The following is a 72089-nucleotide window of genomic DNA, read 5'->3' on the forward strand; positions in this document are numbered from 1 at the left end:
AGTGACTTCTCTTCACCGGCCAACAAAATTGTTGTTTCAATGCCTGGCAGTCATTGATCTTTTCGTTGGACTTGTTTCCCTGCCACTGCGAGCCATATTTTACTTGCCTTACATAACAGCGGTAAATATGAAGACGTTTCAATGCGTTCCTGACATAACTGGTGGTTTGGGTTTTGGTTTTGGCATGTCATCAGCTTTAATATCGACGGCCATAAGTATGGACAGGCTTCTCGCTCTTTTATTGGGGCTTCGATACAGACATGTTGTAACTTTAAGGCGAATTGGGGCAGCTATAGTTTGTTGTTTATTGCTTAGTGTTGTCATTGGATTCTTGTACGTTTTCTTCAGCGACAAGTTATACAGCTTGGCTTTTGCCGTTGGCGTTTACACACTTTCAGCTATCATATCAGTTTTCTGTTACATCAGGATCTACATTAAATTACGGCAACATCAAGCTCAAGTACACAGCCTCGTGGACCAAGGACAACCAAACGAAGCCGGAGAAAGTCCACTGAACATAACACGATACAAGAAGACGGTTGCTAGCATAGCGTGGATACAGTTGTCACTAGCTGTCTGCTATCTTCCTTTTGGCATTGCGTTTTTCAAAAAATTCGTGTTGGGATTGTCAAACAAAACCTCTCAAGTCACTTGGTTTTTTGCCATAACTCTGATGCATTCAAGCTCGTCCCTAAACCCGCTTCTCTACAGTTGGAAAATCCCAGACGTACAACAACCTGTGAAGGACACAATCAAACAGTTTTGTAACTCATAAACTTGAGCTTCGGCAAATCTCGATGCCGATGTCACATATATGGCGGCATGGAAAGCGTGTTTCAATTACCGTCATCCGACCGACCCACATTTGTGGGAATTTTACAGAAAAATTAATTAAATTAAAAGTGATACTATTGCAACGTTTCCTAGCGAGCAGCTGAAAACTGAACAGAGAGTGAGGTCGCCCTATTCGCTTCAGTTAGTGTACAGTTAAAAGAGAGATTTAAAGCTGAGTTTTCTTTATCGTAAGTACCGAACGTATTGCTCCTTACTGCTTTCGGGCTTTCAGCGTTTTTATTACTATTGACATCTGCAGTGAAGTGGAAATTTCCACCTACATTTGAATGTCAAATGCAAAATGTCGGTAATTTGGCAACACCAGTAACTGAAAAATAAAATACGTGGCATTTTAAAATATCTCTAAAAAGTTTACATTTCCTTTTTCGTCTTTCAAATAAGGACTTTAAAAATTTTAAGTGCATGTCTTTTATCGATATCGAGATTTTGCAAAACCGAGGAAAATGATTGTAATATCTAACGAAATTTTGCTTACTTTGTAATCCTGCGTCAGATTATGTTAAAATTTTAACAATTAGGTCTAGTTTCCGAGAATAATCACAGTTTATAAGTAAAACAAAACAACCAATTAAGTTCTTCCATATTTTGCCAGAGTTGTGCTGTATTATAATGACCCCGCTAGGTACCTTGCTGTGTTTTAGAACGTGTTATGTTATATATCTGCACCTGTCATGGACGGACAAGCCACGACTGAATTCTCACAAACATGAAGTAAATACAATATTCACCTTCTGAAAATAGCACTACAATCGATTTAAAACAGAAGCAAACCGGTAGTTAGAACTGGTCAGGTTAAATCGCGTGGGTGGGTCGTGCAAGGAATGCGCAGTCAAGTGCGAACTTTAAAGAGCGTCTTAGTGCGCGCTTTAACCGGTCTTAAAGCAAGAAAATTAATATGAAAATTGCCTCTGCTATAATTTATCAAGAAATTAATTATCTCTGTTAGAGTGCCACAAGACAGGAGGAAGCAATGTCGTCGAGTGGGTAGGGCGCCGGACTTGAAATCCGGAGGTCCCGGCTTCAAGTTCCGCTCTGACCGCTCTACAGTAGTTTCTCGCTAGCCCCGAGTTCAACTCCCAGGCCGCGCTTGTAAAAAGTCAGCTGGTCTGCCTCCTGCCATTTGGGATTTTTAACCATGTTATTTTCAATTTAAATTATTGGTTTGTGAAGTTTAATGCTCGACCTCATTAGCACTTGCCGAGGGTAAATAAAGGTTATATTTACGACTGTTGAGGGACTTAACGGTCTTAACTGCGCTGGGTAAGCTTCTTTGAATTTTTTTCTTATATAAAAACGGGCTCAAACCATTCAGTTAAGTTTAGACAGCCAAGAGCTAAGGTTGACCGTTAATTTTCACTCATTGTTAGTCAGAATACGGCAGAACACGCACGCTCCCTGGTGAAAAAGCGGAAAGCCAACGATTTATCATTTTTAGAAGTAAACTGAGAAAACTTTGAAATGATTACATTTTTATCATAGTTGGATTGTGTATTTAATTAAGGGAACGTTCTCGATAGCGAACTGAAAACCTCGGACATTTCCTTTTATGTTTTGTTTATATGGTAAAATCTTGTTGTTGATTTTGTTAAGGGGTCTTGTTGGGTGGAGAAAATTAAGTACTTAACGAGAAATGTGAAAAGCTATAATGATCTTTAAATCTTTACATGTTCTTACACCTGAGTAGTTTAAGCGAGCTGTTTGCCCAGCTGTGAAATAACTGAATATTCTCAGCTCTAAAAGACTACATTAACAAAACTACAGTTCCATTGCCTCGCACCCACTTTCTGAAAACAGCTTAAGCTATAGTGGTGCAGTTCTTTGGAAAAGCTCACCTTCAGATTTTTGGTTGGCATCATCACTAAATAATTTCTGTCCCTCGTGTTGGGGTAAATACCAGTCAACAAAATTACCCACAAAAAAGGAAGAAAACGAAAACAAGTCCAGTGACCATCAAACAGACAAAAGAGGAGAACGAAAAAGATGCAAAACAAACTCAGTAATTGCTTCTCCATCAGTTGGGGTGCAATCGTTTGTTAGCCCTACATCCCTATTCTTGGCTGTGGGGTGATTCTGTTCTCCCCCTTTTGATAGACTAATAGACTATCTGTGGGCCAACACAATAGTGACAGGGAAGTGCACCCTCGCCTGCACTTTGCCCCACGGTAGTGCTATGGCCTTTGTTCGAAAAAAGTTCGATCTCTCCAAGATTGTATCATCGTACCTTCTGACCTGATATCCTCCCAGAAGAGCACCCTTCCTGTGGTCCACCCTATGTTACACTCTAACATAGGTTCCCTTAAAGACACTGTTACTTTTTGGGATAGTCTCTACCTTCGCTGCAATCCACGTTTTGCTACAGCAATCAGCATTTCTAGTCTCCTTCTTCTGCGTTCTGGGTGTTTCAGTCATGTCCAATACTCACCACTTGTTCGGGTCGTGAAAGTGCCTTTACGACTCGTACCAGTCGTACGAGCCAAGTGGTGAGTGTGACACTTCTAATGAAAATAACATGACGTTTGATTTGGTAAAACTGCATCTCATTAAAGGAGGTCCTGGCCTGCCAAATTCGTACGAGTCGTACGACTCGTTCAAGTGGTGAAACTGCATCTCATTAAAGGAGGTCCTGGCCTGGCAGATTCTTACGAGTCGTACGACTCGTTCAAGTGGTGAAACTGCATCTCATTAAGTAAGGATTCTTTAATCCATGAACCGAACCAAGCGCAGTACACATGAATATATCTCGTTCTTTAATCCATGAACCGAAACAAGCACGCTACACATGAAAATACCTCGTTCTTTAATCCATGAACCGAAACAAGCACGCTACACATGAAAATACCTCGTTCTTTAATCCATGAGCCGAAACAAGCGCACTACACATGAATATATCTGGTTCTTTGACCCATGCACGCCACACATGAATATATCTCGTTCCTCAATACACTGAACCGAAACAACCGCGCTACACGTGTACATAACTCGTTCTTTAATCCATGAACGGAAACAAGCACGCTACGCATGAATATATCTCGTTCTCGTTCTATCAGCGTGAGCGACCAAATAATGCATTTCTCGTTGAAACAGAAAATGAACTAGAAGTAAACAAAATTTAAACTAGGGGCTGATGCTGTAAAATACAACAAATATAAGTTTTCTTCGTTCTTTAGTGTGAGAAACTAAATGATGCCTTTCATACAAAACAAAACCTTACGATCGACTGGAACTAGGAAACGTGTTTTCCTGACGACTTATGCAGAATACTATAGATTAAAATTAGTATTTTATGGAAAAAGAAGACTGTACGGTAGTATTGGTCAATAACTTTAGTGGCATTTGGTGGCTCCTAAAAGAGCCGTTGTGAGAGATCATTTTGTAATGACTCTCTTTTACTTCGGTAACCCATTGAGGTATAGAAGTTTGTTATAGTCTACGTGAAAGTAGAACCACAGATGGCTGTTTGCTTTTTGCGGCATTGTTGAGGACAAAATCTACTTTTCTTGCCCTCTTTTCTGCTTTAACTGTTGAGTCCGCCCAGTGCTGCGCCAGCATTATCCATCTTCTGATAAGGGTTGGCTCACAACCGTTGCCGATGAGAAAGAGAACCAACTTGAAGGTTTCGGTGTCACCCATGGGTTTTCTCCAGAATATGAGCCGCATTTCCTTTGGCCACGATTTTAAAGGAAAGAATGCGTCCCTTTTGAAAAGTGCTCTATGAAAGCTGCAATCCTGCATCATGGTTTAAATACCCTCAATTACAATTTTGTAACCTTCCCTCGACAGAAAGGTTGATTGTTTGGAACAACAGTTATTCAACGTAATCGCACTAGCTATTGTTGGTAAATTTGCCGCAAACAATCGGCTCGAGTATATTCAACCGGTTCCCATCAACATTATCACATCTACCAGTCGTTCGATTTGCTGTTAGGTTGGCATAAGACGGAGTTGTTTTAATCCCCTTTATCAGCGCGCTGGCCGATTTTAAATTCCTTATTCCTATTTTAAATGCCTTATTAAAAAAAGAAACCTCTGAATTTCGATCATTTCCTTTTCTTCATTGTTCTTTCCTTTTATTTTTAAATAAACAAAGGACTCGTGTTGCTCGGTTGTCAATAGTAAGTTGTTATAGCTGACATCAAACACCTCCAATGTCTTAAAATGATTTCTAATTTCATCTGACCCAGGGGGGGCCAGCAGCGAGGCCTGGATCCGAGTTTGCATGATCGCCCCAGATAAGAAATTTGGCCGAGCGAGACTAAGTACTGATGTTTTGATAAACAAACATGGCGGCGATTTTATGTGAAAGCGCGTCTGTGCGGATTCGCAAACAATTTGTCTATTCGACGTCCAAACAAAACAGGAAGGTTTTGGTCATTCTTTTACCTGAAGTTTGGTCATCAAGAGGGATCACGGATGCAAATTCTGCAGCGAAAAACGAAAATACTGCAACCGACGACTAGCTGACCCCGGAGAGGATCAGTACAGTCAACTCTCTCAAAGCGACCACTTCGTAAACAACCGTTTTGTTTCTCAGTTAAATACTGTTTCAAGAGCTCTCTCGTAAGCGACCACCACTCAAATTTCTAAGGGACCGCGACCACTTTTTAGGCCAGAAACTTGACATATTATTATTCTTTTGTTTTCTGTTTCCGGTAAGCGACCACCCAACATATTCACGTATGATCTGAGTAAATAATTTCTCAGACTGACAGTTTACAGACAGAGAAGATTACTATAATTAGATCTGTAGGTAAATGGGAATTGTTTCAGTGATCTGTTCCAAAATGTTACACAAAATTTCGTCAGAAGAATGAATAGATGTGAAAAAATCAAATAAATTAGTTTTTATTTGCCTAATTTTAGCTGCTTGGGTAATATTTTTAGGTAATTAATTTATCAGTCCAGCATTAGGCTTATTTTGTTGATCTTTCCCGTAAGCGACCACTTTTTTTATTCGTCGTGCACCAAGGATTGTCGCTTATGAGAGAGTTGGCTGTTTCTAGATCTGACACAGTTCACAGGGCTAGACCTGCTCCTGTAGAAATTGACTCTCACGAGAGGTAGTAAGCCTTCCTCCATTCCACTTTATCGTTATCTTCCCTATTTTTTCATTTATGTACACTTTTGTACACTGTAGAATTTCCTCCTTTTACAGCAACTACCCACTGAGAGTCAACAAACTGTGGAGGTTCTGGTGATCTAATTTTTTGTTTTGCTTTAATTAGTTAAAATGTTACTATCATACCTCAACAACAGATTTTTCTTTACCAATCTCTTCTAAACGGTGAAAAGTTGAGAGGTGATGAAAGCAGCACTTTGCTCTTCAACTTTTGCCAAGTGAGCCACAAAATTAATATTGACTTTTGAATTCAGTATGTATGCTTGGTAATAAATCTCATTATTTTATAGGAAGAGGTGAAGTAACCTTTAATTATTTTAGATTTCGTCTATCATACCTCTGGGGTGAGAACTGAAACATAAAAGAGGCAGGGTGCTAAACAGCAATACTTCAGCAAGTCAAGTGTGTGAAAATGTGCAGTAATTGCATAATTTACAATATGCTATGTTACAAAATATGTACCAATTAAACAATATTGCAATATGTTGCAGTTCTGATGTATATTGTCATATACTGATGACATTATTATACTGCAGAGTAATGTGGTCAGCTGGGATAATCCTCGAGTGTATTGAAACACTTCAGTAATCAAGGGGCGATAAATTATTTAGATTGTCTTCTTCGAAATGGCTGTTGCATACATAGAGAAACCATGGTTGACTGAGTTTGCCATCCTAGGATCTATTTAGTACTGTATCTCCCTTGCAGTTGGGTTTTGGGTGCATTCCCAGTAGCCCCATTTTGACATCCACCAATGGGGGATAACCACCATACCCATAGAGGTGGTCATGGACATCTGTAAGGGTGAAAGGTGAGACAATAATATTTACATGTACCTTCCAAGATTTTTTGCACATGCATGTGGTTTCTGCAGGATCTCAGTGTATCAGTACATTGTTCACCCGGTGCTACTGAACTCGACTTCCCAATTTTTTGCACAAGAGAATGAGGACTTGAATGTCTTTTCACGCAAGTGACAAATACCCTTGCAACCGCTCATATAAACCTGGTAGCTCTATTCACAATAATGTTAAGCAATCTACTTCTGAGATCTTTATAAGCTATCCTTTCCAGTTGCAACGTTTTCTTATCTAAAAATTTCTTAAGGACTAAAGCCGTTTTCCTTGTGTATGCATTTAAACCATTTGTGCATTAAAATTAACCTTACAGGAAAAACTGTCGTCCGCGACATTTAAACAGAGGGAGAATTCCATAAAATAAACATGCTGTTTCATTCGTAACTACGCTTTCAACAGTTAATACGCATAAAATGTGGGACAAATACTTTTAATAAGCTTACACTAAAGTTCCAAGCCGATCTTGAGAAACAAGCTTACATTCTGGGCTTTCGCGATGACCTGAGTCGTGAAACACTGTGTGGTTTCTAGTTTCTTCAGAACTGAACAAGAATCGAAATTGAAATCTACTATTTTGTCGACGTGCAATATCTTCCTGAGACGACGAAAACCATAATCGTTTGCTACATTACAAATCATATTCTTCACAACATACACTCGCTGGTAAATCTCAGCTCAGCTGAGAACATGTCGCTCGCAATTTCAATGTTGACGGCTCTACTAACCTAAAACAAAGTATGAACTGGCATCTCATTCCAGCGGTCTTGATTAATCGTAGTGTTCAACTTCGTACTACCGGAAAAAAACATGCTAACAGTAAATAAACAATAACTAACTACGACCGCGTTTTCCACCGTCGAGTCGCTACGGACAAATTCGCATGAATCTTTTGCATTTCGCGCATGCTCGTTACGGTTTACGAATGATTGACAGATTTCTTTACTGGGGCGATCATCTATTTCGGAAAAGCGGCAAGATCAAAGGTAGCTGCCAGCCCCCCCTGATCTGACCTTTCTATTGGTCAAGTTCGATTCTTTCCCTGTGTCGGAAACAGGGAGGGCTTCAGTTTACTTGTGGCCAAACGCGGAACCACAAAACATAAATTGAAGTATGGAACAGAAATTAATATCAACGAAAACAAAAAGCAACAATAGAGGCAATGAAGTAAAGAAGAAATGAATGTGTGTTTGTCTCACGGCTTGTTTTAAAACAAACGGTAATAGCTAGGGTGGTACACTTCGCTCTTGTAACTAGGCAACCGTTGCGAATCGAAGCGTCGAGCCCACGCCATACCACAACCTCGTTCCTAGGGTCTCTCCTCTTCACTTCCGTGGCTCGTGAAGAGAAGAGACCCTGGGAGCGAGGTTGGCCGTACCATTACTGGCACAACACAAGACGTTCTCAACATGTCAACGACAGTTAGAAATTACGGCCATTTATTTCGCGTCGGGTTTGTGTTTCAAACCATTGGCGACATATTCCTGAGCCTTACCAGTTTTGCTTCCGTTGTAAAACAGTATATTTATGGAACCTCCCCTCAGCAAACAACCCAAGATGTTGAAGCCTTTACTGCCGAAACTCGTTGTCTGTTATTCTTAAATCCGAATATCGTGGCGTTTAGTGAACGCGAGTTTCAAGAATTCCATGATTTTACCCTGAGCTGTGGACAACCAATGGGAACTGTACTGGTTAGTGAAAGAGTAAAATGTAGAAAATGTGACAAACCCTTGGTTTTGGAGAAAACAAGTCATCCAGTGGTCATCTACCACACATATCGTCGGACTTACATGGGGAGCCGCCTAACCAAACACTGTCGAACATCCGGCACGAACACTACGGCCAATGGTCAATCCAAGGTCAAAAGTACAGTAAAACTACTTTGATGCTTCTACATTGAAACTGCCATTTCTGCTTTCTACAGAAGATACTGCGTTTGATATGACATTGTTGAGCGAATGTTCTAACTTGTTATGGATCGGGGCCGTTCCTTTCTCCACTTTTGCCACTGCGTATAATCGTAGATTTGACTACAGAAGGCCCACGAACGAGGCAGATGCTGAAAGTGAGACGCCTAAGACGAAGAGAAGAAAACGGTAGGACTAATTATTTACTTTCATGCATTTATGCAACGAGCGCTTACCAATGATTTTGCTACAAAATCGTTTCGCTACAGTGCAGTTTAGTCGCTTCGATCGCTTCGTTTTAAAATTGACATATTCTCTAATATTTGAACTCTGCACTTTGCTTCTCATTCAAACGTTGTGAAACATAGAAAGAGCTAAGATAATTTTTCATCTGAACTCACTTTAAGAACGAGAAATAAAGAACATTATTTCTCTTAATTGTTCAACCATTATGACTTGATCCAAAAATTACCAAGCATTCAACACAACATAACATTTGCTGATGCTATCAACTATGTTTGTTTTTTAACAAGAAAACACGATATTGTTACAGTTTATGGAGACATAAAATCCACAGCATCAACATCGTTAAGCATTTATTACATACTTGAACGTATTTATTTAATCACCAACATAGCAGAGGGGTTTACCTAAAAGCCTGTATCCAGAACCGGAAACCAGCATGCAAAAAGAAGAAAATTCATTGAAATGGAAATTTTCAACCAGGTTTCAACTTACTTGGGAAACAGTCTTTGTTGCTGTGGTTGAAAAATAACAATCAGTCAAGAGCCCAGTGAATTTTCGAAAAAAATGCCTGACATTTCAATTGCTGCAGTTAAACCTATGGCGTTTATTGTGGCAGTCCCTTTCAAGCGTAAAGCTTTTAAAACACACATCAGACAACACTTATCTAAAATCAAATACACGGAATCCGGAATTCAGCAGTCATTGTGTTTTGCCACTTTTCCTGGGGAAATCTGTTTAAACTGGTATGAAAAGATAGATGTCAAAACGTTTTTCTTTTAGTATAGTTATGATCCATTGCAATTAGCATAATCTTTTATGGAAAAAAAAAGGAGGTCAATCAATAAGAAAGATATTTCCCAATGGAATCGCCTTAATAAAAGTAAGAACATTCTTTTGCCTTACTTTTTCTGTGTAACTTGAAGTACGTTGATTGGCTTGTGATCATAAGAGCTAGGGGAGAGAGATGAGTATGAGTCGTCATATTTTGACAAATATACAGAGATTTGTTGTAGACATCAAGTTAATAGATAAGTGCTGTTTTGGTGTGTTTAACAGCTTTCACTTTAAGAGATTGCCTTAGAATACCACTGTTGACAAATTTCAATTTTTACATTCTGGATTTCACATTTTGCCTTAGAAAAAAACCCAATCATTAATTGGTACTTCAAAGAAAAAAATCCCTTTGATATGCAGTTTATAATATCCATTATATTGCTTTTAAACAATTAACTTTAGAATTCGATCCCAATAATTACAAAACCAACACAACATAATAACTGATGTTACCAACTTAGTTTTTATTTATCAACAAAACCATTGCTACAGTATTGTTACAGTTTATAGAGTTTATATAAGTTCCATGGATGATCATAGTAAGATTAAGGTCTAGTAAATCATGTTCTCTTTCACTGGAAGTGGAATACAAACTACAAAATGGAAACAATGTCATGACAGGGGCCAATCTGAGTAAAGTCAAACCCCACTTTATACCACCCCCTTAATATGGGCACCTTGTTATTAGACACAGTTGTCTCTTTCCCCGGGGAAAATCCCATAGTTCTTTTGAAATGCAACACACTTTCTAATTGCCCCATCAACTAAATGTCATGAAACATTAGCCGCACTTATGCAGCGGCCTTTAGTCAACTTTGTCTTCAATGAACCCCATCTTTTGTGAAGGCACATAAAACACGCTATTCTTATTTTATGCATGTATACTGGAGGATGCATTATCATCTGGCCAAAGTTACGCAAACATTTCTTGCTCGTCTGGTTATTTGTCTGAAGTATAAAGACATACATAAGATGCATTATCCACCTGAACAAATCATCTTCCGTTAAGCCTCGTTCAATACGAACACTAATGGAAGATGGTTAGTCCAGACACAATGCTTCTCGGGCCCATCTTCATACTAAAGACTCAGCTACAGAAAAATGGCTACCTTGTACGTTATACCATTCAGTCTGTTCGTATTATGTTCCGTTCTATACCTTTTTAATACGGCACCCCATTAATATGCACACTATCCATGGTCCCTTCGGTGTCCATATGAAAAGAATTCGACTGTATTAAAATTACACCCGCAAAGACAGAAGATCTACCAAAACTAACAATAATATTTTCCTAAATTCCCTCTAAAGACATTCATTCTGAGACCAGCACCTCAGATTTAATGCAGCTACTCTGGCCAACATACCTAACAACACCAAATTATAAAAATTATTAATCATATTTTTTCAAGTTTCTTTTAGTGGAATTGTAACAACCCTGTATTACAAAAAAAATAACAAAGTTGCAACACATACATTATATGACAACTCTTAAAACATGATTTTCAATAAAAACAAAAATGGACTAATTCATATAAAGCAAAAAAAAAAAAAAACAAGCAAAAAAAAAAAAAAAATTTAAGGAAAACCCACCGCTAAGAAACAAAAATACCAAATTGATATGGAAAGCCAATTTCCTTTCAAATCATCAATTGCTCCATTTTAATGAAATTGTTGTAAAAAAAACATGTTTCATTAAAGCAGTTTGTATTACAGTAATGACAAGAAAAAAAAGTATAGTTACACAAAAGGGAATAGTAATAAATGACAAATTATTATTTGCAGTTAAAGTCCCAGCTGTTCTGATTATTTATGTACAAAGACTTTCATCAATCAGAGATAAGTTGCTGATTAAAAGACATGATCAAATGGGTTCAAAATTGCATGCACAATGGCCAAAGAAGAATAAAAAGATAATAATAGTAACAAAAAAGGATATGGTATAACATCAAACAAGGCTTAACATAAAAATCATCTACACCAAAAGGTCAACATCTTTACAAAAACTGTTTATTTTTGTCACTGCAAGTGTCTAATGTTGTCTCTCCACAAGACTCGAGTTTAAGTCCTTAAGTAGACCTCATCAATTGCCGCTGTAAGGTAATCTTTCTTGAACAATCTAACAATAAAACAGTTGCTACATTGGTACTTATCAATAGGATCAAAAGCTGTCTTTTCACTTATCAAAAACCTTTTTTACTTACTCCAGTATAAATTACTAGGTATAACTCTTTCCAAAAAACGGGGGAGTCTTTCACTTTAAGAGACTGCCTTAGAATAGGGGGATGCACAATTTGTGACCCAGCGAGGCATGCAAGGCAGACGTGGGATGCACTCAGGTTAGCCTAAAAACACTCTGGTTAGCTTAAAAAGCACTCCAATTAGCCTAAATAGCACTCAGGTTAGCTTAAATAGCTCCCAGCTTAGCTTAACGGTTAGCATTTATGCTGGGCGTTCTTCATGCCTCACATGCCTCGCATCTTTTGTTCATGCCTCGCATGTCTGCCTGGCATGCCTCGGTAGCTCACATGTTGTATACACTCCTTAGAATACCATTGTTGACAAAATTCTTTTTTTATATTATGAATTTCACATTTTGGCTTTCAGGTAAACCCATAACAAAGAATGTTTCAAGAAATAGTACTTTTACTCATGCATAATACAGGGTTCAGAAAAACCCAATCATTAATTGGTACTTCAAAGAAAAAAATCCCTTTGATATGCAGTTTATAATATCCATAAAATTGCTTTTAAGCAATTAACTTTAGAATTTGATCCCAATAATTACAAAACCAACACAACATAATAACTGATGTTACCAACTTAGTTTTTATTTATCAACAAAACCATTGTTACTGACAGTATCATAGTAAGATTAAGGTCTAATAAATCATGTCCTCTTTCACTGGGTGTGGAATTTTATACAAAGATATACAAATGGAACAATTTCATGACAGAGACCAATCTGAGTAAAACCAAACCCCACTTTATACCACCCCCTTAATATGGGCACACTGTTATTAGGCACAGTTGTCTCTTTTCCCTGGGAAAACCCCATAGTGCTTTTTAAATACAACACACTTTCTAATTGTCCCACCAACTAAATTGTCATAGGACATTAGCCGCACTTACACAGACACTCTTTCGTCAACTTTGTCTTCAATGAACCCAATCTTTTGTGAAGGCACATAAAACACGCTATTCTTACTTTATGCATGTATACTGGAGGATGCATTATCATCTGGCCAAACTTACACAAACATTTCTTGCTCGTCTGGTTATTTTTCTGTAGTATAAAGACATACATAAGATGCATTATCCACCTAAACAAAATTTCTTCCATTATAAGTCGTTCAATACGATTAACAATAAAAGATAGTTAGTCCAGACACATAATGCTTCTTGAGCCCATCTTTATGCCATAGACCACTCCAATAAAATGGGTAATTTTGACTTAAGCACCCATTAATATGCACACTATCCATGGTCCCTTCGGTGTCCATATGGAAAGGATTCGACTGTATTAACATTACACCCACAATACCATAATGTAACCTTAAATCACCCCACAACAACCTAAATTCCGCCTACATCCACTAAAATTAAAAGTTACGTTCCACGCAAGTTACCTTCAATTCTACAATTATCACGCACCTGACTTTAAGCTTAATTAACTAACTAATGAAATTCTGCTTTCTTCATACCTATAACAATTACGCCGTATCAATATCTTACCTCCGAAACATTTTTCTGTAGCATAATGACTTCAAGAAACCGCCATATTGGCGAATTACGTACCTTTATAAACACTCCCACCAGGTTCCCTCGTCATAAGGTGGCACGGGCTTGTTGATGTTATCGTTCCTAATGATTCCCACAAATGCTAGCCTCCCGCGCAGACGTTCTTAGGGGTTCGTCACGCGTTCCTGCCCCACGAACCCCTAAGAACGTCTGCGTGGGGGGTTACACAAATGCTAAACACAACCGCATTAAATGTTTACCCCTCGTAAACCCGAAAGCCACAACAGATTGCCCGGCAATCTTACCTAAACTGAATTGGGGATATTTTCTAACACTGCCAAAGCGTGCGTTCTCCAATCAATATTTCTTTGTAGACTCGGTGATGCTTGTGTCCGCGCGTACTGTTCGACTACAACCGTCCCTAAATCGACAAATCGTGCGGGATATCCCAAGTCTGACGCCATAAATAGATGAATTATTACACTCGCAAACAATGTTTGAGTCCACCTGTACAACTACACAACCGATTCCGGTACTGGCTACGGCCCTTCGTCCTTGCAAACACGGACTGATATTTTCTAAGTCTCCCTAAGGAGATGCATTTTTTTCACTCGACAATTTGTTTTGTCGACTCGACAATGCTTCTGTCCACCCGTACGACTCGTACGAGTCGACAACTGATTGCAAGGACCCTACAACCTTACAAAAACGGACTGATATTTTCTAAGTCTCTCTAATGAGATGCATTTTTCGACTCGACAATTTACTTTGTCGACTCGACAAGGCTTCTGTCCAACGGTACGACTCGTACGAGCCGACAACTGAATGCTAGGACCCTACAGCCTTACAACACGGACTGATATTTTCTAAGTCTCCCTAATGAGATGTATTTTTCGACTCGACAATTTACTTTGTCGACTCGACAAAGCTTCTGTCCACCGGTACGACTCGTACGAGTCGACAACTTATTGCTAGGGCCCTACAGCCTTACAAACACGGACTGATATTTTCTAAGTCTCCCTAATGAGATGCACCCCTAAAAATTAAAAGCAACATCATGTAATTCCACGAAAATGTAACTACTTCACCACTTGTACTAAACTGACCAGTGGAACAACTTTTCCACGACTCGTACGAGTCGTAAAGGCACTTTCACGACCCGAACAAGTGGTGAGTATTGGACAACCCTCACATTTTGAACCGTTCATATGTTTATCAGAATATAACACCTCTTTTAGCTAGAAAGAGCCTCAAATACGGATACCCCGTTCTAGATCAGGAGTCGCAAAGAATTGAGTGTACTCGTCTGCTGTAACGAGGTGTTTTTGGAAAACACATTGTGAGATTTTTATTGGGTAGCTTGAAGGTTGTTCTCGAAAATACGTCAGTTGTCGAATCATAATTTTTTTTTTTATTTAAGCCTAAAGAAGTCTTTTGTGAATAAATTGCTGAAAGTGTTGCACTATAGGAACCAATCACAGCACGGAGATAGACAGAGATGAATTAATGATGATTGTTTTCTGAATAATCTGTTGCGCCGGCCTTGGTACTCAAAACTGCAAAACAAAAAACCTTGAAACTAGAAAACGAATCACCCCAAACTTAGAAAGTAAACTTCAGTCGCCCTTTATTTCAGAGCTAGAAGCAGTTAAATCATTACTATAAAAGGGGGCATACATTTTTATGCTATTTTTATTTGTTTGTTTATTTATTTATTTAAATTGACTAGATAAATAATTTGCACCCTTTCAACTGTAGTTGTTTTCATTATTTTTTAATAAATATATTTAAAGTTGCTGACAATTAGACAGCAAAATTTACGTGTAATGATTTTTTGGTCACGGAAATTTTGCTCTCGAAAATGCAATTTTGACGATCGGATGATAATCATCGAACAAAAATAATAATGACTTCCGCTGGTATGATAAATTTAGAAAATAAACTTCAGTCGCCCTTTATTTCAGAGCTAGAAGCGGCTAAATCATTACTACTGATAAAAGAGAACATACATTTTTACGCTGTTTTTATTTATTTATTTATTTATTTATTTATTTGAAGAGAATTAAAATTTACATGTATTGATCTTTTGGTCACGCAAATTGTCCTCTCGAAAATGCAATTGTGATCGGACGATAATCATCGAACTAAAATAACAATGACTTCCGTCTGTATGATATATTAAAACACGCTTTACAAAGCACTGAACGCTCAATCATCCTATATTGCTTTAATTTCCACTTTACCGTGACAGATTTGGATCAACACGATCTTTTGCCAAAGAGGTAAGTAATAATCTAAAATCTAACGCTTTGTTCAAGATTTAATCATCCCAAATTTAAGAGAATAATCACGGCTGTGTTGTGTGTAGGGCGTAGCCGGAGAGTACACAGTTTAACTTTCGATCCAGTCCTACCACGCCCTGTGCCGGATGTATAAAACTAACAACTGAAACGGTTGTCCCTTTAAAATAGATAATAGATACAAACTATTTTCCTGTATTGTCGTAGTTTGTTAAACATTGTTGTTTCACCCTACGTACTAAACGAGCAACTCGCACATTTTTGTAACAAAATTACATCATATCCCAACAAACTCAACGAGAGACTTTTATTACCACGAACGCCGGCAGTTCTTTGTTTGTTAGTCCAGTTATGGTCTCGTAATATAAAACCAGTCTTTCCTGACACGATATATAAAATTTAAATAAGTTGTAAAAGATATTCGTAAATCAATATACTGGATTGTAATGATGGATCAGAAGATTAACTCTGCAGCGTATGTTAAAGTGCTAAAGTGAACCTATGAATTTCCCACTGAGGGTTAGCCCTAGTAAGGAAATGGGAGATCGCAAGAGGCAAAGAATAAATAAATCTTCGACCTCGCTAAAAGTTTAAAACTCCTCATTTGATCAACAGTTGCTCCAACATCTAAGCTACGAGGCCAAACGGGAGCAAGATATGAATGATATTGGTGTTAAATGCGGTGATGTGAATGTCAAGAGCACACTGATATAATACAGAGTGTTGTGCCTCTAGCCGCTAGCACTCCTACTCATGACACAGATGACGGATCAGTGAACCCCAAAATTTCCCACTTAAGTGTTAGTCCTAGTGATAAGATTGGATTCCCGACATGGTCGAAGATTTGTTTTCTTTGCCTCACATGGTCTTTCCTTACTAGGGAAAAATTGCACAGTAGGAAATTCATGGCTTAGCACTAAAAGGAGCAGTGTCACCTATTTTTTAATAGTGTCACTTTGAATAGTCCGATAATGTATTTGTTTCGATGGGAAAGTTAAAATAATGTTTCAGTTTTATTAACTAAAACCTTTTTAGTGTTCACACACTAGTATTAACTATCTTTGGCTGCAGCTGGCTGGGATGGAAATGGATTTCAAATTGAAAAAAATGGCCCTTGCCACACGCGGCCCAATCATAAATTATTATGATATCTCTCAGTAAGGATGCGCGGTGTGATTGGTCAGTTTTGCGGGCTATACTTCACTTTAAGGCCCGCTAAATTTGAAAAGTTGCTCCTTTCCCGTGAGCTCGATTAATCTCAGAGATATATTAAATATCTTACTAACCTCGTTTTCTCGGTCCGTACTGTAAGTTACGGATCCTCGTTTTTCCCGTTGATTTATGGGCCAACTCGCGAAACCATAAATCAACGGGGAAAAACTCGGTCCGGAACTTACAGTACAGACCTCGTCGAACTCGGTTAGTAAGAGAGGTATTTATAATGCTTACTTCTGTTGTCAGGAAAGTTGAGCGCGCGCTCGATCATTGTCAGGTGTTGGAAGATGTCTTCACAACTGAATGGTAAGTTACAGAACACGTAAGCGATGGAAAATTCAGCCGTTTGAGTGTATTTCCTCCCCCGTCGAATTCGTCCCCTGTAGCAGTTATGCATAGAGCAGAGCTAAGCAGTACAGCCACCAAAGCACTGACTTCAAACCCCGTTTTACGAACCCAAACATTAACAAAACCCTCATGAATTATGGCATCAAAATGCGCCAAATTTATGTAGTTTTCGAATTTGCGGTTACAGCCCACTCTGAGCATGCGTTTTCCAGTTCTAGGCCCAGACTCTCAGCCCTATATACGATATTACTTAAAAAAGCCCTGTAAAATGTTCTCGATCGCTAACAAAGAGACGCCTGTTTACCAGAGAAAATCTTAACCATTCGATGTAGATTAGATATCCACGTAAGCGTCAAACATTCCTCTTTTACAATCTGGAGGTAACAGAATCATTCCGTCATTAGACCCAGGCAGCGAGAGAAAGAAAAATTTTCTAAAATTTGTACTCTCTCGAGTGACATTGATCCTTGCGGATATCACGCAAATTTGAAATAAAGCTGTTGTCCCGCCTGACTTTGATACGGTTTTATATATACAAACAAAACTAATTTTCATATGAAAAGCTTTGCAGTTAGCCTCGTTTACATAACGAGGTCCAAAGCAACTCAGAAATGGTCTATTTTGTTTATGCCATAGTCATCGCCTCAAGAGCTTTACCGGTATTCTCTTTCAGGCTCAGATTCATTAAACAAAACTGATGCCACAGGGACCCTAACTCAGGTAGACCTTATAGCGATCATCCTGTACAGTATCACAATCTTAATGGCACTTGTGGGGAATATCCTGGTGATATACATTCTCTACAAAAGACCCGAAACAAGGCGCTTGACTAGCTTCATGTACGTAAACCTTGCTGTGGCGGATTTGCTTGTCACTGTGGTTGTGATGCCTCAAAATCTGCAGTCTATTATCATGAAAGGAAGATGGCTGGATGGGTTATTTGGCGAGATCCTTGCCAAGTTGGTGGTATTTACGTTCTACGTGACGCAAATGGCGTCTGTTTACTCCTTGACAGCTATTTCGTTTGATTCCTTCTTCAGTATTGTGTTTTCCTTAAGGGAATTTCCGCGTTTTAGGAACAAAAAGATTCTTGTACCATGCATCTGGCTGATCTCGATGTGTTTTATGTCTCCGTGGTTAATCATTCCGAAAGTTAGAAAGGAAGGACAACTAACTACTCTTGCTTTGAAATTTTCGCAGTTCGGGAAGCCTGTTCAATCATCTCTAAGAGGCGTTTACCTGTATGTAGTGATCACCATATTCGCATTGCCATTTGCGACAATGAGTTTTCTTTATGGGTACGTCTGCCTAAAACTCAAGGCGCACAGTTCACCAGGTGAGTCCATAAAACATGACAAAGCGCGACGTCGCGCGAACAAAACGAAACGTCAAGTCATACGCATGTCCATCGCAATTGTGGTTGCGTTTGCACTATGTTGGATTCCAACGCATGTCTATCACGTGATTTTGACCATCGATTATGAGTGGTCATATCGTGTATTGCCCTCTTACGTCATGTTGGTGTGTTACTGGTGTGGACATGCAAACAGCGCAGTGAATCCTTGGATGCTGATATACTTTAAAAAGCGATTCCGAGCTGTATTTCGCAAAATGCTCTTCTGGCCTTTATCTCGAATGTCGCTTACAAGCAGAGCAGGGACTATGAACAGGCCAGCTCCAAAGCCTGTCGTACAGTTAACACAATTTTATCAATTTACAACATCTTTGTAAACTGAATCGCAGGTTATTGGACAATTCCCAAGCCAAAGAAAGGTTTGGCAATACATAAGCAAGTGGAAATCAACGATAAAATCGAAAAGTATTCGCTTTATTTACGTTTTTCTTCAGCGAGCTATATCTGACAGTATATTCGAATAATTTTTTTGTCAAATCAAAATAGAAGCTGGGTATTTGAGTAGCCATGACACCCAGTGGGATTCATTACTGATTTTTGTAATCAATTTTGTAAGTAATTAAGCTTGTATAGTAAGACTTGTAGTAAGGCTGTATTGTATTGTAAATATACTGTTAGTATTGAAACAGATTGTAAGTAGTGTAGATATTGTGAGTATTATTAAGAATGGTAAATACAGTGAGGTTGTAAATATAGTAAGTATTGTTAGTAGAAAAAAATGTTGTTAATATTCAGATTGCAAATCAGATTGAAATTATTATAAGCACTGTAAGTAGTGTGTAGTATTGTAAACACTGTGTTCTGTTGTATGCAAAGCTAATAATAAAATAAAAAAAATATTAGAATAATTTATAATTTTGACCTTGAAAAAAATTAGTGCCTTGACACCTCCAATCAAAACGCCCGATTTTGTCGTTGATTTGTACTTGCTTATGTAAAAGGAATAAGTGACTAAATATACGATGTTAAAAATTATAAATAAATATAGGGATAAATAAAGAAATTAATCAAATGTTAATTTAAAGTTTCTGATTTTCATTGCCCAGAACTCCTTACGGGTGTTTAAAGAGACATTGTCACCCAAGCTCATGCGCCAACTCCTCAAAAAAAAAGTTCAGGCTGAAGTTTATTATTTTGTTCCAACGACAACAACGGAGTACCAAACAGAATAGCTGATATATCAATTTAATAGTTTAGGACAATTTAAAAATTTAAGACGATTTAAGAGATAAATAAATAATAGACCCTTCTCCAAAATGGCGGCCGAAAATTCAAATAAGTTAAAATTAAAAACGTATACCAGCACTAGAAAGAGCACTTTTACTTTAATAACCCTGCAAAAATGCAGCATAATTATCAGGTGTAATATCAGTAAATTTGTCAAATTTCATCTTACATTTTCTCAGCTGATATAACACCTAATATGCTGAAACTTTGCGAGGTTATTGAAGTAAAGGTGCTCTTTCCAGTGCTGGTATGTGTTTTTCATTCGTTCAATTTTAGATCATTCATATCTGTTGCCGCCATTTTGGAGAAGGATCTATTACTTCGGAGCCTTGACTATATCTCCGCCGCTAGTTTTGTATCCATCCCTATCACACTATTTAATTGAAGACGTCGTTAATGGCTAACTGTGAACATCTAGAAAGGGTTACTAATTTGTATGTAAGGCATAATATGAGGGAGGGGGTACTGGTGGGAAACGCAGAAATTTATAGAGGTGGCCTTATGCGGTTCCTTGCGATTGTTATCTACATTTGTACTGGTAGACCCGCTACACAGGCTAACGAAGGGGTGTCGAATGGTCTTAGCGAGCATTTGCGAGCATGCGAGCAGTGTGTTTATTTTTGCGAGCACGAGCAGTTGTCTAATTTTTCTTGCGAGCAGCGAGCACTTTAGAAAACGAAAAGGTTATCTTTTCTGTCAAAGATGGCGTATAAAACGTTAACGATCTGGACGTAGGAACATGAGTAGTATATGACGTGAGACAGAACTTTAGAAATCCCAAGGGACATTTGCTGACATGCTAACACACCGTTCATCAGGATGAGTCAAACGCTATTCGATGGTGTCTTGAGATTCTCAGATGTATTTTTTAGCACGCTGTAGCTATGGCAACTGTCTTCACCATGCATGCTTGCCAGCAAGGCCATCATTGCATTCTCGGTTTTCATGTGACGTCATTGAATTCTAAAAACAAACCCGTGAAACCTTCAACCTCGTTCCCAGGGTCTCTCTTCTTCCCGCCGGGAAGAAGACCCTGGGAACGAGGTTGTGAAACCTTCTGATGTTTTATCTTCATGAAGCTTAAGGGAAGTGTCACGAGAATTCGATGTCATTTCAAAACTCAAAAATGTTTGTCTGTCAACAGAAGCAAAAATAGAATTGTCTAGTTTTGCTATAAATTATCACCCCAGGGCCATAAAACTGTCGATAAGTGCCTCTGGCCAGAGATAGAAAAGGTCGGAACGGATTGAAACTTGAAAAACGTTAGGCTGACGTTTTGCAAGTTTTCGCATTGAGTTGTTTCCAAAATGCGCCAGAATAGATAACGAGTTGTTCCTTTCAATAAATGAATTGATTCCTTTCTTCTCGTTGTTCTGGAATTATTTTGCTAAGTGAAGATCTTATTTCACCATTTTTGACATACAGAAGCGTCAAAAACCCCATAACACTTCCCCCTTAAGACGGAACTGAAAACATCTCTCCCCGAATTTTTTAGCCTGATAGAGTCCTTCACTGACTTTGAAAGTAAAGAATGTTGAATTTTCGACTTTATACTTTTGATTTTATACCGGCGTGACATTACGATGACTTCCGGGTCAAAGTTGCCTTATGAAAAAAAACTTCATCTTCTCCAGCGATTTGCAACGGTCTTGGCGGTTTAGCATTTGGATAAATGTCGATGCGGATGCGGATATGCAATAACCTACAAGAGAAAAGTAATCGCCTTTACAGCAAAAGTGGATTAACTCCAGACGTTTGCTTTGATTTCCGACCGCCATGTTTGTGCCCCTCGGAGGGGAACAAATATGGCTTTTCCGTACTGAACTCATTCAATTCGTGTGGAATATTTGAAGAAATTACTCAAGTACAGGACACTGCCTAGACCTGAGACATGGGCAAGTTGTTTCTTTATATATCTTCTATAAAACGTCAAACTCTTGACATCATTCAGTAAATTGTTTCAATTTTAATAATTTTAATTTGTTACGGCGTGATAGGGAAAACTGTAGTCTTCTTCACGCAGGAAAACCGGCAATAAACTATTACTATTGAAAAAAAAAACAAAAACAAAAAAGTCAAACATGATTTTGTTCGTCGCCAAAGGGAGATCGCTGTTTGAGAAGAGAACTTCACTGTAGACATTTGACAAAAGTGCTAACGAGTTTTTTTTATTTAAATATGATCTATTGTCTTACAGCCAATATATAAAACAATACTGGCGTTTCGCGACCAACTTCAAACAAATGCTATTTGTCTAAATAGCTGTCTGGTGGTTCCAATCATATAATTATTTATCTGATTATCTTTATACCGTAGTGTCTTGTACTATTGTAACTGACCATCCTTGTAATTCAGCCTTTTAGGCTGCGAGAGGGTTACCAATAAACTATTATTATTATTATTATTATTATTATTATTATTATTATTATTATTATTATTATTATTATTATTATTATTATTATTATTATTATTATAATACAGCATTCTGCTTCTCTGACACCACTGTTTTGGCGCACAATATCTTAGAGTGCTTTCCATTTGCAAGAACTGGCTGGCCAGTGTAAATCAAATGCGTCATTTTGAAGGGATGGTACTGCAAAATCTTGAAGAAATAAATCACTCTGAAAATGGAAGGTGCTTTTTGAAGAAATTCGAAGGACAGGGATCAAATTTATCCTTCAGATCAGTACAGTCCATTGGAGAACTGAACGCTCTGGCCGGCCAGTTGTGGCATATGGAAAGCGCCCTTGTCTTCTTGGCTGTAGGTACAGGCAGTCGAATAGGATAGTTTTTCAATCCTTATAACAATACTGTAAGAACCGGAAGGATAGTTATCCAGTCCTTACAAAGCATGGTTTTGCACAATCGTTTATACGTGAGCACGTAGTTTATCCTTTAATAACGGCAATTGGTCTTAGCTTGATCGCCTTTTGACTTATCCCAGCATCATGACCTGAAAAAAAAAATAGCATTTTAACACTAAAACTGTGTTTGTTGTTCAATTTCCTTGACTCAGACACGGCAAAAATTCTGATCCTTACCGATGCTTCATCCTACACTCAACCAAACTTTGGATAATTAAGTGTGTTTCACACAAGTTGAATTCCGATAACTTGGGCCCAGTCCACGCGAATGCGTTCGTCGATGCGTATCCGTGTGGACGGAAAACGAAAATGAAAAAGAATAAAAAATATCTTGATCTTTAAACAATTTCTCCCAACAAATAGCAGACAAAATTAATGGAAAACAACGAGGAGAATAAGCATGTTGATAACGGGGCTTACAGGGGTAATGGGTTTTTTGATAAATCACAACACCTTTCCAGTAAACGAAGACTTCATGGACACACTTGAAGGAGGAAAGAAAATATCTCTACTCACATGTATTGACTACATCGGTCACGTTTTTGTATGATTCAGGAGCCTGAAAATAAAAATAAGGATGGCAGTCGTCAATCAATCTCCAGCAATATCCATTTTTTCTCTAATTACAGAGAAGAATCAGAATCAGCAGTAACTCTACTTCTTCTAAACAATTCGATCTGTACGAGTTGCTTTGAACCTCATTATGAAAACGAGACTAAGTGCACAGTTTTTATCAAGAAAATTAGTTTTCATTCTTTTGCAAACAAACCTAATTTTTATACCAAAAGCTTTGTACTTAGCCTCGCTTTCATAATGAGGCACAAGGAAACTCGGTAGTAGCCTATTGGTGTGCTAATGGTGGGGGTGGGGAAGGGACATGACTACGAAATATTAACTTACCTCTTCTATGACAAGTTTGGGCGAGGCTACTCTGATGGATATTCCCTTTGTTTTAAGGCTATCTAACACATCTTGATAGTCGAGATTTCGCCTGAAGAGAAGAGTCGAGAACTAATTAAATGCATGTGCGCTTAAATCAATCAATTAGTATTCCAAAACATACTGAACTTCAATGGTGCAAGGCCTATTTTCCTCCACAACAACACTGACGCATGCGCTTTGAAGCCCACTCAGACTTTTACTACCTTTGTGTTAAGCTCCCTAAAGCCTAGATCTTGCGTGGTTAAGGGAAAAAAGACTCCGCTGTTACTGAAGTCGAAATAGGGAAGGCTATCGCAAAGGCCTGTCTGTTTTCAATGACGGTCTTTACGAACTTTTGTGACCATATTGCTCAACTGTCTGAACCTTCCTAGTCTTGTGGCTGGTCTAGGGTTTAGCTTATACAAATTCTATTTGCAGTCAATCCACGTCACGCGTGATCGGTATTTTTGAAATTTGAAGGGGGTTTTGAAATTTATATGTCAGTTTTGAACATCGCCAACGAGATTTCAGAGAAGAAATTTCCCTAGTTTATTGACGGAATAAAGCTATAAATTTTTCTTTATGTTATAGCATTAAGTATTTCAAGAATAACAACTGTTTCTTAAGTATTTTGAATCTTTTTTTTTAGCTAATGCATCTTTTTTGGAAAGATTTCCAGAGAAATGTTCAACATTCCATTCAAATGTCGGACATTACAAAGAGGAATTCGAATGCTCATTTTATTCTCGGAAATACTGGTTACTCGTGACGTGGATTGACTATGGAGCTTTAACAACGACGACGGCGACGGCAACGACAACGCCGCAAAACAATAGGTTTAATGAGCCAAAACAATCACTCTGCACGTGTGTCTTACATTTTGGTACATTTCCTTGCCGTCCTCTGCAAAACAACAACGTGAAATGACCACATTTAAGGTTTTGTGGAGAACGTGAACGCACGGCAGTGAATTTTTCATTTTCTTTCTTAACTTGTACGCCAGTCCTACCAATTTGGTTCCTGGATAGTTTGCCATTTTTGTAAAAGTTGAACGAGTTGAAATAATCGCGAAGTAGCACAAATGAAATAAAGATATATTTTTCGGGTGACGTTTTCTTTGCCGTTGGCGTCGTCGTTGCTTAAGGCCTGGCTAAACTAGGGAAGATTGTTGTTTCCGCAACAATATTTCCAAGTTTAGCCAGGCCTTCAAGCTCCCTAGTAAAACATTGAAAAGTTCAACTCCCAGGCCGCGCTTGTAAAAAGTCAGCTGGTCTGCCTCCTGCCATTTGGGATTTTTAACCATGTTATTTTCAATTTAAATTATTGGTTTGTGAAGTTTAATGCTCGGCCTCACTAGCACTTGCCGAGGGTAAATAAAGGTTATATTTAAGACTGTTGACGGACTTAATGGTCTTAATTACGCTGGGTAAGCTTCTTTGAATTTTTTCTTATATAAAAACGGGCTCAAACCATTCAGTTAAGTTTAGACAGCCAAGAGCTAAGGTTGACTGTTAATTTTCATTCATTGTTTGTCAGAATACAGCAGAACGTGCGCGCTCCCTGAATGGTGAAATAGCGGAAAGCCAACGATTTATCATTTTTACAAGTAAACTGAGAAAACTTTGAAATTATTACATTTTTATCATAGTTGGATTGTGTATTTAATTAAGGGAACGTCCTCGATAGCGAACTGAAAACCTCGGACATTTCCTTTTATGTTTTGTTTATATGGTAAAATCTTGTTGTTGTTTTTGTCAAGGGGTCTTGTTGGGTGGAGAAAATTAAGTACTTAACGAGAAATGTGAAAAGCTATAATGATCTTTAAATCTTTACATGTTCTTACACCTGAGTAGTTTAAGCGAGCTGTTTGTCCAGCTGTGAAATAACTGAATTTTCTCAGCTCTAAAAGACTACATTAACAAAACTACAGTTCCATTGCCTCGCACCCACTTTCTGAAAAACAGCTTAAGCTATAGTGGTGCAGTTCTTTGGAAAAGCTCACCTTCAGATTTTTGGCAAGCATCATCACTAAATAATTTCTGTCCCTCGTGTTGGGGGTGATTACCAGTCAACAAAATTACCCACAAAAAAGGAAGAAAACGAAAATAAGTCCAGTGACCATCAAACAGACAAAAAAAGAGGAAGAAAAAGATGCAAAACAAACTCAGTAATTGCTGCTCCATCAGTTGGGGTGCAATCGTTTGTTAGCCCTACATCACTATTCTTGGCTGTGGGGTGATTCTGTTCTTCCCTTTTTGATAGACTAATAGACTATCCGTACACCCACACAATCGGGGCAGGGAAGTGCACCCTCGGCTGCGCTTTGCCCCACAGTAAGTGCTATGGCCTTTGTTCAAAAAAGGTCTGATCTCTCCAAGATTGTATCATCGTACCTTCTGACCTAATATCCTCCCAGAAGAACACCCTTCCTGTGGTCCACCCTATGTTACACTCTAACATAGGTTCCCTTAAAGACACTGTTACTTTTTGAGATAGTCTCTACCTTCGCTGCAATCCAAGTTTTGCCACAGCAATCAGCATTTCTAGTCTCCTTCTTCTGCGTTCTGGGTGTTTGTATCATGCACGTCTCCCTTACAGCAACTAGCAGCTATTTTTAAGATGTGAGCATCCATTTCTGAGTCAAATTAAGAGACCAGTTTTTTTCACCAAAAAGGCTATTTGCGCTTTAGCTTGGATTTTTTTTTGGACAAAAAGTTAATAATAATTATGGGATGTGAATGAAACTGTCTTACTGATACACCAGAAATACTACAGTTAATTTTGCTTCTTTTTTGATGAATTCTCTATGAATAAGTGAAAATTTCAGCTGAAATTTTAAACCGTCCGTATGTTTATCAGAATAGAACACCTCTTTTAGCTAGAAAGTGCCTCAAATACGGATACCCCGTTCTAGATCAGGAGTCGCAAAGAATTGAGTGTACTCGTCGGCTGTAACGATGTGTTTTTGGAAAGCATATTGTAAGATTTTTATTGGGTAGCTTGAAGGTTGTTCTCGAAAGTACGTCATGCAGTTGTCGAATCATGATTTTTTTTTTATTTAAGCCTAAAGAAGTCTTTTGTGAATAAATTGCTGAAAATGTTGCACTATAGGAAACAATCGCAGCACGGAGACAGACAGAGATGAATTAATGATGATTGCTTTTTGAATAATTTGTTGCGCCGGCCTTGGTACCCAAAACTGCAAAACAAAAAACCTTGGAACTAGAAAACGAAACGCCCCAAACTTAGAAAGTAAACTTCAGTCGCCCATTATTTCAGAGCTAGAAGCGGTGAAATCATTACTATAAAAGAGGGGATACATTTTTACGCTTTTATTTATTTATTTATTTATTTATTTATTTATTTATTTATTTAAATTGACTAGATAAATAATTTGCACCCTTTCAACTGTTGTTGTTTTCATTATTTTTGACTAATTATTTTAAAGTAGCTGACAATTAGACAGCAAAATTCGCGTGTAATGATCTTTTGGTCACGGAAATTTGACTCTCGAAGATACAATTTTGACGATCGAATGATAATCATCGAACAAAAATAATAATGAGTTCCGCTGGTATGATAAATTTAGAAAATAAACGTCTGATCAGTCGCCCTTTATTTCAGAGCTAAAAGTGGCTAAATCATCACTATAAAAGGGGACATACATTTTTACGCTGTTTTTATTTATTTATTTACTAACCTTATTTATTCATTTATTTCAAGTAAATAGCAAAATTTACATGTAATGATTTTTTGGTCACGCAAATTGTCCTCTCGAAAACGGAATTATGATAGGATGATATTATCGAACAAAAATAACAATGACTTCCGCCTGTATAATACATTAAAACACGCTTTACAAAGCACTGAACGCTTAACCATTCTATATTGCTTTAAATTTTTACGGTACCGTGACAGGTTTGGATCAACACGATCTTTTAGCAGAGGTATGTAATAATATAAAATCTAACGTTTTCTTCAGGATATAATCATCTTAAATTTTAGAGAATTATCAAAGCTGTTGTGTAGGGCTTAACCAGGGAGTACATCGTTTAACTTTCGATCCAGTCCTACCACGCCCTGTGCCAGATGTATAAAACTAACAACTGAAATGGTTGTCCCTTTGAAATAGATAATAGATACAAACTATTTTCCTGTATTGTTGTAATTTGTTAAACATTGTTGTTTCACCCTGTGTACTAATCGAGCAACTCGCACATTTTTGTAACAAAATTACATCATATCCCAACAAACTCAACGAGAGACTTTTATTACCACTAACACAGTTCTTTGTCTGTCAGCCGAGTTATGGTCTCGTAAAACCAGTCTTTCCTGACACGATATATAGAATTTGAATAAGTTTTGAAAGATATTCGTAAACCAATATAAAGGACACTTTTCGGGCTCCGGTGACGAGGCCCTTCATGTTGTACTTAAGGTATAATATTCTCATATTAATCTGTTTCATAAGGAAGTCTGTTAATTATAAAAACCTCAGCGCCTACATTGTGTGTATCAGTAAAACTACGAACCATGGATTGATGAGGCGACTAACTTTGCACTAAACTATTTACAGGGTCATAAAGAGAACACTCCGAAGCTCTTCAATCAATCGCCTGGAAATCATACGAAGCATTACTCTGCTGCAAAGGTGAGTAGTGATCGATGCCGGCGCCTGATACTTCTAAACAGAAATCGTTCAGTGTAACTTGTGTTTGTAATCCCTCGGTAAACGGTATTTACAGTAGAATGTATGCTAGCAACACTTTTTTCAAGACATCTTGAACTGTCGTCACTGTGGTAGGCAAGTTGTGTCAAAATCGCCTATATTTGGTGTGTAAGATAATGGCGTTAAGTGACCGCCAATCGTCGCTCGCTCCTGCGACCGCAACCCGCAAAAACCAACCATCACTGGTACGGTGCGGATCAATCTGCTGCAATGATGGTATAAAATTCATTTGTATGCTTATCGATTGCTTCAAACATTACGATCGCTGGCGTCTTAAAAACTTTTGACCCATATAAATCCACCAATTGAAAGAAGGTTTCCTATTTTCTTGGCAATGGAACGGGCTATAACGGCTAAAATTCCTTCGTCGACCCTAATGGCATTTTCCATACTCGGCTGAGTAACTTTTTAGGTTAGATCTAAACAGCGTACTTTAATAGATATTTTCAATACCTTTATTTCTGGGCCTTACTTTGTTTTTTTTAGTCTTATAGATGGTTTGATATCCCAGCCAATTTTACCAACTTTTATGTAAGTAGAAGAAGATATGATTTTACATGATTTATATTTAATTAATCAATTAATTAATTAATCACTCTATTACTAGCGTTTGCTTTGGTTTACATTATTTTGCTCTTTGATTGGTCAAAGCCAAACTGGCGCCATTTTCTCAACCAATGAGAAGCAAAACTTAAATCATTCGTCACTTGCTTGAACGCATTTTTCCGCGCTTGAAATTGGCTCCGGAATAAATGAGTACCTGAGTAAACTTTGAATTCCCATTGCTTTATTGCGCTGTTTTCAGTTTTCCTGACTGGCTTAGCAAAACTTGAAAATCGTTCCGCTTGCTTGTTTAATTTACATTTAGTTTAATAATTTATTTAACGTTTATATAAATTAATCAAGATCAGTTAGTACATTTTTTTAAAATGTTTTTAAATATTTTTAAAAATTCATTCTATGTAGAAATTTCTGTGTTCAAACAATTAGCAACAGTCGCGTTTTACGGTAGCTTTCTTTTCGCGCGGTGGCAATATTACTTAAGATGATATTTCTTTGCTGTACGGTTGTCTGCTGCAGGTCTGTAGTTGTCTGTCCTTTAGAGCTGTCAGACATACCAATTATTTTTTCCAGTTTCTTCATTTACAAGATATTCCTGTGGTTTTCTATGCTTTCTCTCTCATTAAAGTGCATATGAACTAAAATTTTTTTTTTTCATGAATTGGTAGGTGGTTATACCCTTATTCCGAAACGCACAAAAAAGAATAGTGCTAAAGAGGTAAAAAACCGTGTTTTGGCTGTTCAAAGTGACTTAAAATGCCCAAAGTGGTGTCTCCGGAGACTGGTAACGAGTTTAGCTCTGATGACGTAGCCAGTGGTTTCACGGCTCTGTTTACGCTTTGTTTTCCTGCTATCGCGTCACTGTCGCGTGCTCGAAAATATCTTTGCGTTCTGTTCAGACCACGATAAAGTGAATGCTATACAGCTTTTGAAAATATGTCTGAAAGTGATGGTACGCTATCCTCTGCTGAGTCCGTTTCGAGCCAAGAAACATCCAACAGCACCGAGTCATCCGATGAAATGGAAGTAGTCGGACATGTGGAACCCTACGCAGGTGAGCCGCTTGCTCACAGTAGTGATGAGGAGGAAGACACCGAGGAGGATCAAGATGGTCTTTCCCCGAGAGAATTTTCGAATTCCCCGAGGGATTTTCGATCCTTCCAACGAGTATAAATCCTAAGAAAAGAGCGCGTTTATTTGAAATGATACCGAGAACTCATCTCTATCATTACTCAGGAATCGGCAACTGAAGAGATCCACAAGATTAGGATCTAAACCGCGGTCTTGCCTGACCATTGCCTAAAATGCCACAGAATTTACTAACGGCTGAGAGACTCGTAGCAGCCCCTAGCCAGAGCAACACAGAAGAATTGCCTCAGTAATCAGTTTAAGGCGTAATCAAAACACAGGAGGAAAATACTAAGCTCCCGCAACATAAACCTCACAGTTACAGAGCGGAGCTGAGCGGAGCGATAACAAAAAACACAGCCGTACTGAACTAAAGCGGGCTTTAGCCCTCAAATTAACGCATTGTACAGTTTTTAAAGAAGCTACAATGCTAAAGAAAGGATCAAGAGACAAATAACCGTGATAAGTAACACAACATCTTGCCACAAAAGCAAATAGCCGGGCCCGGCAATACAAAAGCTGCAAGATAATGATTATTATACGGTTCAAATCCTATCCTTACAAAGATAAAAAGAGAGGCTATACTGTCGCAAGACACACTGAAATGGGCCATACGAAGCCTGAACCAATTGCCACAAACGGCATAAGAACGACAGTCGCTAAACAGAAACAACAAGAGGTCAAATAGATAGAACAAAAAGACCCAGGAATGACATTTGAGATCAAAATCCAAAACATGCGACATTTAAGCACATGGCTTTGTTCGGTGACTATCACGCAAATAAATGGTATTTAATAAGAAGAAAATACAGCGCTAAAAGAAAATTTACAGGGAGCACCGCTCATACAACAGAGGGCTTTCCATGAAAGACATACTCGTTATAGCAAATCTATAACTGAACATGGCTAAAAACACGCGAGTGGGAGTCGCGAAGGCCCATCTTCTTTCCTTTTTACACTGTTTATAAAACAGCTCTCATCGAAATGAGCCGAACACAAACATGAGGACTTCTTCGGGACGAAATCTTTCCGATGAATGCGCACAAAACGTGTCCACTTTGCACGTAACTTCTCGTCCGACGGAAAGTAATGCATTGTGATGTTCGGTGTCCCTGTCTTGTTTTTGCAGTTTATTCCACCGGGGCCACCGGCCGAGCAATAGTTCTTTCCCCCTTTCTTTGCCTTCTTCTCCGCCATAACACTCGTGCTTTCGAATGTGCTTTCGTGCTTTCTGAATACTCGTTCTTTCGAATGTGCTTTCGTGCTTTCTGAATACTCGTGCTTTCGAATGTGCTTTCGTGCCTTCTGAACCACTGGCTACATCATATCCGGTGAAATCTGATCGCTTTGACCGAGCGCAAGATAGAGACACTTCCAAGCGCCAATTTCGAACTTTGAGGCGAGCAAAATACCCCATAAAAGAGCTTTAGTTAGTTTAAAACCGGATATTTCGATTAATGAGGATATAAACAAACACATAAGTCAAACTTGTTTTTTATTTCATATACACTTTAAAGTAAACAAGTAAAAACAATATTTTCGATATCAAATCCCTTTGAGGTAAAAACTTTGCGCTAAAATTCATTCCAACAACAGTAAGCCCTGTTCCCTGTCTTTTGTCTTAAATTCCCACCTTACGTTATACAGTGCAGTTTTCATAAGGTCAGTAAATATTTCGACCTCCCGAACCTGAAAACCGATTTCGTTTTTCTTTCTGCAATCTAAGGCGGTTCTGAGTTTGAGTATGAGTTTGCGTTTATTACTATTTCTAACAAATATACAAAGACAATTTACACAACCCGCGTATAGCATTAGCTAATCTTGGCGGATATTAGCAAGAGACAAAAATTAAGACTACAATATTGCTACAATATCGGCACTACAAGGGTCCTACAATGTAAGACTGTGACATGCAATTGTAAACGAACAAAAAAACATAGCTATAACGTATAATAATTAGTAATAAACAAAAATATATAGTATTAATGCTAAAAGACTACAATATTGCTACAATATCACTACAATATAAGACTAAGACATACAATTTTAAACGAAACACGTAGCGAAACACATAGCAATAGGGTCAGAATGGGCGTCAACATAATAGTCCTCAATCCCAAGTACGGTTAAAAGCAAATTAAGCAAATTTAAAAGCTCTTTTCGTTAGCTTACGCCAGTCGGGGTGTAGACGGTTCCACAATCTCGCACCAAACGCAGAGAAAGATCTAAGTTTCACACGCAATCTAGATTCCTGAATATAATTTTTTTTTTGTAGAAGAGGCACGCGTATTATGTGCATGAACATCAGATGGATGAATGAAACGGCTAACGAATGTTCCTAGGTGAAGAATTGCAGTTACACAATAGCTTTTTGTTCTATCTTATTAGGTCTTGTCATCTTGTCTTCCTTTGTATGGGAACCGGCTATGCTGGGTTACGTTTTTTTGGCTGTCAGACCTTTTATGATGTTAAAGCGATTCTCATCAAGACTTTTGATTTAAAACTTTTTCCTTTTCCCCCCAATTTTTCCTATTCTAAAATGTTCACGTTTTCGTGAAGAAATGAATTCGGTCACATAATTATATCCATGTATATAGCCAGCCCTTTTTAAATATCAATCAAAAAGAGCTATGATAATATGCTTTCTTTTAATAGAGTTGTTTCTAGAACGTTTTTCAACTGACTGAAGTAAATCCAAAACCAGAGTAATTACTCTGGCCAATCACAATAGATGTAAACAGAGGAACGAACCAATCAGAAGTCAAAGCGAATACATGTTACTTGCTAAACCAGTAAACCGCTGGAAAACGCGTGAATCATGCCACGACTACTGGGTTTGGTTTTGCGCATGGTCCTCACCGGTTGAAGAAGTGCGCACGCTTTGCTAAACAATTACATCGATAAGAAAATCGCTGCAAACCACTCTATTTTAGTGGCGACTGAAGTAAGTTCAGGTTTGCTTGATTTTGCGTTACTTTATTCTGTGACTGGTTAGCAAAGCTCGTAACGCGCGAAAAGCCGGCTCCTTTTTCGTTTTGTTAGGTAAAATATTCACGTGGGAAACGTTACTAGATAAGAGTAAATGAGAGCGCTGTTAAAATTAGATCCGATCGCAAGGTAGAAAACGCGCGCTTTTCTCGACTAAGAAGCAATCTTGACCTTCTTGCACCCGTTTTCCCGCGCTTCGCGCCCGTCACATGTATTTGTTTCGAGTTGTGATTGAGTCAATGTGTTGTTATACTCTGAGCCTCACTATGGAATCGACACTTAACTTCGTGCATAGTTTTTATTATGAAAATTAGTTTTCGTTCATATATATTCATGTCAAATGTATTCTCTTTTATTATGAATAAGACCAAACAGCTAAATTACTATTGACCTATTCAGGCTTATTCTGTCACGAAAAACCTGTTCCTCAGCTGTCTTGGGCACCGAACGTTTCGTTTTGGTGGAATATCTTTTAGCAGGGCGGCATTTTCACTTCAGAAATTCGGTATAAAATTGTGATGAAAAACTAGCGTTTCCATTGGGGAAATATTATCTCAAACTTCGGAAACATCGTGAAAAGCTTAAGCGTACGTTTTTGGAGTGGCAAAGATGCCGTTGAATAAGTTCAGCTTGTATTTTCGAAAGGACAACAACAGCCCGGAAATTCTAGCATCAAGTTTCTTTTCCTAAACGTTTCCTCGATGCAACTTTGAGCTTAAAACTCTTTACAGAGGAAATGTGTAGCTTTCTTAAATTTGCCTTACATAAGAACACAGAAGACAGCTTTTACAGTATCATTTGCTTGAACGCTCTTCGCAGGTGTCAATCCTCGCTCTCAGGAGGAGACACCATGAAAACGAGGTTGGTTAGGTGAGGGTCTGGATGGGGTGCCTCGAAAACACTAAAACTAAAATGTTTCCGTCTATAACATCAAACAGTTAAATTTTAGGCTGTTTAACATCTAACACTAAAATATTCACTGTAACACTAAATTTGATACAAATGTAAGCGGAAAAGGTTAAAAAAAGCGAAAGATACTAATCAAGACAAACGTGGACATTCGATATGGATAATATCTACAATTAATTTACAGACTGTCATTTTGATTACAATTTTGTGTTTGTTCATTGTTCGAATTGCCCTCCTAGCTCAGAAACGAAAACTATACCGTTAGTTTTGCACGCCTTTATCATAAGAGCTAAGTTTGTAGAACCTTAGTCCTTTTTTTCTAACATTGTTGCCTTCTCTATGAAACTTTTATTGATCTTTAATGCGTGAAATCACTGTTCTAACACCTTTTAGCACTTAACAGTTAACTGTTTTAAAACACTATACATTAAAATTTTACAAATTTTAACCGCACTAAACATAAAAATACGCCAAATAACACTTAACACTAAACCCCATCCAGACCCTCTTATATGTCCCAGAGCTGTTTACACTAAAATTGCAAATATAAAATAAAAACAAGAAAACGAAGTGTTGAGATTATTACTTTGATTATAACAGACAAAGCGATAAAGAAATGTGTATTGTGAATGAAAACGTTTTAAACTGAGACCGTGCTAGTGTTGAAACTTACCTGGTGAGCTGTTTTGTGAAAATTATTGGGGATCAAAATTAGAACACAGTCAGAAAAAAATACCGTGGGAAATTTGTCTTCATCAAATCGCGATCTTAATTCTCAAACTATCTTTCCTTGTAGGTACGTCGAATGTAACGGAAGTACGTTTGATAAGACCTCCGATCATCATTTACACAAAAATGGTGGATAGAAAGTCAGGTGATCTTGACATAGACAACCACATTCGAGAGCTTATTAATTCCAAAGAAGCTGGGAACAGATGGAGGGAGGGATGTGCCTCTTTTGAACTGGGTATTGCTTATTTCCAACGAGGTGATTTTAAAAAGGCCATAGAGCGTGGTACGCAATCGCTTAGTATTGCAAAAGAAATGAGTGATAAAATTTTGGAGGCAAGAGCCTATTGGCTTTTGGGTCGTGCTTATAACAGTCTGGGTGATTTTGATGCCGCCGTGAAGCACCTTACTAAATATCTTAGCATTGCACGAGAACTGGGGAGGCGAACTGTAGAGGGAACAGCCTGCTGCCGGCTCGGCTCTGCTTATGAGGGACTTCGCAATTTTGAACAAGCTATAGAGTTCTACAAACTGCATCTTAGTATTGCCAAAGAAGTAGGGGACAGGTGTAGCGAGAGATGTGCTTGTCAACAACTGGGCGATGTTTATCTCAGTCTGGGTAATTTCAAACAAGCCGTAGAGTTCTCCACCAAAAGTCTCAGTATTGCAAAAGAACTGGGGAACAGAACTGCAGAGGGAACAGCCTGCTGCCGACTCGGCTCTGCTTATAAGGGACTTCGCAATTTTGAACCAGCTATAGAGTTCTACAAACTGCATCTTAGTATTGCCAAAGAAGTAGGGGACAGGTGTAGCGAGAGATGTGCTTGTCAACAACTGGGCGATGTTTATCTCAGTCTGGGTAATTTCAAACAAGCCGTAGAGTTCTCCACCAAAAGTCTCAGTATTGCAAAAGAACTGGGGAACGGAACTGCAGAGGGAACAGCCTGCTGCCGACTCGGCTCTGCTTATAAGGGACTTTGCAATTTTGAAGCAGCTATAGAGTTCTACAAACTGCATCTTAGTATTGCCAAAGAAGTAGGGGACAGGTGTAGCGAGAGATGTGCTTGTGAATATCTGGGCGATGTTTATCGAAGTCTGGGAAATTTTAAACAAGCCGTAGAGTACCACACCAAAAGTCTCAGTATTGCACAAGAACTGGGGAACAGAACTGCAGAGGGAACAGCCTGCTGCCGGCTCGGCTCTGCTTATGAGGGACTTCGCAATTTTGAACAAGCTATAGAGTTCTACAAACTGCATCTTAGTATTGCCAAAGAAGTAGGGGACAGGTGTAGCGAGAGATGTGCTTGTCAACAACTGGGCGATGTTTATCTCAGTCTGGGTAATTTCAAACAAGCCGTAGAGTTCTCCACCAAAAGTCTCAGTATTGCAAAAGAACTGGGGAACAGAACTGCAGAGGGAACAGCCTGCTGCCGACTCGGCTCTGCTTATAAGGGACTTCGCAATTTTGAACCAGCTATAGAGTTCTACAAACTGCATCTTAGTATTGCCAAAGAAGTAGGGGACAGGTGTAGCGAGAGATGTGCTTGTCAACAACTGGGCGATGTTTATCTCAGTCTGGGTAATTTCAAACAAGCCGTAGAGTTCTCCACCAAAAGTCTCAGTATTGCAAAAGAACTGGGGAACAGAACTGCAGAGGGAACAGCCTGCTGCCGACTCGGCTCTGCTTATAAGGGACTTTGCAATTTTGAAGCAGCTATAGAGTTCTACAAACTGCATCTTAGTATTGCCAAAGAAGTAGGGGACAGGTGTAGCGAGAGATGTGCTTGTGAATATCTGGGCGATGTTTATCGAAGTCTGGGAAATTTTAAACAAGCCGTAGAGTACCACACCAAAAGTCTCAGTATTGCACAAGAACTGGGGAACAGAACTGCAGAGGGAAGAACCTGCTGCGGGCTCGGCTTGGATTATAAGGGACTTCGCAATTTTGAACAAGCTATAGAGTACTACAAACTGCATCTTAGTATTGCCAAAGAAGAAGGGGGGAGGGTAAGCGAGGCGTGTGCTTGTAAACGACAGGGCGGTGTTTATTTCATCAATCTGGGTAATTTCAAGCAAGCCATAAAGTACTACACTCAACATCTCAGTATTGCCAAAGAACTGGGTGACAGAGATTCAGAAGAAAGTACTTATGAATGTTTAAGCACAATATATGGAAAGCTTGGTGATTTAAAACAAGCTATAGATTGCCGTAAACAACATTTCAGGATTGCTAAAGGAGTGAGAAAGACGGCTAGCGAGGGAAAGACATGTCTCAGTCTGGGTGAATACCACAACACAATGAAAAATTTAGAACAAGCCACGAAAAACTTTAGAAAAGGACTCAATATTGCTAAAGAAGTAGGGGACAGGTTAGTGGAAGTCCGAGCCTACTGCAGCCTTGGCAATGTTTACCTCGAGCTGGGTGATTTGGAGCAAGCCATGGAGTACTTTAAACAACAACTTGCCATTGCTAAAGAACTTAGGGACAAGGGAAGAGAGGGATCTGCATATTTCAATCTTGGCTTAGTTTATTACGGCATGGGTAATTTTGAAAAAGCCATAGAGTACCACAAACTATCTCTTTCTATGAGCAAAGAGTCAGGGGACAGGCTTCTAGAGGGAAATGCATACGCTAGACTAGGTCTTGATTATGAATCATTAGCTTCTTTTTCTGAGGCTATTGATTGTTATCAATCTAGCATAGAGATCCTAGATAGCGCAAGAGCTCTTCTTCAGTCAGAAGATGCGTGGAAAATAGGATTTCGTGATCTCAACTCGCATCCGTACACTGGTCTGTGGAGAACTCTTTTAAAGAAAGGAGAGGTTAAGGAGGCTTTATGTGCTGCTGAGAAAGGACGAGCACAGGCTTTGATAGATGTTTTGAAGACACAGTATGGGGTTGACTCACAACCGTCCATTTTAGTTGAGCCAAAAGAAACGATTTCCCAAATGTTAAACGATTTACCAACACAAGCAGTGTTTGTAGCACTTGATGAAGCATATGGCACGATCAATTTTTGGGTACTGGGGAAGAGCAGAGACCTTCATTTTGAACAAACCAAAATTGAACCTGGACTTGCCTCCCTCTTACTGGAAACAACCTTGACAAAGATTGATGTTCGTGGTCGCGTCATATGCGAGAATCGCTCAATGGATGAGCTAAGTGAGGACTCACGATCCAAAAGAAGAGATTTAGAAGAAACACAAGAGTCCTCAACCCCCACTGCTGTCAATTCTTTGCGCGGACTGTACGATGTTATTATTGGTCCCATTGCGGACTTGCTCCATGGTGACCAGTTAATAATTGTTCCGGATGGTCCATTTTGCTTGTTTCCTTATTCTGCATTGAGTGAGTCAACCAGGATTCGCACTGTTCCCTCGCTGACCGCGTTGAAACTGATTACAGGTGCACCTGAGGACTTCCACTTTACGACTGGAGCGCTGGTCGTGGGAGACCCATGTTTAAAGGAAGTTAGCATTACGCATACCGACCAATTCGGTGAGCCCTTATGGAAGCAGCTAGGATATGCCAGAGAGGAAGCAAAGATGGTTGGAAAACTTCTAAACACCACACCTCTGATTGGGATTGATGCAACAAAAGACGAAGTGCTGAAAAGGCTTAAGTCGGTTGCCTTGGTGCACATTGCGGCACATGGATGTACGCGAACCGGAGAGATTGTTCTGACCCCAAAGTCTGACAGGACATCGCAGATCCTTGAAAAGCAAGACTTCATCCTAACAATGTCTGACGTCCAAGCAGTTTGTCTGCGTGCAAGGCTTGTTGTGCTTAGTTGCTGTCACAGTGGCCGGGGAGAGGTCAAGTCTGAGGGTGTGGTCGGCCTAGCACGTGCTTTCTTGTGTGCTGGTGCTCGGTCTGTTCTGGTGTCACTCTGGGCGATTGATGACGAGGCAACCCTGATGTTCATGAGAAATTTCTACCAACACCTGGCAGATGGGACACGCGCCAGTGTGGCTCTTCACCAGGCTATGAAATCACTTCGGGAGTCACAGGAATTCCGTGCCGTCAAGTATTGGGCTCCATTTGTGCTGATCGGTGACGACGTCTCTCTTGAAATTGCGAACAGAAATGGAGAGAATGGTGAGTCCAGTTTGCGTTTGACTTTAAACAAAAGTAATTTTATTTGTAAATAATTAAGGACAGTCAGGGTCTGAGGGTTTTGAAATCTGTTTGAAAGTTATCTTATGATGAAATTTGTTTTGTGTTGATTCCATTCGTTTCAGATTAAGTTAAGCTGTTCAACGCGTTCAGGCAGATGACCCGAATTGGCGAAATGGCAGAAAGTGTTGTGATATTTTAAAGTTGAAGTCACAAACTAAGTTTACAATTGTGCACTATCTCTCCTTTCGGTTTTTAAAACATGAAAGTCTGGAATAGACTAATGCTTTAGCTATTCGTCAATAGGCGGAATGTCGACATGCACGTCACGTTACTTTACGCACTCCTGCCCACGGAAGACTCATAACGATGCTCTCACAGATTAAATTATCCTGTTTTATTTTATTTTGTTTGGCAGAAGAAGCGTCTTCAAGCCAAGAAGAAGCTGATCAGTGAAGCCGACCTTGACGTATGATAATGTCCATTTGGTGTCCTTTAACTTTGATGACTTCTGCGATACAGTGTAATCATGTTAGATCCAAAAGATGTCAAAAAACGAAAGGTTTATGCTTGCTTTGATTACGAAATGAACAAGGGAACAATTTAAACCCGATTGCACTGAACGTTGGCCTTTTTCTTGTAATTCGTTCAGTGAAGGACATATCATTGGTTGTTTCTGTATATATGTTTTGAAGCTATTACTGTGTATATAGTTTGAAGCCAGTACTTTCACCGGGTAGAATAACGAAGACTAATTATTACTTAATGATTATTTAGAATAGATGATGCACACTGGTTTTTTTGTATGTATTTTTCTGTGATGGAACATAACTTTTATGAATCTAAACAAAAACAACAACAACAAAAATTTCTTTTAGTTGTCATGGAAACAAGACATGGCTGCCTCTTTCCTCATTTTTTAACGGCAGATTCTTTTGGGACTATATTGGAATAGAAATACACGTAGTGGACGGTATTCATGGTCTTCTGGGACCTATTCTGTTTTCGGCATGAACAGAATAGTATTCCATTCATTCTGCCCCTGATACCAGAGTGAACGGAGTACGGTTTGCCCAGAATAGAAATTGCGTTCTTTCGAGAAAGCTTTCAGTTTTATTGAAATTGGAGGGCTTGCAATTTTTGGGAAGGTGTTTAGTAGATAAAATCGAAATACATACAAACGTGTTCTTTTGAGAATTGATGTTTTTTTTTCTGAATCGAAATAAGAATAGTCAGAATTTGTCCCAAAAGAATGCATCTCCAAATCAGTTCAACCGTTTCGTTTCACGATGAAACTCGTATTTCCATTGACATAGTTTTTGGTGACGCGGTATACGAGGTTTTCATACCGAGGTGAAAGTCTCATTGGTATCGTGTAAGGAGCCCTAATAATAACAGAACAATAAGTGTAGCGTATATACCTAGATTAGGTAATCAAAACATTTGCAATAAAATAATAATCATACATAGCAAGTTTGGTGTGATAAAACTAATAGTGAAATTTTGTTTTCTTTATTTTTTCCTTTCAAGCGCTCCCAAATGACGGTGACTTCATTTTTCCAGTTGAAAATAGACTTACCCAAAGACAAAGAAAAAAAATACCTCGAAGTTCTCGGAAAAGACCTGCGCCAAAAAACAAGTCGAGAACGATCGGTAAAAACAGGCGGATTGTATTCGGTGTACAAACTAGTGGAAAATGAAATTGCTGGAATATTTTGGTTTCAGGTGTTAAAAATGTTGACTTCTTTAAGCTATTTTATGCTTTGAGTCCAAAAATACATCTCGAAATTTCCAGTTGACTGTGGAGTCAACTAAACGTTGTTTCAGTTTAAAATTAGAACTGGAGTTAGAAGCTGTACTTTCTTATTCTTTTTTAATCAAAACAAAGACGCAAAAAAATCCGTTCACTTAATTTGTTTTCCCACGAAGCACCAAAGAGCTCTCTAGAAACTCGTTTTAAAGGTGTCCTTGCGTTCCTGGTCGAATTGAAATTTGGAAATGTTGGTTTTTGTGGTGAGAGGAAAACCGGAGTAACCGGAGAAAAACCCTATGAGAAAGGATGAGAATCAACATTAAATTCAACTTTAACCTGGACCGCTTTAGCTTTATGGGAGGCGAGTATTGTTATGACTGCGCATGCGCCATCCCTGCTTCCCTGGATAGCAAGTTCTTGCCACTCACATTGCTAGAAGGGAAGAAAGTTGCGGGTTTCTATGAAAATAACATTCAAGCCAAGAACAAAAACAAAAAAACAAAGAAAAACAAAAAATTCAAGACGTACCCACCCCACCCCCTTATAAGCCCCTACCCCTCCCGACTGGCGGCTTACTAAAACCAAATGGCTGCCGGATCATGCAATCAACAAATACAAATACAAGCTTTCAACAAAATTGTTCAAGGAGGACCCAGAGGAATGTGCTTTTGGAAAACATGTAAATTATCGGTTAACTTGATTACTGTTTGTTTAGAAATGACTTATTTGTATAATGATAATCTCTTTTCATGAAGGCGCAAACTGGTTTTTGAATTAATGTAGGAAAAAATATTGGAGGTTTCAATGTTATTCGTACCAAGATAAATTGATGATAAGTGCCTTGGGAATAATTTTAGACTGCTAGCGGTCTAGTTTCTTTAGCGCGCGATGGATCTCCCCAATCCCCGTCGTTCATTTTACTAATTTGCATAATTTTATTGTCACTTTGTGCGCATGACCTCAGGAAAAAGTACGACTGCCCACGACTGCTCGCTGTCTATAATAATTTATTCTGGCATTGGGCTAGGGAACGTCGAAAACGAAAAACTAAATATCCAAGATTAGAAAATGAAGAACATTGAAACTAGGAAACGAAGTCAGGAAGCGTCCCAAACTTAGAAACTAAACGGCAGTCACCCTTTATTTCAGAGCGGACTCGTGAGTTGAACGAAAATCACGCCTTAACAATTCCGCCCTTCTACAGATGAGAGGCGAAGCCCGAAACGTCCCAATTTGTTCAATTTTTTGTCACTTCCTCGCCATTTACTCAACCTTTACGACAAATTCGCACCATCGAAATCGGCCATTAAAGGGGCATTGTCACTTTTGTGTTACTGCCGAATGCCGAAACAAAAACATGTTTATTCATGAACGCGTTAAAGTAATTATGCCCCAGTTTGTTTCATGATAACTCCAATAACCAGTGCACAAAACTAGTGTAGATTATCTTTGCAGATGACCAGGATGGAAATGGATTGGAAATTAAAAAAACATGGGCCAATGTTTTCAAGTTTTTTTTACCATGCGGTTTATTGGGGAAGATCCGACTAAACTGATTGGTTATGTTTTGTTCTTCCTTCGAGAAGTCTGTTTATATTGTTTTCTTTGTACTATTAGAGCAAATTCATGTTTGATCAAAGTTACTTTGACAAAAGTTTGCGCAGTTTTGTCGAAAACTTAGAAAAATGCCGTGACATTATGCTCCATTACCTTCTCAATTGCGCGCAATTTATGTCCACTCTACCGGCTGAAATAACTAATAGCCTTTTGTAATAATGATTACGTAGTTTGTGTCAGGAAAGAAGCACATATGTAGGTGACTTAAACCGAAATGTTGCATGATACTTAATATTGAACTACAAAATAAATTGAAGGAATAATGCCCGACACGAAGTATATCGCACATAACGCCGAGAAGATAAAGTTAGTGAACAACGCAGATTGCACAATTGTAAACCGGCAAAGCCCGAAGTTAACGTACTGCATGACATTATGTAACTGCACGCATCTATTAAGCTAAATAAGGAGGAAAAACGCGTGTAATTGTGTAATAGAAATTAAATTTAGTAGCATTACAATCGGTGTAGGCTTGGTATTTTACTGTGCTCGTGATTGTAGGGAAAATACTTGTTGCGCAAATAGAACCTAGTAAATCTTAGTACAATTGTAATGTAAGGTGAGATCGAGTAAGAACGAATTGTGAACGGAACTGTGAATCGCGAATAGAAGATAGTGAATTGTAGATTGGATCGGAGATTGTCGGATTGTTGGAATGTTAGAATAAATCTTCAGGAAAGGAAAGGTACAGTTCGCTTCAGTTTGTGAACCGGCGAATGCGGAGTCCGTGAACGATTCTGCGACAGTTTGTGCTAAGCGTCTTTCACTGAAACATGGTTTACAGTAGTCAACACTAAAACAGTCTATTGATTATTGGCTGTCCTTGGAAACGACGCCATCTAACCCCACTTCTAATTGCTTGCCTTCCAATTCAAAATTGCAATTATTCTTTACTGTGATAAGGTCTGTTCAGCAGGCAGACAAACGGAAAGGTAATCACAAGATATTAAATACCTTTTGCTTTGCCCGATAAAGGAAGTTGTTCGAGAATTTTAATTAAGCACGGTAATCAAAATATCAGCGAAAAAACACTACGTTTCGAGGACATCGTGGTTTTATTTTCAATTAAAAAAAGTCAATCTTCAAGTGGAGTTAATTGACTTGAAAATGAGGCCACCCTGTCTTCGAAACGTAGTCTCTTTTGGCTAAATTTTCTATTTCAAATTGTTTCTCTTAATCCTTACTTATTAGAATCAAAACATCGGAAGTTCGAAGGTTTTCCACTGTCAAGTTACACGTGGCCACTTATCAACAGCTGTCCACGGTTGCATTCAGTTTTGATTCTCGGATTGGTCTCTATCATGTCACTGTAGTGTTACATGTAAGTTTTCCACGCACCAATCTCGTGCCCAGAGTCATCAGCGGTTGGTCGCCAGGAGAGAGACTGGGAAGATCCCATCTTTTTTGGACTGGCTGCACCATTAGGGCTTGGCTTTGTTTTACCCCAGAAATCTTGCGGTGTAAAAATTCCAGTTAACCCCAGTGTCTCTCCTAGTGACCAACCTCTCCGATCCGCTACGATCTTTTGGTCAGGGGTAAGGTCGCTGGCCATGGTTACTCTCGGTTACTGAGTCCCCCTCTACTTATGAATTCACCGTGATTTCACTTTTTTTGTTATTTATCTCTTCGTTTACGAATTCCAGGTAATCAGCAACAGCGGAGTCTCTACGCTGCAAATGCAGATCCTATCCGGCTTCCTAAAAAAGCATCAGCATTTTTCACCAAAATTCATGAGGGTGGGGAGGGGACAAGTCGTAGCGCTCTTTCCATGGCAACCTAATGACAACAGCCTGAATCACATGCACAAGCAACAAAATTCCAATATGGCGGACGCTAAATGAGTGACTTTTGAAGTGTGGTGTAAATTGTTTATAAGTCTTTTGATATAATTTTTACCCGATTCAATGAATATAAAACTCGCAGGATCAGAGGAATGTGAAGAGAAGGAATTCAAACTGCCCAGAACTCGCAATCTTCTCCCATCGAAGACATACCGCGAGAGTATTAAGAGATGGGGAGAACCTTCAGAATTGAGCAGAAGACGCGTAATAATTGTCCCTTCTATAAAATGCCCGGCTAGAGATGTTTCGGCGACAACGGTGAGCCAAGGTAAGAAGGCAGATAATATCGGATAATTGGGAAAAATTAGCGAAGACCATCCGAAGTCTTGTTTGTATGAGCGTATACAGTCTGAGCTAGTAAAAACAAGCCTGAATTTAGTTGGTAAAAATTTTAGCGCGCTTTTAAACTGTTTTAAAACAAAGCTTCGTCCAGGTCTTCAATAATGGTTTGTTATTGTCTCAATGTGTGCATGCGGATAAGCTAAACATTATTCACTGTTGACCCGATAGTCAAATAGTCAAGAGACATAATTTGTCTGCACGCCGCACTTGGGCAAGCGTCTTTAGTTTACCTGATAATTTTTCTCGGTATAAATAAAGTCAAACAGATGAACTCATCATCTAGATGTAACTACTGTATGCCCGGTAGGGTTGCTCTCGCTCTCCTCCCAATTATATAACATAGGCCTCTTTTGCACTGGAACAGTGTATAGGAGAGAGGGACTCCGTTTAAGAGGTGGGAAATATCGTCATCTCTCTTTGGTGTATAAATTGTGGATTTTGGTATCCGCCAGGGAGTGAATGCAGATATATGTAGTCATCAAGGTATCATTGACGGTTTCCAATGCAGATTAATTAAGAAATTAAAAAATGCCATCATGCATCTTTGGTATCTAGACCAGGCAATCAGACGTGAGATTTATAAACAACCATTATTTATCAGTTCCATCAGTAAACATCAATAGTGGTGTTTCCCCAGGAGTTTGATTCAAATTTCCGACCAGCATCCCCACTTGGAAACTGTCTGCTTAGTTTTTTCTTCTTGATGTACAAACTGACACCAGTGTTTCAGATAACTTTCAGAGTCGGTGTCGGTGAAGAATTTTTGAGAGGTCGACAGATCAGGTTCTCTCCAAATTCAATTTGTCAGGTCAGGAATCCAGCTTTCTTGGGTTTTTTAAGATCCCTCTCTTGAGAATCATGTATTAATAATTTATGACACAGGCATTCTCTGAAAAACAAATCTGAGTGCTCTATATCAGGAGTGAGACGAATCTAAGACCATCCGATTACTAGTTCAGATGCTCTACCACTGAGCTACAGGAGACTCGTGGGAGCTAAGGCCATTAAACTAGGTTCATGGGTTCTGAAAAATATTCATCTGGATGGTTGATCTGTCTGACTGCTCGCTTTATACCCAGACACATTTCATTTCAGACAGACTCTACAAAAATAATCTGGTTTAGGATTTTTCGATATTTATTAAATTACGCGGTTTTAAATTCATTTAGCTCTGTACAATTCTTTCAGGTACATGTTTGCTCGCAGTGAAAGCTGTTGGTAATAGTTCTTTTTCTTCATCATTCGGACTATAAAATAAATTTTTATGGAACAAAATTTTTATGATTTCTAGACAAGAATGCTCAAGATGGCTCAGAAACTGACAGCTTTGACTCTCAAGTTGCAAGTTACAAGAGAAGATTACAGGAACGCAAAACGATCCGAGGAGTTTTAAACAACTGTGGCCTAAAACAGGACTGGCTTGAAAACAAGACTGCTAAAACAGAATTGGAAAACAGAGTGCTGAAAAGAATGATACTGAAAGGACGGCCTGAGATTACCATTAAAGAGGTATTAACTTGAGATGCATTATCAACATAGAGTCCTAAAGGGATGATATAATAATAATAATAATAATAATAATAATAATAATAATAATAATAATAATAATAATAATAATGATGATGATGATGATGATGATGATGATAACATTTTTAGAGCTTCAGTGTACCTGTATATGATTTTTCTAAGTGAACATTAGGATTTAGGGGTTTGATTAGAAGTTAGTGATTAGTTGTTACGGTTTAGTCTTCGCAGGGTTGGCTACGGTTTGCCGCCCAACCGTCGTTTGCTTAGGTTCTGGGCATCCAGAAGTTTACACTAATAAATTAATAATATTTGTTACTTGATATCGCACAAATTAACCTACTAATACATGATCAAATGTGCATTTTACATTGTACAATAAAACTATAACTTCCAATTAATACTAACTAAACTTGTATAGATATAATGATATCACGAGATCTAAAATTTGTGAAATTATAAAATTTGATGAGTTTTTACAGGGTGTATACGTATCATGGAAAACCACTGGAAAGTTATGGAATTTTGTTCCAGGCCTGGAAAGTCATGGATTTTAATTGTGGGCCATGGGAAGTCACTTAAAATTATGTACATGTAACTACAATATCGTAACTCTCCTTGCGACCACCCTTGTAAGCAACCAGCTCTAGTTACGACCACCATTGTGAAACCCCGTTTGAATTGTCACTTAAACTCTGTAATCAAAAGCTCTCGTAAAGGATTGCTGCCATAAGTGACTGCGACCTACTTTTGGGAATTACCAACTGGTCTATTCCTTTGTTTTTAAGCTTTCCCAAGCTGCCACTCAAAGATTCTGATGCTTATTATGGCATAAGTGTACACTTCGTAATTACATTTACAGTAATATAGCACTGCCTAATAATGTATATAGATAAATATCTCAAATCTAAATTCAAGATAATTTATGGCTGGATCGAGAGTGTTACCCTGAGACCGAGGTAGAAAGCTTAATGCTGAAAGCTTGGGTAAGTGACAAGCCTCTATTGTTTCAGCTTTTGGTCTCTTACGAGATTGCATTCTCCTAAGTGACCAGCCCTAGTTATGACCACTTTTTCCAATTTCCGAGGTGGTCGTTTACATGAGCCTCGACTGTAATAAAAAAGGAATTAAAAGGGAAGAAGATAAACATTAAAAAGACCTCTTTTAAAGGCTTTAATAACTTGCATGCTATAGACCCTTATCACCTGGCGGCCATGTCGTGGTGGAAAAAAACCCTTTGTTTTTGCATGGCAAGCCTTGGCCAGACGCAAATTCAGTGTAAGGCTTACCTTGCATGCTTTTTATTCTCTTGAGGCTCAACATGGCCGCCGAGTGATAAGGGTCTATTGATAACATACTGCTGTAAAATTGAAAACCACTCTTGACTAGTTTATTGAATTTATTAAAAAACATTAATTTGCCTTTTGTTTTACATGTACATCTTTAAAACAAGACACCCACCCCACCCCCTGTGATTGAAGAGGATACGCTTGTAACAGGGGAGGACAGGGGAGTGCCTACTATTCGCCAGCCCTCCCCAGCTGCCTTGGCTGTCATCCAGGACTACTTGGAACGCAAGAGGCTTCGCCTGCTGGACCTCTTTGCACAAGCAGATAAGGACAAGAACTGGGTAGTTTCACGGCAGGAGTTTAGGAACATCATCCGATCATGGCACATCCCGCTGACGGAGGTTGACTTGGAGGATTTGATAATGGCTCTTGATAGAGATAGCAGTGATGCCCTGGATTACAGAGAGCTGGCTGTGGGAAGGCAGACATACTTAGAACAAAGGTTAGGAGACTGTTTCTGTGCTCAGTGGCTTATTAGGCGGTGCCTACTTTTGTTACTGCGCATATGTTCTGTGCATCTTGAGATACTCGGGTTTCCTATGGGTGGTGCCTGCTAATACAGGAACATTTTCGCGCGGTTTAAAACTATGCGGAGAAAGCAGAACTTAGCAAACGCTTTTGGTATCTCAAAAGAAAATTGGGGGTAACCATGCATTTTTCAGAGATAATTAAACTTCAATTTAGGAAAAAATCCCATACACTGCTTCATATTTTGGGGTTTTTTAGAGATATTATTGCTTTATTATCTCTGAAAAATGCGTGGCTACCCCCAATCTTCGTTTTGGATTCCAATAGGCCTTCCTAAGATCTGCTTTTCCCGCATAGTCATAAACCGCACAAAAATACTTCGATATTAGTAGGCACCGGCCTTAACATACTGTATCATAGCATTAGTACTAAATATATCAAACGTAAGGAAGTGTGTCATCTGATTTCCAAACACTGAGAAATGGGTTGAAAAAACAAGGCACAGCCAAGTATTTTAAACCAGCTTTGGTGTGTTTGGAAATCGGATGAAACGCTTTCAAGTTCAGTGAATGCGGATTTATGAAACATATATTTTGATGAAGAAGAACCAGACATATGGTTCGAAAATTTGGGAAACCTTTTAAGTTTTTTAGATCAGTTTTAAGCCTTTTTACCAATTTAAATCATGAACACTGATTGCCAAAAGAGCGATATATTTTGAAGTTCTTTATTTTTGTTTATTTTTGATTCAAACCCCAATTTGAACCGGATTTGCAGAGGTGATGGGTTTAAATCCTGTTCAAGCCTGAATTTTTTTCAGGCTTTCTTTTTGCAACTGCTTAAGTTGTGTACCAACTGCCAGGATCTTTTTTCTATTTTTAGCTCTTTTCAGTGTTTGAAACTATCAAATGAATTAAAAATATATATATATATATTAATAATTCTTAGAAAAAATCAAAGCAGAAGTTTACAAAATTTTATGATAATATTAAGATACCATTCCAAAACTCCAAAACTTCTTCACGGTAGTGATTTCCTTTGTTTTATTGTAAGAATAATATTATTAATGAGTTTGAGGATCAGTAATTTATCCAGTCATGTCTCTGTCCTCATCAGTGAAAACCCGATGGGATTAGGACTTTAGGCACATATGGTGCATTTGACTTTCTGAAGAACTATTAATAATTATTTGTGAGGGTTAAATAAGGACAGTTCGTCCTTTGGGCTTTAAACACTGAGGACCTTAAGGACGGTGCCTACTAATACCGGAGTATTTTTGCATGGTTTGTGACTATACGGGAAAATCAGATCGTAGCAAGGGCTATCGAACTCCAAAAAGAAAATTGGGGTAACCATACATTTTTTCTTTTTGGATACCAAGAGCACTTGCAAAAATCTGCTTTCTCCACATAGTTTTAAACCTGAGGCAAAAATATCCCTGTATTAGTAGGCACCACCCATAGGAAACCTGAGTATCTTGAGATGCGCGGAACGTATGCACAGTAACAAAAGTAGGCACCGTCCTTTACCAGCAAGGGTTAACATTATGCCACTTAAAATGTAACTTTAAAATTACAGGTACATTTGCATTCTTTTTTCTTTAAAACTTGTGATCGTTCCAACTGATTTCATTTACATACACTGTACCCTGTAATTATTGTGACCTTGAATTCCTTCTGGAAATGTTGCTCCAATGTTTTATCCACTGCTTTGGAATCAAAACCTATGATAGATCATGGGCAAGGTTTCTGTTTTTATTTGTAAACAAAGTGCAAGGCAGTGGATAAACCATTGGAGCAACATTTCCTGAAGGAATCAAGGCCACATGCACAAACTACGGTGAATCTGAGCTAAAACACTGAAAAAGCAATCTGAAATGGGAATTTTTACTGAGCTCTTCCATTGCTATAAAAGAGGTCCACAATCCATTGAAGATGCAGGGACTAATGCTTGTCAACATTCTTTATTTCTTCAGGGTTAACGAGCAAACTGGAGAGTTCCTTCATGGTCCTGCTAACACCAAATCAGCAAAAAGACCAGAAACAATTCCAGAAGAACCAGAACCAGCTGTGGATCCTTCTCAGGAAAAATGGGCCAGCTCAGGAACACAGAGGCCAGGGTCTCCACAGAGACCTACATCTCCTCAAAGACCTCCCTCAACGTCAAAAAGCCCTGCTCAACAGAGACCCTCGACTTCCCCTCAGAGAGCCTTTTCACCCTCTCCAGGCCAGCCCGTGCCTTTTGTTGGACAAAGACCCGATTCTGAGCCCCAGGCACGAGGGTCACGCCCTTATTCCCCCTCTAGTAGTAGTGACTGTAGTATGTCGCCAACTCTGTTGGAAATTCCTCCTTTTCAATTGTCAGAGAAAGTGGAACAGTTGACCCAAGATGAGGTATGTTGACTTTGTTTCTTTCTCGCCTGTGTAGCTGGAATCTAGTGGTTTCGCTCGAAAAGTCAGTTTGCCCGATCTCACGACGATTCGACCGATGTATTTGAGTGCGTGGTCTAATAAAACTTCAATTGGGAAAAAAACTAGAAGACATACAAGTAAATTGCGATGGATAAAACGAGCAGGAATACTCAGTACAAATTGTAAAACCAAACTGAGAGGTCCTTGTATAAGAACCTTGACGCGCCAAGTTTTTTCCAAGATCTTGCGGATTTACCTACATGTGAAATCAAAAAGAAAAGTTTTGCTCGTAGCCATGCTGTCATAATGAGGCTCACAGCAACTCGAAAATGCTCCATTTAATAATTTACACACTTTAATTTTGAAACGTTTGCTAAATTTGTATCTAAGGACCTTGTTCGTCCAACGATTGTTTTTGTGCAGTTTTGACCAAAATACAGCAAAAGCGCCCTGAAGGTGCACCTTTAAAAAAAGTCTGGTATTAACATGACATCAACCTCTCTTGCAGATAAAAGACAGACGCTCGAAGAAACAGCAAAAACGGAAAGAGAAAGAGAAAAAGCAAAGGAAAAGGGTACCCCCAGAGAAAGTGACGGTCACACCATCTACCATGGGGGGTAGACTGGGAGAGATGGTGGACAGGTATCGAAGGATGACCATGAAGGAATATAACGACGTGGTAGAGCTGTGTCAGATGCATGGAGTGCAGGTCAGCAAGGCACTGCTTGGACGAGGTGAGTTGAGTTTGTAGTTGATTTAAGCTGCAAGGAGTTTTATTTTTCTTCAAAAATATAGATTTCTAAAGTGTGACGTCACAAATATTTGAATTTTTGAAATTATGGGATTTGTTAGTATATTCGGAAAGAGCATGATGAAAAATACCTACTTGCCAAAAATAAGCATCTTATTGCAATTTGGGGGCGAGATATTAACTCTGTTATGCCCTGATGACTCCATACAAATCCTTCTCAAATTTTGTTTTAGTTCTTATATTTGGAACTGAGACAAAATTAGAAGGATTTGTATGGAGTCAACAGGGAAGAAGCGGAATTGATATTATCTCAATCGTTCAGGAAATTCAGACAGTTTCATTTGTTAACTACATTTTTGGTGTCCTGTCTTTCAGTTCTGCTTCAACCTGAAGACACTCCACTGTCACAGATAAAACTAAGAGCGAGGAAGCCTGGGCTCTTTTCAATATCCGCCAGGCATCACATACCCGCCTCTAAACACCAGTCTTCCGCGGCCGTCACATGCTTACGACGCCCGAAGTTTAGAGACCCGGGCCCTAGCACGTGACATATGCACATTTGTAAATACAAACATAGGAGTCTTGTAGTGTTTGGCTCAAAAATTTGTAAAATGTTATATTTATTATACAGATATGCAAATATGAACTCTTGTACTGTTAGAATTAGACATTTTTGTGTTTTTTAGCCCGAGAAATAAATAACGACAGATATTCTAAACAATTTGAAAAGGAATCTGTCAATAATAATCGCAAAGTACACGTCACAAATATTGGTGACATTGGTGTTAAAATGTTAATTCAGAGTTAGGTGATTTTACCTTAAGTCATTTCGGACTGATTGCCAACTTTTTTGACATCTTGCTGTTAGCTTTCTTTATATTTCCATAGACCTACTGACTGCATGTGCGAATGAGCAAACTTTAAGTCCAAACTGACTATTCGCCAAATAATAGACCATTTTCAAGTTGCTTTTGAACCTCGTTATGAAAGTGAAGCTAAGTGCAAATTTTTTGTCATGAAAATTATTTTTCATTCATATGCAAACAAAACCAATTTCCATATGAAAAGCTTTGCACTTAGCCTTGCTCTCATAACTAGGCTCACAGCAACTGAGAGGTGGACTATTCAAAATGGCGTTCGCTGAGGAATGTAACCGGGGAAAGGTGTGTTTGGTGAAGAGACAATTGAAAGCTAAAAGAAAGTGGGAAGGATGCGCTAAGAGGATATTTAGGAATGAACTATATTGCAGTGATTATTTTGATCTTTCTTGTGGTTTTCAGAACTAGTCAGTCAATCCACCGTGCGGGAAAAAATGGTGGTTGTGCATTTTACCACAATACCTCGCAAACCTTATACAGCCAATAGGCACATAGAAAGTCTTTTTTTTTTTTTTTGCGAAATTCGTCCCTGTACTAACAACATTGTGTATGCTAGGTTTGTAGTTGTTAAAGCTTTTCTGTGCGTTTTTAGGGTTTTCGTACCCTAAGAATTATCCGTAAATGTACATGTACCATTCGCCATCTTTTTCGATACAGTGGATTCACGTGTGCAAGTTATCGGCAAATACAGGCGTAACTTTAACTACCAAGCCTTTTAAACAGCGTTCTGTTGTTCTTCAGTAAATTTCAGAGTCAATAATCATTGAAACTGCTAATGTAATCCTGTGTCCGTTTCTGGCTTACACAGCGTAGTCTTCCTTACAGTTTCGCCATCAAACATTCATAAAATCCCGTAACAATCTCTCGTAATCATCCACCGCCCGTGGGTGACCGCAATTACTGATCCTCAAGGCGGTCACGTGCTATTGAACTGTCTTTTAACATTCCAACCTTCAAATATCCAACTGTTCATTTGATGAAGTACAAGAAAAACCCAGCACTCATTACTTTTAATCTCCCAATTGATAGCATTTTCCTTGTGTCGCTTTGCGTCTTTCAGTCTTCACCTGATTTCGCTTTCATCTTGTGGATCTTTTGGCCTTCTTTTGTCTTTTCTTCCTTTTCACTTCTTCCACTGCCACGTTCCCACTATCCTCCCAACTTGTTTCAGCTCATGAATGCAAAAGAGAGAAAGCAGTTTTAACAACTGTTTTAAAAAAGCGCCTTGTTTACTTATCGTTAAATTCTGAATAAACGTTTTACAATCCTTCCTTAGAAAAGGCAATCCCCCACTCTTCCCCGATATAAGTTGATCGACTGCTAAGGCGCGAATCCGGCCAAATTTTGCCGGGTTGAAGGTTGCGTGCGATATTGTATCCTGTGTCCACCTCTTTAGGATTAATTGTTTGAAGCTGTTAGCTTGGTGGCTTAAGGACGGTGTCTAGTAATAAGGAAGTATTCTTGCGCGGTTTATGACTATGCGGGGAAAGCAGATATTAGCAAGGGCTACTGGAATCTAAAAAGAAAATTGGGGGGTAACCACGCATTTTTTAGAGATAATCAAGCAACAATCACTTTCTTTCTAGATAATCGCGATACTCGAATTTCGCGAAAATCGAGACTCCAAAGAGAGTGTCACCTTGAGCGGTACTGTAATTAAGGGGGCAGGGATGGCGCAGTGGCGAGAGCACTCGCCTCCCACCAATGTGGCCCGGGTTCGATTCCCGGACTCGGCGTCATATGTGGGTTGAGTTTGTTGTTGGTTCTCGTCCCCGCTCCGAGGGTTTTTCTCCGGGTACTCCGGTTTTCCTCCCTCCACAAAGACCAACATTTCCAAATTCCAATTCGACCTGGAAACAGTGGAGAGAAGAGCCACCCCGTGGATTCCACTGAAATTCTTATTTATTTTATTTATTTATTTTATTTAAACTGTGCGGAGCTTTGTATGCCTTTAATATTAAAAGAAGTTCTGTCGAAAAAAAAAAAAAAGAAAAATCGTGCCGAGCTTCCACGTCGCAGACAAATTGGACTAAAAAAAAATTTATCCACCAAAAAATTTTTACCCCCCCCCCCCCCTCCCGTGATTTCTAATGGTTCGCCCCTTAGTTCTCTGCGCTGATAGAAAGCCCGAAACTGATTTTTAAACCTGGTTTTAGAACGGCATTTCGTCAATCAAGAATTCTAAATTTCAAGTGATTCGGTGTTTTACCGGGTACGTAGGGAAACTCTCTCCTGAAAAAGGGCGCCGAATTGAGAATTTCGACTGAGCCAATTTTAGTAATTTTCAGTACCTTCCCCATGACCTTCAAAACTAAAGCAGAGATCTATTATTGGCCTCAAACGATTTGTAAGCACTTCAACTGCACATTTCCAAGCTTAAAAGGAGGGTTTTTAGCGATGCGAATTAAACAGAGTAAAGTTGAGAGAAGGTATGGGACACGTCTATTGTGAATGCTTTTCTAGACTCGTGGGCCCGAACAGATTTTTATCAGTTTTTCCGGGTTTAAAAACGAATTCCAAGAAATCAAAACCACCACTTTACTAGAACTACCATAGGGTATCCTTAGTCAATTTATGAAGGACTTTCATTTTTTATCATGTGCCACCCCTCGCTCGATGCTAGTAGACATTCCCTCTTAAGTGACGCGAAAATTAAGTGACGCACATTATGCGAATAATAACGTTTATAACAATCAGTTTGAACTGTGGTAATGTTCTAGTCCTCTTCATCACTACTGCTTTCCGTCTCCACTGCAGGTAGCACTTCGATTCTTTTGTACAATCCTCAAACTGTCCATTTACTGGCTCCTTGAAGTGCTGTTCCTCTAGTTGCTTAAACCTTTCAATTGCTTCAACGTTCTTTGTAGATTCTGGCTCCATTCTTACTGTCACCTCTACAGGAATCTCCAAGCCTCCTTACATGAGTGGCGATCGTCGAAAGTGTGCGTCCTTTACTGTCACGAAGACATCTGCGCCTCTTGAAATAAGAAATCTTGTAAAACGGCTGATCTCACGTGGTAAATGACCAAGTGTAACATTCGATAGTCGTCCGGGAAGTAATTTTGTCGAGGCTATTGCGCATCTTTCATGTTGGTTGTTTCTTTCATGGATACAGGAAAGAACGTCTCCAACCCTAGGTTTCCAGATCTCTTTATACACGTGAAAGCCTCTCAGGCCGCAGGGAAAGGAAAATTGGACAGTACCGGAAACTGAAGCCCTAGCCTGCGTAGCTGGTGGTGTTGTAGGCGCGCGCGAAATAAAGTTTTATCGGCGGCGAGCGGCGAAGCCGCGAGGAGAATGGGAAGGAGGACTTTAGTATTTCTTGCGGCTTCGCCGCTCGCTTCTAGCTAGCTACGCAGGCTATGCACTAATGCACTTTCATAGGTTTTGTGGTCACGTCTGTTAGGAAAGCTTAGCACTGATAACAAGTTTCTAGTGTTTTGTGTGATTGAGGAGATTAAAGTGGTAAATTTAGGTTCAAGAATTTCTCTTGTTTGTATCAAGTTTTGCATAAGGATTTAGCTTTTTATTGTTACTTGGCGTGGCATTTTTAGTTTTAAGGGAATACGCCGCTTCACTATGTTTACATTCAGCTGCGGTCACCCGTAAAGGGAACTTGTCAATTAATTGCTTTGTTTTCATGCTTTGCGCTAGTTGCTAAACAATAATCCTATAAAAGCCAACAGTACTTGTTCTCGTGGCACAACGAACTATTTTAAGTGCTTTCCGGAACATTGAGTTACTACACAACTGTTCCTTGTGTTCGTTTCTAAAAATACTATTTCACCAAACAATTACTTTAGTTAGGTTAATCTATCTGCCTTAATTAGTTCCCTTTAAAACTGCGCGGTGTCTATTCAATTTGACACTTTTCGCTTGAATTCGATACATTCTGAGTTATTTTTAGTCGAACCTCTGCACATCAATAGCTGTTAATTTGCTTTTCGGCGTTGCTCTCTTCACTGCAAAAGCCAGATCCAGATTTAAGGTATGAATGGTTTTGCTGACTCGTAGAATTCCAAATATGCAGTTTTTGTTACAGTCAATCCAGGTCACGCGTGAACAGTAATTCCAAGAATGAAATGAACATTCGAATTTCTCTTTGTAATGTCCGACGTGTGAATGAAATGTTGGACATCTCTCTGGAAGTCGTTCCGAAAAAGACGCATTAACTGAAAAAAAGATTCAAAATACTTGGGAAACAATTGTTATTCTTGAAATATTCAATTTTGCAATGTAAAGAAAAATTCATAGCTTTATACTGTCAATAAGCTAGGGAAATTTATACGGGAACTCTGAAATCTCGTTGGCGATTTTGAAAACTGACATGTAACTTTCAAAACTCCGTTCAAATTTCAAAAATATCGTTCACGCGTGACCTGGGTTGACTGTAAAGGTGGTAAACTCTGTAATTAAACAGCGATGGTATGTGCTTCGACAGCCGCTCGCTGACCTTGCAATTCTATTCATACTTCGCTAGTACATGCTCCAAGAGCTTTTGTTGACTCTGCTGCTCTTGTAATTTATTGTTTTAAGGAATTTTCAATTTAGGTTACTTTTAAAAATAGCCTTAGCAACAATAGCTTCCAGAGTTAAAAATATATTTTGTGGTTTACTTTCGCTAAGATCAAATAAGTTGTGTATGCACTTCTTTGTATTTTTTTTAGTTGAATAGCTGTTCGAATCATATATAACGTAGTCAGTTTGTACTGTTTTTCGATTACATCTGCAACAACCTGTACGATTACAACTTGTACGAGTGCTAGAAATAAACGCTGTTGGATCCAAGTCAAGTTTCTCTCATCGCTGTGTGCCAGTTCGTGGTTTGTTCCCGTACCTCAAGAGAGTGACGGCTCTTTCCCGCGAGCGAGTTGCCCATTTGACTCTAATTTCCCCCGTGGTCAGTTATTTTCCAAACGCCAGAGAACCGTAAAGTCCATACTTGTCCCGAAGTGGAAAAACCTTCCGTCAAAGTCCGCATTGATTTACTGCAATACATGTAGTGTATACCATGTAATTTAAGAACAGTTTAAAAACGTTTTCAGCCTCAAATCGCCGAAAAATTAAGAACGTTCAGCCTCAGCTCCAAAATTAGACGTTCTTGTAAAAAAAAAAAATAAAAAAAAAATTGAAAAAAATAAAAAAAAAACAGAGTGTACTACCTTTACATGTCTTTGTTTCAGTTTGGCTTTTCTCTTAGAAGAGAAGAACCTTCGCCTGAAGGTTCAGTAGAGGTAGAAATACTTGAATCACATATACCGAGGAAGGAGGATACAAATTTAGGAGTGGTTGAACACAGGGAAACCGCGGCGGCAGTTGTAAACCTTAATTTCAAGAACCACCGAGAGTTCGCAACGAAATCAACATTCTAAGAAAAAAAGGGGAAAATACTTTCAATACAGCGGAGAGGATCGTGTGAAAATTGGGAAATTCGCAAGTGAAAATGGAAACAAGAAAACCCTAGAATGCTTTGCTGAAGAATTTTTCAATCTTAAAAGAAAGTACAGTGCGTACCTTTTAAAAGGCATTTCGAGGGCAACTTTCTGCACAAACAAGAGAAGGAAACGTTCAACTGGTTACTTCCCTTGAAACGCAGAAAAGTGGGCGACCACCGTTCCTTCACGAGCTGGACGGCAAACTGATCGCATTTTTACAAAAGCTCAGGTCTAGAGCCGGTGGTGTAGTGAACGGCAGCATTGTTTCAGCTGTTGCGAAAGCGCTGATTAGCAGCAATCCGTCGATGCGTGACAAGTAACTATTACTTACACCCACGCGAGGATGGACTCAATCTATTTAAAGGCGTTGCAACTTAACCCGGCGTGCAGGGACACTGCAACTAAGCCACCAGTTCCAAGAGGAGTTTATGACGAATGCAAGCTAACTTACCGCCTCAGACATCGACAGTTCAGTGTACCAAACAACACAAGATTCCACCAGAACTCATTCTTAATGCTGATCAAACACCGAGTTCTTACGTATCATTGGGTCGAATGACCATGGCGGCAACAAACTCTTAGTCTGTACCAATCAAGGGTTTGACAGATAAGCGTTTACAACATCACTTTAACATTTGTGATTTCTTTGTCTGGCGAATTTCTCCCGTTGCAAATTATATACCGGGGTCAACTAAGGCTAACTTAGTTGGAGGAAATTAAAATATTATCTTTTCCAATTATATTTTTCAAATAGTTAATTGTATCATTGTACGATGATTATTATTTGCAAATTAGGACTGAACGCCCTTTTTATTGTAGATAATATTTAATATACATTTGTAAATTAGGATTTATAGGTATTTTTCCTATTGTAGACAATGAATAATTCATTTGTGTAAATTAGGACTGAAAAGCCTTCTTGGAGCCCTAATAAAGATATTTCATTTATTCAAAACTTTAGTTTTCCCAAGAGCTTTTGTGTCAGCCAAAACCTAAAGCACTATTCAACGCGGCAGAAACAATTGGCCTTATTGATTCTGTAATCAATCCCTACTTGGTGAAGAAACGCAAGGAACTTGGCCTTCCGCAATCTCAAAAACCCCTTCTTATCTGGGATGTCTTAAGATGTTAGAAAACGCAGAACGTTTGCTCGAAGCCCTCTTTGCTGAATATAGAAGTCATTTCTGTCCCAGCTAACATGACCCATTTTTTCCAAACTTTGGATCTAGCGGTCAATGGACAAGCCAAGAAGTTTTGCAAGAACAAGCTCGCGACGAGAAACAAGTGAATAGTGAAATCAATTTTGAAGATGTCGATGTTGAACTCAAACTATCGGTCCTTAAACCAATCCATGCCACTTAGTTGGTAGAATTGTATAACTTTTTCGCCAGCACCGAAGGAAAGGTTAATGTTTTGAAAAATGGGAAAAAGCCGGAATAAGGGATGTTTACAATGGAAAAGAAGTGCTACTGCCTGTTGATCCGTATCAAGACATTCACGCAAACAATTTTAATTGTTTAAAAACAGCATCAGTCGTGAAACTACACGGAAACATTTTCTCTTTGGAGTCTACAGAAAGGAATATTTAATGTACATGGATAATGACGTCAATGGACTACTAAAAACGTGACTTGAATAGGCGTTATCACAGTTTTCGACGCCATTTTGACGACTGTAGGCAAACGGGCTCGAAATAACAGTGTTTGTATGGAAATCCGATGTCAAATAATTTTCATAAAACATCGCTTCTGGAAAATTCATGAATTGGAAACTTTTGGCACTAGGAACAGAATTGTAAGAAAAAAAAAATGGAGGGATGTAGCTTTGCCAGAAAGCGTCCAGTCGTGCTTTGAACTTTCCATACTTTTGTCTGTATTTTTTCCCGCGAACTATTTTTAGTAGCAGTTAACGGCTGGTTCGCTATACAAACACTGTTATTTCAAGTCTGTTCGCCTACTCGTCAAAATGACCTCGAAACCGTGATAAGGCCTATTCAAGCATGAACTACAGACCGTGTCTTGTAGACAGTGTGAGAACATCTTTCTTGTTACTGTTTACATAATCAGTTGCATTCAGGGACATGGCATGTAGTATTTTCAGGAACACCGGAACATCGGAACACCCCCCAAAGCCCGGAATACCTCCCAGAAAACCAGGAACACCTCAGAATGCGTTTCTAAAATACTCAGAATACCTGCACGCATCGAAGTAAGCTACGAAACCGGCCGCTGATGAAGAGGCAGAAGTTTCGAAAAGTTGTCCTAGTTTACAATCTCACGATCTCGAAAATTTTACAATCTTCACCGTCTCGAAAATATTTACAAGCGCTTCACATTCACATTCACATTTTTTTTTGCGGGCATATTTAAAAGAGCGAGCGAATGAGAAAAACGGAGGTGGAGAAGGGAAAATGCCGCCTCTCTCCAGTTCCCCCCTCGACTCGTTCACTCCGTCACCAGTCCTGCCAAGTCTCGATGCCTACTGACTGGAAAAGGGACGGCTTGCAGTCCATCCTCTCTTGCAGGAACTAACATCAGGTATATCTTATTATAGGAAATTAACAGTGCACGTTGACAACGGGAAGAAAATTTACGTTACACTAAATTAACGCGAATTTTTCAAAAGTTAGGTTTACATGCATTAAATTAGCGCGAATTTTTCGATAAGCATCTTTCTTTATTTACTGCGATTTTCATAATTCTGCAAACTCGCACTTTACATTTCTGAATGCCAAACTGTGTTTTGGCTTCCGTCATTAAAACCTTCCAAGGCAAGTGCACGGATGTTTCTAAGTTTTTTTTTAAAGCCAAAAATTTGGTTTTGAAGCCTAACTAGACCCTATCAATTCAAAAGATAGTGACTCTGAAGAGCCAATAGAGGAGTCATAAACTAATAACGTTTTGTAATGAAATAAAAGTGCTTTAAAATAACAATATTGTAAAATAGCATGCATTAAATTTTCATTAAAATTAAATTAAGATACATTAAATTAATGCGAATTTTGTAAAATCGCGGACTTAATAAAGTGTATTGTTAATTTCCTATAATAAGGCAGTTCTCAAAATACTAGCTATTTGTGTGTTTGCTTTGAATCGGTAAAAATGCAAAATACTCAGTAATGTAAGACATTCTTCCGAGAAATGGAAAAACATATTTTGCTTTTGTCCTTTTGCATTGTGAAGAGCACAATAAAAAGATAGTAATAAACGTTTAAATTAATTGACAGCCTTGTAGCATTTGTATCCTCAAAGCATAATTCCTTATATAAATCCCTTCCGTTTATAGCAGATGAATTCCCGAATAAAAGTTTGTCAAGGATGCAGGGGGCCACTTCATTTATCATCAGGAACCGTTAATGAACGCACCTTTCGATTTTTGTGTGGCCAGAAAGGAGAGGCGGTCTTACAAAGACCCTAAAACAGGACAATTATGTGCGGCCGCGCGGGAAACGAACACGCATTATCATCTTCGAGTCGCGTGCGTTCAAGCAGAGGAGCCGTCATTTCCGCCGTGCACGCTGGTCATCTCTAAAGGATTGCAACTCACAGAGTGCCACAAAAACTATATTGTAAAGGAGTTCGGTCTGACAGCCTGCTAGAATTTATTTCTTTGTTTTGCTATTGTTGCTATGCTTTGTTTGGTTTATATAGCTGCTAAGTTCAAGTTTATTTTCTTTCGTTATGGTAATAAGAAGATTATACAGTAATATAATGTTTTGAATAAAATTCAACTTAAACGACACTAATCAGTCTGGAACTTTTTTTGTAAAATCATCCTACCCAAGAGAGGATCGGTTCATAATTTTCAAACTGCTTCCTGTTTTTACATTATCTTTTGACATTTTATACTTTCAAGAATGTTTAAGTTACCCGTGATAGCGGCACGAAAGCGTTGTGTCATTAAAGAAAGCAACAAAAAGTGAAGTATAATTGAACGTCTCGTGTCTTAGGTATTTTAAATTGTTCCTATTCAGGTTTCTTATTTTCATATTTCTTTGCGGTGCGGTTTTCCTGGATCTCACTAAGGCGTTCGACACGGTGGATCATGGAATCTTGATGTCCAAGCTGTCATCAGTTGGAGTCTCTACCAGTGCTTTGGAGTGGTTTACACCGTACTTGAGTAATCGGAAACAGGGAACTTCTTGTGACAATGAATTATCTGAAGCTCTACCCGTCACTTTCGGTGTTCCACAAGGAAGCATCTTGGGTCCGCTGCTCTTCCTTGTATATATTAACGAGCTCCCTGCTGTTATTGAACACTGCGAGGTTTCACTGTATGCTGACGACACCGTTCTCTACTGCTTTTCAAAAGAGTCACACCAGCTGGAGAGCAAATTAAATGAGGATCTTTATAATGTAGCATTGTGGCTAAAGGAGAACAAACTTACACTAAACCTCTCAAAGACCAAATCTATGTTAATCGGAAGCAACAGAAAATTAGTTAATGTTTCCTCGCTGTCTGTATCCATGATATTTGATTGCGATCTTGATAGTGTAAATAAGTTTAAGTATTTAGGGATTACGCTGGCTTCAGACTTCACATGGTCTGATCATGTAGATTATATAATTTCTAAAGTTAATCAGCGACTAGGTCTTTTACGTAGGATTAAACATTTGTTATCTTTCACTGCTCGCCTACTATTCTATAACAGTCTTGTTCTTCCAGTTTTTGATTATGGCGATCTTGTGAGGGGCGACAAGAACAACGTGACTCTTATGAACGACCTACAGGTTTTGCAGAACAAGGCCGCAAAAATTATTCTAGGCAAGCCATTTTATTCTTCAGCTACTGATGCCCTGGTAACTTTAAAGTGGCTGAACCTAGAACAACGTAGATCTTACCATCGTTGTATATATATCTACAAGTGCATTAATGGACTTATGGACCACTCTATGAACTTACTAACAAACAGTAACATTCATAATTATAATACAAGGAACAGAGACATGCTCAGATTATCCCGCGTTACCAGAAATTGGGGAAAGCAGAGAGTTTGCCATCACTCTCTAAAAGGCTGGAATGAATTAGAGAGAGAGACCAGTAATGCACCGAATATTGCTACTTTTAAGCGAAACATTTTTTATTTTTTATCAATTTGAAGTTTTTAACCCCATCGATGATATCTTTGTAGTTTCAGCTTCTAATTTAAATTGCTGTTTTTATCATTTTGTAATTTTGTCTTATATATTGTATTCTTTAACCTTTTGTATATTTAATCTCTATAGGACCTTTCTGAAGACCACATTTAGTGAACGAAAGCTTCCTAATAATAAAAGATTATTATTATTGCGTTTCCTATTTTTTTTTACACGTGTTGTGAGTCTTTTGTTCTTAGAGATTTTGCGCTGTTCCGTGTTTTTTTTTTTTTTTTTTTGGGGGGGGGGGGGGGGAATGTACCGGGTTTTCTTGGTAGGTGTTCCGGGTTTTTAGGGTGTTCCGTGATGTTCCGGTGTTCCGGTGTTCTTACAAATACTACATGCCTTTGGACATTGTTGATTAAGTTGTTTGATCAAATTCAGGGACATGTTAAATAATATTGACAAAGAAACAAAGTGTGTCTCACTCTAAAACGCGAAATTAAAGTGAGTAGAAATGCAAAATTTTCGCAAAATCGCGAAATTAAGGTGTCGCGAAATATGCGAACCTCAAAATCGCGAAATTAACGTGTCGCGAAAATTTTATGTTATAAGGTACACGAAATAATCAAATTAATCTTGGGGATACGCAACAGCTGGTCCAAGGTAGCGGATATCCGGGTAATCCTGGTTCTAATTGTACAAGGTTCCAACTATCGGGCTACTATTTTCAAAGATCGGGAGCAATTTTTATTTCATTGGAAGCTAAGTCAAAAGTCAAAAGTCAAATTCCGTTATCTACTTGACAGTAAAATAAAAATTAAGCACAGTTTTGATCCCTTGCGCTCATGTTTTCATCGGTCCTCACTCGGATCCGGCAACTATATCGGTGGTGATAGAGGAGGATTTAAGGTTACCCTATACATTCAGAGGTGTCTCGCGTTTAAGCGATGTGGCACGTACAGTTTAAACTGTAGATACCTAAACCCCTATACCAAATTAAAGCTTATAGAGCTAGCTATCAAACTATACCAAGAATTTTGAAATAAAATGAGTTGTCAAATTTTTCACGACCTCTAAATGCGAGCGTCCGAATTACCTTATTAAAGCTGCAAGTCAAAGCGAATTTTGTTTTTCGCTAATTTAATTAGCCCCTCAGTTTCATTTTAATTCAAAATTCTTGGTTTAGTTTGATAGTCAGCTCTATAAGCTTTAATTTTATATAAGGGTTCAGGTATCTACAGTTTAAACTGGACGCGCTACATCGCTTAGACGCGAGACACCTCTGAAGACACCTCTGAAGGTATAGGGTATTAATCTTAAAGTTAATTTTAGCGCTTTGACTGGTTATACGCTGCATTTGAAATTGATCGTTTCCCGTACTTTTTGGTGTTTTCCTCCAAACCTTTTACCTGATATAACCATGGAAGAAAAAACACAGGAAGACACTACTTGCTTGAGCGCACTCACACACGTTTGATGACTTTCTTCCATTCACTGCTCTGCACCATAATCTTAGGCAGTGCTTATGTTGGTAGCTGGGTATCCTGTTCCAGCTGACTGATTAATAAACGTCATTGGGCTAAATCCGGACCTTCTGAGTCACTCTTGTGGTTGGTTTCAAAACTGCAATAGCGGTTGTTTGTGTAGATGAGGCAACTGAGCCTAAGTCTAATAGGAGGTGGGGGGGGGGGGGGGGGACTGAAGTATTTTAATTTTTCCCCAGCTAGGTGGGTTAGAGTTGAAAAACCGTTTTCACTTAACCAGGTGCAGGTGAGAGACTAACTCCTCCGCAGAGGCCTGTTTCGCGCTCGAGTGGAGACAAAAAAAAAAAGGGACTAGGGAGAGTGAAATAAATAAGAGGAGCGCGGGGAACGATGGGAATGGAGAAGACAGAAAGGGAGCTTTTCTTGCTCTTCCCGCCGTCCCCTGCGCCCTCTTTTTCTTCATTTTAGTTTTTCTTTTCCTTTGTTTACGAAGGAGCCTCTCGGGAGGAGAAAAATTGAGAGTGTATAAGAAGCAAACCAAACTGATTGCAGGGCTGACACTATGGCAAAGGGCTTATTTATTTGGGCCAATATTTCAACTGGTACTACTAGTCTTCTTCAGGGTCAGAGTTATAATAAAAAATAACGGCTCTTAAAAGTTGAAACATAAACATAAACGATTAATGGTTAACTAGTGTACATAACATAGCGTGTACTCATGTTTATGGCAGTTCATATTAAAGATACATGTACGCTAAAAAATAATGGCTCTAACAAGTTTAAATTTGAACGTAAACAAAATGGTAAACGGTAAACTAGTGTACATGACATATCGTATGTAACAGTTCATAAGATACATGAAAAGAAGTTGAAAAACACTAGAAACAGCTAAGGTTTACTATAGTTCGTCCGTAAAGGCCGTCTGCTGATAAAGTTTTACCTCTCTCGGCGAGGTAGGCCACTGACTCGCTTTTCGTCGGGTTCCGTTGTTGTTGGGCCGGAGAGTGAATATTTCAGTGCATAGTTCAAACAAAAACAATGAAGTTTAGTTGCGTTTCTGCGTTTCTGGTGTTTTGTTGAAACGTTGGCGTGACATAAGCGGTACATGTATGCAATGTCCCGGATCTAGTGACGTGAAGATAGTCACGCGACAGGAGACACTGAATTACTTTCGCTTTCACCCTCGGCGGCCGGTTCTCGGTAGCCCTCCGAGAATTTTGACCCAAAAGGATTCTGAAAAAGTCTAACACGAAGAAACCTTAGAGGATAGACGAAGAAAACCAGCGAAATAAGTGCGTTGTGGTTCTCGTTAGTCAAAGTACGTTGGAAACCAACTTCGAGATTCCGAGAATCAGTTTGTAACCAGAAGGAAGTCCGAATAGTGTTGAATCTGCTGAACAAGTGCATTTATACTTGGTAAGTAAGCACTCATACAGCTCATTGCTGTTTATGAAACGAAATAACGTTTTCAAATTCCAGTTAAGCATGTCAAGTGCCAAAGGACGCTTTGTCAACACGCGCGCAAGCTATGAGTGAAACAAAGTCCTTAAACTATTTGACTGCAAGTGCGTTTATTTGGTCTGTGAGGTTTCGCTGTCGGTTAATATAGTTGCATCTACTAAACAGAATGTAAGAGACTGTGCTCTCACAGTCAGCTTTTCTTCAGGAAAAACGCTTACAATTCATGTCTGATCGAATACCTCCTCGCCGTGTCACGGTTTGCTGACTATTCAGTCATCGTACAAATAGTTAAGACACTTAAATTCATTCTTCCGAGTTACGCCAGTGACTCCAGAATAGATCGAACTTAAAATAGTGTCCATTCCAAAACAATAAGGCCCGCGGTTTATACTCTTGTCCAGTATTCTTTTTCCTATATCGCTCCAAATTAAAATCGCAAAAGTGATACCTGTTTTTCAGTAATTATAGACCTCTTTCACTACTATCTTCTTTTAACAGGATCTTCGAAAAATTAATGTACTTACACCACAGCTTGAAGTCTTATGTGAACAATCTTAAAATATTCAAGGCCTGTTCGCAGGATTCCGGTACACAGAAACACTTTACCCTTTTACAATGCGGCATTCTACTTCTCCTTAATTTTGCCTAAGAACGGTAAACATGGGTAAATTATTGTTAATACCACAGTTGAGCGATCAAGTATGACTCAAACTGACAGACGCTGCTTAGGCAGTAGCAAGATTCTGTCACGAAAACGGGCGTCACATCTCAAACCTTTAAAAACCTTTAAAAATTTAAACTGAAAATAACAAATAACGATGCCAAGCAGTGAGAGAAAAGAAGTTGTGCACGTTTTGCAGTAACCTATTGGAGCCCGGAAAAGCCTTTGCTCGTAGATTTAGAACTTTTAAACCCTCGAAAACAGTTAATTCAAGACACGCGATTAACATGTGCAAATTACATTAGAATCTCTACAAGTAAAAGAATTTTAATTTTCTCACGATATCGTCTTGTGTCCCTCCGCCTTTTGACACCTCACTTTCGGGTTCAAGCAACTACACAGACCCACATATTACCCACACAATTTCATGCTCTGTACCTTGCACGAGGTTCCTTTCGTGGAGTGCATGGTTATTTATTTTGGGGTGAATTCTGCTATTCTAGCTCTCCTAACAAGGTTCACTGTTAAGTTTTTTCTCTAGAAAGGTTTCCAGCGATGGCTCAGCCTAGTTCGCGAAAAAGGGCAAGAAATCCTGCTTTCGTTTTGTTCCCAGTGTTGTAAAAATGCATTGCAGTGTTTCACGTAGGTGTAGTATTGAAAATTAACTATCAACGCTCTCATTATTGTAGGCCCTCTCTCCAGTTGAGAACAAGCGAGAACTTTGAACCATTGAGCCAGCTGGTATAAAATAAAGTGAGAAGATAAAAAACTGCTATTATGGCCTCTTCAGCAGCATCCTCCACAGAGCAGCGTCGGTGGTTAGTTGTGGGGATTGCTCTTCATCATGTTCTAACTCCATGCCTCAGAGAGAAAATAAAGAACGAAACGACACCATTCTACCAACAAGTGGTGCGAAACTTTGGATTGGACAAACAGACGTTTACTACTCACAAGAAAACCATTACACCATCAACAATAAACTTGACCTACGGAAGCATTAACAATAATGCTGCCACTCATCGGCATCCACGGCACTACGACTACTGTGTAAAGGACGAAGTTTCATTGGCTAAGCTCTTTATGAAGCCTTTTATGGCGCAGTTCAATGCGTTTGACCATTCCTTCGACTCTTCAGCAGCTCTGGCCGTCCTCTGTGGAGCGTTGCCCTTCACGTCTGTCAAACGGTTTGCTGAGGACGTGAGGTCCCAAGTTCGAAATGAATGGGCACATTGCAACTTCATTGCTTGGACTGAAGGACATTACGATACCTGCTTTGATCTAATGGAGGCTCTGGTGACAACCCTGCGCTTTGCACCTGCTGACGAAGCGAAGATCCTGGATGAACTCAAGTTTTGGAGAAAGGAAGGTATAGTAGTAATACAGTAACTGCTATCTACCGTAACTTGTATCAAAACCATCACTCGCATAACAAACTATCATCGCTTACTGCAACCTCGATGCATATGGTAAGCTCTTAAACGTAGCTTTTGTATTCGTTAAGTAACCACAAAAATTTATTGATTTTTTTCAGTTTTGGTATTTTCAGTATACCTGCAGTATGAGGACGAAATGTAGAATCCGAAAACGAGCCTGGATCGTACTTGAGATTTGTACATGTCACTTAATAAAGATGGAGCACTTGATGACAGAGAATGGTCTTCAGAGTTGCCTTATACAACTTTAACTGTATACAAAAAAACAAACAAACAAAAAACCATCTGGAATAAAATTTGATTTAAGGACGTTCGCGCGAAAATGTTCTGCCCCAGAGATTTTTTCATACTTTAGGTATGGTCAGCTAATAAGTTATTGATGTCAAAAATGCAAAAACAATTGGGGGTCACCGACTTCGTTTCAGAGAAATAGCGCTGGAAAAATACCCTGATTTTGAAAAGTTGGGCCTTCGTGACTCAAAATGATCTCCATAGTTTTAAGTTTAAGATATTCAAGATGACTAACTGGAGAAAAAATTTTTTAGTCAAATTTTAGCTAAGGGTGTATGTTTTGTAAATTAGTCCAACTGGTGTCATCCTTGTAATTAAATGTAGCCCTCAAAGAGGACATTCGCGATCGTCACACAGCCAAAAAAAAAAAGAGCAATTCGATGGCGCGTGGACCGAAAAATAGAAAATAATCAAACTTCTGCTAAAAGATTTTTTTTCATTTTTTCCTAAAACGTAGACAATCGATAAAGAAAGTGATCAATTGAAAAAAAAGTAGGGGTCACCGAACATCTAAGAGAGTTATAAGCTAGAGAAAGTAATCGCTGTGGTGACAAATTTTCAATGCCACGTTTTTGTGTGACAGGTCGGAGAAGCATTGGAACCTAAACGGGGTTATCTATCCCATAATTCACAGCTCACAATGGTTGCTCGAGTCGCTCGAGTCACTGTTTTCGTTCGAACGTGCTATCAAAACTCTGATCTTTTAAGTTGTTTATTGTTATTCTACCTTCAAAACCTATACAGCTGTTTAACCAATGTCAAGAAAATCGAGGCGAAAATGTAAGAAGTAAGCTTATTTTTTTTACCTAGAATGAGCTAGAATGGGTATGTGGAGATTAATTGTACACGTGATTGGTGATCAATAAAATTGCTCTCTTTTAAGGAAGGACTTTCTCGTTTACTATCAAAACTTAAAAAAGCTTAAAGGTGACTTCGTTTGACGAATAGACAACATAAAGTATTGCATTTCAATTATTTTGTTATATCGAGAGTCAAGTAAATATATAAATCTCTTGGCGCGAAATACTCGCAGGTATGAGCGCCTTTTCTTGGACTTTTTGTTACAACCTTAACCCGTCTAATCGTTTCACGTCGAGTTTTCGCTTTCAAAACTGTGCAACGGAGATGAATTTCCCTCTTTTCCCTCTTTTTAATGCTGTCATGTCGGCTGACAGTATGTTTACCTCCGTGTATCGTCAACCATGAATTGCCCGTGACATTGCGTGGCGTGAGCGTTACTTGCACACTAAAGATGCGCATAAACAATAAGCGCGAACGTCCTTAAATGGAGTGGGCCGATTCAGTGACCTTGCGCCGGTGCCAGTGCAAACGTCCCAACTGCTTAACTATACATACAGGCCCAGAGATTGCTATATCCTTACTAGAACTCTGAGTGACAAAACAGACGTTCATATATAAGATTTCTTTCATGCAGAGTGAGGGATGTCATGATAACATGAGAAGAGAGTCCTTTTTGTCACTTTGTAAAGGGCAACCACTTTAGTAGTGCGGTTCTTTGGGTTTGATACTCGTACACTTAATAGTGGAAATTGTGTTCAAAGTTTGGAAAATCAAAAAGGGGATGCAAACAACGACGATTAAATACAAATTGAAAAATAAACCGACAAGTGAAGAAGACAACTAGGATGGAAGATAACTTTTGGCGCATAAACGTTAACACTTATGACGTTCTTTCGCTTCATGTATCTTTCGACACAGGAATTGAGTTATGTCTTGGTAAACCACTTGATGACAGTCTTCTTCACGTCATTCACAGTGAGGTTCAACAACTTTCTGACTCGCTGGGCGTGCACAAAGATAGAGAAGAAAAAGATGTAAAAAGCATTTGTTCTACTCTTTCGTTATTTAAGTCTGAGTTTGACAGAGCCATTCGCTCGCTGGAAGAGCAACAATCAAGTTTGAAAACATGTTGTGAAGAGCTTAGGAGCAGGCAAGATATTTTGTAAGTAATGAGTACGAACGACAAAGAACAGCAAGAACGCCTCAGGACATCCGAGTTGTACTGTAAAATAAGACAAGAACAAGTAGAGAACCTTTGTATAGAACTGGAAGTCAAACGTGTTGCTATGCAAAGAGATTTGGACATACTGAGAACAAAGATAGAAAGCTTAGCCACTTCAGATGATTTCAAACAGGTTGTGTTTGATGCTCCGGAACAAAACAAATGGTTTACAGGAAGAGGAAAAGAAGTAAACCTGCTTGAAAAGTGTCTTCCGTTCGAAAGTAACAGTGGGTTGAAGATGGCCGCCATCTGCGGTCTGGGAGGATGTGGGAAGACAACCCTGGCAGCGCACTATGCATGGAAGCATAGACAGGAATACGAGGGAGGTGTTTATTGGATATCCATGGAGGATGACAGAAAGTTGGAAAACTCCATGAACGACCTGGCGTTGCGGTTAGGGATGTTGGCAGAATCGTTCGATTTGACGCTGTCTAAGCTTCTAACGTGGATCACTAAACGAAAATTGCCATGGTTGCTGGTTCTTGATGACGTCGATCAACTGAATCTCTCTGAGCAAATGCACAAGATTTTGTCTGGTCGTTGGAAAAAGCAAGCAAGTGGCCACATCCTGCTAACAACACGACGTGAACCAAAGGAAGTTTGTGAGTCTATAAGTATGGAGCCATCTTGCTGTGTAGGTGTGTTTGCCTTCTCAGAAGACGAAGCAAAAAGTTTTCTTGTCGGCCGAAGTGGTGTCACTGACGCTACAAAACAAGAATTGGCATTAGATGAACTTGTTCGTGAACTTGGTTGTCTCCCTCTTGCTTTAGAACAAGCTGGTGCGCATATCAAGGCCCTTCAATGCCCCATCAATACCTATCTTCAGGAATACAAAATTCAGCGGTTGAAGTTGCTAAGCCAACACCCACGGGCAAAGCCATTGTGGGAATACGAATCTGAAAGCCGCCTGGCAGTGCACACTACGTGGCATTTAAACTTTGAGTACGTGAGAAAATCACCTCATGGAGAAGTTGCATCCAGTTTTGTGGAAGCTGCTGCATTTCTGTCAGCTGAAGAAATTCAAGAAGAGCTTATCAACAATCAACTGCTTCCCACTGTTGATCCTCGTCATGAAAAGTTTAACCTCATGATGAAAAAGCAGATCGTAGAAATTTTGACCAAGTTTTCACTCTTTCAGAAGAAGAATTGGAACTCCCTTGGATTGCATCGACTGGTTCAGGAGGTAATTCGTAACAGTCTGACCACCGAAAAAATCACTTCGTCCTTGCTTCGAGCTGCGCGAATTCTTCATCAATCCTTGCGCGACTGCCCATCGCCTGACCAAATTCTCGCGGATATCACAGCAAGTACACCAGAACAGCCATCTATATCTGTTAACTAGTCATGCTACTGAGATACAACAGCACCTGAAGTCGCTTTTGGGCAATGACGACATTGAAAGAGAGGTAAAAGCAGTGGCTTTAACTCGTGAGGTATCTCGTGTAGTGTATGAAAACGCTGTACAATTAAGCGTCCTTGGTCATCAAGAGGCCGCCAAAGAGGCCGAACGATTTGCTTTACAAATTCTGGATTCGTGTCAGAGTGATCCCTTGGCCGTTACTCTTGAAGATTTACGAAAACTTTTTCCTCATACTCTGCCTCTTCCACAGGTGGTAAAGCGAATTATCTTGTACTCATCTCGGCCTCCGGTTGATAATCAGAGATTTGAAAATGATGAAGAGCTGAAAGGTGTTGCCATAGATTCGATTCGTCTGGAAGGAAATGCCTTTTTCAAGGAAGGGCGTTTCATGGAGGCAGTTGACAAGTACACGCAGGCAATTGAAGAAAATAAGGGAACAACAGACCCAGATCCACGCCTGTTTATAAATCGAGCAACTGCGTATCTTAAAGTGGAAAGTTTTGAGGAGAGTCTTCGGGATGCCGAGGAATATATTAAAATTATGCCCAAATGCTGGAAAGGATACACAAGAAAGGCGTTGGCTTTAAATGGAATTGGAAGAAGGATTCCTGCCTTATGCTCAGCAGCCATCGCCTATTACCATGAAGAAAAATGTTGTCGCCGTTATGAGGCTTTTTACAGTGTTTTTAAGGAGCTAGATGGAAATTGGACGGTTATCGACTCTTCTGAAACACTAGACATCGCACTTACTCTGAATCAGAATTCTTGTTCAAGGAAGGACGTTTTGTTATTGCAAAGTGGAGAATACGTTACCAACCGTGGTGGGTTTATTTCACAAACTAATCTTGTGACCGTCAATCATGCTGAGGGTGCCACAATAACAAGTGATCAACTTCTTCTCCGCAATGATTGTTTCATTGATCATATCA

The 72089-nt window shown here is 39.0% G+C and overlaps 3 protein-coding genes, 2 long non-coding RNA genes and 1 pseudogene across 9 annotated transcripts in view; 4 read left to right on the top strand and 2 right to left on the bottom strand.

Moving 5' to 3' along the window:
* Positions 1–8707: 8707 nt before the first annotated feature.
* Positions 8708–14318, bottom strand: LOC146457261 (uncharacterized). Of its 4 annotated transcripts, none has more exons than XR_014858497.1 (4): positions 13745–14318; positions 13545–13713; positions 13018–13095; positions 8708–8899 (listed from the first exon to the last, which is right to left on the bottom strand). It is a non-coding gene; the product is annotated as an uncharacterized LOC146457261 (long non-coding RNA). The 4 variants fall into 4 exon arrangements; XR_014858498.1 differs by lacking the exon at positions 8708–8899 and adding an exon at positions 10981–11928; XR_014858496.1 differs by lacking the exon at positions 8708–8899 and adding an exon at positions 10981–11928 and having other exon boundaries at positions 12942–13095.
* Positions 14319–16616: 2298 nt separating this feature from the next.
* LOC146457262 (mu-type opioid receptor-like) lies at positions 16617–19764 on the top strand. The gene is made up of 2 exons (XM_085092098.1): positions 16617–17371; positions 18087–19764. Exons 1-2 carry the CDS (start codon positions 17353–17355, stop codon positions 19142–19144), a joined length of 1077 nt encoding a protein of 358 aa, XP_084948224.1. The 5' UTR covers positions 16617–17352; the 3' UTR covers positions 19145–19764.
* A 2770-nt stretch (positions 19765–22534) lies between these two features.
* Positions 22535–24008, bottom strand: LOC146457263 (uncharacterized). The gene is made up of 3 exons (XR_014858536.1): positions 23819–24008; positions 23435–23477; positions 22535–23007 (listed from the first exon to the last, which is right to left on the bottom strand). It is a non-coding gene; the product is annotated as an uncharacterized LOC146457263 (long non-coding RNA).
* A 12820-nt stretch (positions 24009–36828) lies between these two features.
* LOC146457264 (tetratricopeptide repeat protein 28-like) lies at positions 36829–39456 on the top strand. Its single transcript, XM_085092117.1, has 2 exons — positions 36829–39015; positions 39419–39456. Exons 1-2 carry the CDS (start codon positions 37182–37184, stop codon positions 39454–39456), a joined length of 1872 nt encoding a protein of 623 aa, XP_084948243.1. The 5' UTR covers positions 36829–37181.
* A 4746-nt stretch (positions 39457–44202) lies between these two features.
* LOC146457265 (uncharacterized) lies at positions 44203–53101 on the top strand. Its single transcript, XM_085092178.1, has 6 exons — positions 44203–44479; positions 45845–46062; positions 47531–47868; positions 49870–50287; positions 50814–51039; positions 51432–53101. The coding sequence occupies exons 1-6, from the start codon at positions 44275–44277 to the stop codon at positions 51602–51604; spliced, it is 1578 nt and encodes a 525-aa protein (XP_084948304.1). The 5' UTR covers positions 44203–44274; the 3' UTR covers positions 51605–53101.
* A 12006-nt stretch (positions 53102–65107) lies between these two features.
* The window catches only part of LOC146457266 (uncharacterized), a 9797-nt pseudogene continuing 2815 nt past the window's right edge, over positions 65108–72089 (top strand). The window contains exons 1-3 of the transcript XR_014858549.1: positions 65108–65347; positions 66743–67419; positions 69497–72089. The exon at positions 69497–72089 is cut by the window's right edge and continues 2815 nt beyond it. The product of XR_014858549.1 is annotated as an uncharacterized LOC146457266 (transcript). The remainder of the gene's footprint in view (positions 65348–66742; positions 67420–69496) is intronic.

Source organism: Pavona decussata, unplaced genomic scaffold (genome assembly GCF_977016875.1).
Source record: "Pavona decussata unplaced genomic scaffold, jaPavDecu1.1 SCAFFOLD_244, whole genome shotgun sequence".
Lineage (NCBI taxonomy): Eukaryota > Metazoa > Cnidaria > Anthozoa > Scleractinia > Agariciidae > Pavona > Pavona decussata.

Coding starts and splice junctions, on each gene's coding strand:
- LOC146457264 (XM_085092117.1), top strand. CDS start 37,182: ATGAAAAATTTAGAACAAGCCACGAAAAACTTTAGAAAAGGACTCAAT. Junction 39,016..39,418: donor GCGTTTGACTTTAAACAAAA/GTAATTTTATTT, acceptor TTTGTTTGGCAG/AAGAAGCGTCTTCAAGCCAA.
- LOC146457265 (XM_085092178.1), top strand. CDS start 44,275: ATGAATATAAAACTCGCAGGATCAGAGGAATGTGAAGAGAAGGAATTC. Junction 50,288..50,813: donor AACAGTTGACCCAAGATGAG/GTATGTTGACTT, acceptor CCTCTCTTGCAG/ATAAAAGACAGACGCTCGAA. Junction 51,040..51,431: donor CAAGGCACTGCTTGGACGAG/GTGAGTTGAGTT, acceptor CCTGTCTTTCAG/TTCTGCTTCAACCTGAAGAC.